Below are 72089 nucleotides of genomic sequence, written 5' to 3' on the forward strand. Positions count from 1 at the left end.
GCTCTCAATAAACCCATTGAGTTGATTGAGTCTCTGGAGGAGCCACACACACACACACTGAATGACTGACAAAACAGGGCTCTGAGTTCTCCAGGCCAGAGATTTCCCCATCTGTCTGTCTCAGTTAAAAGCATAGATATGGATATACAGATGCCTCATTAGTGGCTGTTTCTATAGGCCGCTATATGTAAACCATCTGCCGCATTGGCCAGTCTGTGAACACTTGAGGGCAAGTTGACTGTGTGCAACTCTAGTTATGCACATGTATGAATATCTATATCTGCAGAAGGCTTAAAGGGATAGTTCACGGAATTTAAATGCTGCCATCATTTACCCACCCACCACTGGTTTCAAATCTGCTTGATTTGCTTTCTTCTGTTAAACACAGGAAGATAATTTGAAGAATGCTGTAAACTAGCAGCCCTTAATTTTACACTTTCTAAGCAAGCAAGCATATAAACGCTCTGTAGAAAAAATATCCTTAAATATAAAAAGTTGTTTTTTTTTTTTTTACACATTTTCATAGTATTATTTTTTATTTTGTTGTCTTTTTTATTTTAGACAACAATGCCAACTTCAGAATTTTTATAGTATTCCCCTGATATATATAAATCAAAATACATTTATATATAAAACTAGAAATCCACAGAAACTGAACATTTTTTTACATAACTGAAAATATGCATAATAGTTCTGTTGCCAAATTTCTGTCAAAAACATAACATAGTAATAATTAATTTATTGAACTGTTGTAAACTATGAAATCAGCATCAGATTTACACTTGAAATGTTTGGTATTATGATGCATGAGTGCATTAAACATTTAATGTGTATTTTTTATTTCATAACTAACAAATTAAATTAACACATTACATTGACATGTTAACTTAATACACAGTAAAACCCTAATTAATTATTTCTAACATGTATAAATCTTCCATTTACATCTAAAATACTAGAAAAAGTTGTTTCTGGATAAATTAGGCTACTTTCTGCAGATGAATAATGTTTTTGAATGGTTTCAGTCATGTTTCAGACCCCATCACAGTACAGAAACCTCATTAGTGAAAATAACCAACGATTTACTCTTAGCTGGTGACTGAGGCTACATCTCGTTACTAGTTTTACTTGATCTCAGTGCTGCATTTGACACTATTAACCATGATATCCTCATAGATCGCTTAAATTTTACAGGTGTCCAGGGACAAGCTCTACAATGGTTTAAGTCATACTTAACTGACCTTTACCAGTTTGTAAATATTAATGGACAGCTTTCATAAGTCAGGCCAGTAAAGAATGGGGTGCCTCAAGGATCAGTTTTAGGGTTTTTGCTGTTGACAATATACATGCTAAACCTGAGAGACATTATTATGGCCTGTTTCCACTGACTGGTACAGTATGGTACGCATTGGTACAGGTCACTTTTATTAGGCTTGCATTTCCACTGCCGTAGTGTACGACAAAGTTTTAGTTGACCACATCTCATTATCATAAGCTCAAGAAGTTCATTATTTCAAATATGGACGCATGGTGAAGAAAGCGAGAAAGCAAAACCGCTCACGCTTTAGACAGCCTTGTATACTACGGGTCACAGGGTAAATTTTGCTTCTTCATGACTTTGTGGCTGTTCATCAAGATGACGACAAGGTTACTTTAAGCTTGGGTTGACCATGGCTTGTTATTATATGTATATATTATAACGGTGTAATGTCTCCGCTGTGTTAAAAAATGATGGTTCCTTTGTTTTCATTTTCCTGCTTGTCCTCGAGCGAGTGACGTATCTCTGTAAATCAATAGACTTCAGCTGCGCATCATGCTTTAACAAAGTTAGCATTAGCTTTACTGTCTGGGATTTAAATTAGACAGCAACTTAACTTTTGAAAATCATATCTCCCATGTCACAAAAAAAACTTCTTTTATCTAAGAAATATCGCTAAGTTACAAAATATGCTATCCATCTCAAATGCAGAAAAACTAGTGCATACTTTTTTAATCTCTAGGCTGGATTACTGTAATGCTCTGTTCACTAGGTGCCCAGCATCGTCTAATAATAAATTTCAGTTTCAGTTACACAAGATGGCAACAGGACCGCATAATAAGCCTTTAGAAGGTTAAAACAGTCTAATTTCTCAACTACAGCTGATCAAATCATTATTAAACTGGTAAGCATACCCGCCAACTCTCCCTATTTTCCTGAGAGTCTCCCGTATTTCAGATCAATCTCCCGCAATCCTCCCGTTTTGTTATTTTTCCCAAAAAACTTTACCCCCTCTACCTTTTTGGTACAGTCTGATAAATACCCACGCATGCCTCCCACCAATGCTGATATTTAGCCATATCGCACTGCTACTTGTGTGATATATATATGATCGAAAGCCAGGTGGTTTGCATACACTGTAATGTAATTTGTTTGAGTGTGTTTGTGTTGGTATGTGAACAACCTATTCACTAAGAGAGATTAACTGACCTGACTGGTGGTGAGCGACTGTGAAACAATAACCAGGCCAAGTGAAGATATCAAGGCTGCATATCTGATTGAGGCACTAGCAGCTCACACACGCTCGCTTCATAATATCCCTGACAGCGTCTAACTGGCGTGATGCTTGAATAGGATATCTCAGTATAGTGTGACAGTGTGAGAGGCCGGTGTGAGCTCACTGACTTTACGGAGAATACTGCTGTCAGGCTGCATATGTTTCTCTTTAAGCTGAATTCAATCACTCCACCCTGTTTGTACTGTACAGCAAAGCACAGCAGAATTCATACTGATATAAGTACTGTGTACTGATTAGTCTAACATTCACAATATTGCACAATATTGTGATGTAAGTCCTGAACATGATAAACTGCTGTATTCAATATAAGAATTTATAAGTATACTTATACTTATAATGAGTATACTTATATTTATAACTATACTTATTTAAATTCCTTAGTCTTTGCCCACGTTAATAGCGAACCAGATTTTCCCATCACAACCAAATCAGTTAAACTTACTTGATTTCATTACTAAAGTGAACTTTGGACTTTGGACACAACATGCTTCTAAGCAAAGCATAGTTTTTTGGACTTTTACTGCTAATAAGAGGTTTTGGCTGTGACAAATTTTTGGCTGTAGACAATGTGAAACATACATTGTTTTCTGATGAGTCCACCTTCACTGACTTTTAAACATTCAGGAGTTATGGTGTGGAGAAGCCCCAAAGAAGTCTAGACTGTTGCATGCCCAGAGTGAAGCATGGGGGTCGGTCAGTGATAGTTTTGGATGCAATATCATGACATTCCCTAGGCCTGATACTTGGGCTAGATAGGGGCATCACTGCCAAGGACTAACGAACCTCATTCTGAAGGAACATGTGCACTCAATGGGTTAAACATTGTATCCTGAAGGCGGTGCCATGTATCAGATCAAGATTGCACCCATACATTTCACACAGCAAGACATAAAAACATAAAAGTGAAGATGAATATCTCCCATAGCCTGCACAGTCACCAGACTAACTATTATTGAGCCACTTTGGGGTGTTTTGGAGAAGCAAGTCAGAAAACGGTTTCCTTTGCCAGTATCACGTAGTGACCTGGCCACTATTCTGCTAGAAGAATGGCTCAAATCCCTCTGGCCACTGTGCAGCACTTACATATGTCATTACCAAGACAAACTGATGCTGTATTGGCAGCAAAAGGAGGCCCTACATAACAGTAATGGATTATTGTGGTCTAAAACTAGGCATTTCAAAAATCTCTCAGAGAGTTTCCATGATAGAACTTGCTTTTTTCATTTAATACATGTGTGATTTGTCTGTTTTCTAAAGTCTTGTCCATTTCTATTTCTAAAACCTTACAGATAGTTTTGACTTCCCTATGTGTGGTTTTCTTGATTCAAAACAAACCTGTGGAAACTGAATTATTCTTTAGCAATACAAGCAAAATCTCACTTCAGTCCTTCAATGTTTACACTGACAGCTAGTCAGAGGAAAGTGTGTGTACATGTGGCACAGTGGCTTACGTGTGCAGCACAGAAAATGCAGCTGCAAAATGTTCTGTTAGCGAGTATAATCTTCAGATCGTGACGTGTTGGGAAGCTATTAACTGACACAAACCCTGTGTGTTTGTGTGTGTATGTGTGTGTGTGTGTTGATTCTGTTAAATAACAAGTGGAGTCACGCAAGCTTCATGTTTGAAAGCCTAAGAAAACCTATTTTGCGTTGATTAAACCCATGATAGTCCTAACAGCTGCACCATTTACCCTAATGTAAAACAGTAATGTAAAACAGCTCCAGAAGAAAACGGCAAAACCCTTTTCAGGTCACAGACAAATGTTGTTGCCAAGAAAGACAAAAACTTAAAAAACATATGGCATTATACATTATTTTTTTTACTATGGAAGTCAATGGCTAGCAGTTTCCAACATTCTAAAGCTTACTTTGCCATCAGAATAAAGACACTCATAAAGGTTGTAAGGTCACTCAATAGTCAATGCATTTTAATTTTGGGGTTATCTGTCCCTTTAAGGGCTGGCTGTGACAGACTGAGGTTCTCTGATTGTATACACAAGCAAGATTAAAGGATTTCCAGATGCATGGTTTATTTTGGAGAATCATATTCTGAACACCAGCAGCTGACTTACAGCAAGCTTGTGAAAATCCTGACTAATAAAGAGGGAAACAAAAGCCGGTGGGAAGTTTAAAACTCAGTTTCCTGACTCATTTGAAGGTGGCATTTCAAAAAACATGCTCACAGATGCTCCACCCTAAACATATGCCTGTCAGAGAAGAGAGAGAGAGAGAGAGAGAGAGAGAGAGAGAGAGAGAGAGAGAGAGAGAGAGAGAGAGAGAGAGAGAGAGAGAGAGAGAGAACGGATTACAGATTGTGTTTAACAGGGCTTTGGTAAGGCAGGGAAATGTTCCCCAGATGTGAGACAGTAGAGGTAAAAGAGGTTAGTACACTTCTCAAACTATCTGACAGCAGTTTTATGTTCCACAGAAATTAGTTCTTCGTGGCATTTTCAAAGGGGTTTCTTTATTGTAGATTCAAGAGGTCATACTCACTTTTGGAAAAATACAACCTTCTCAAAAATTTAACAAGATTAGGCATGCAAGTCACTCCAAAAATATACATAATAAACATTTAAAAGTGGACAAACACACAAGCACCTGCACGCGTGCACACACACACACACACACATACGCACTATTTTTATAGTAATATGTCTGTTATAATTTCTTCAAGTTCAGGTTGTCATGATAATGCTAAGACAGGTTTATTTAGATCAGGGGTGCCTAAACCTTTTTTTTTTTTTAATTTTTATGAAGAGCCAAAAACCAAACTTGATTGAAGCCAAGTGGGCCGGTGGTAAATATAGTTGCATGGGTAATTTTCTAATTTGTTTATTAATATTTAAAATGAAAACATTGCTTTATATTAACTAATAAATAATTTTTTCACATTTTTATAATAAACTTATTACAGTAAAAACAAAACCAACAGAATTAGACTAGTTTTGCCTTGATTTGCTCGCTGACGTCTTCTGCATAGTCTGACAATGAACATTAATTGAAACACTGATTTCAGTTTGCTTTTTTATAACGCAGCAATAAAACAAACAACAAAGGTTACATTAAATTAGAAATGATGATCTCTGTGTTAAAGGCAATCACCACAACCCAAATATGTAGTCAGCAAATACAAATATGTAGTCAGCAAAATCAATTTCAGTCAGTTAAAACATCACCATGATCTGAAAAATTTCTTACAATTATTATTTGCAACCTAACTAAAGCAAAATTCACTTATTGAAACTCCAATATGATTTTTTATTATGAAATAAACTTACGTTTCGGTTGTTCAAGTTTAGTTCAATCACAGCAGGCTTTGTACTGTTTGTGTTCGATTCACTAAATCACACATGCGCAGTATTATCGGTTCACCGCTTGTCAAATCTGTTATACTGTTCTAATAACTGAATAACTCAGTAAATATTGGTTTATTTTAAGGGGGGAATCGGGCATGTTAAAAAGCAAATAATGTGTGGTTAGGGTCTCAACGTTACTGGAGGTACGAATCATTAAATGATTCAGTTCGATTTGGTGAATTAGTTCAACCGGTTCACTTAGAAGATCAAGTTAAAAAGAAGGATTTGTTCATGATTGCGATCACTAATACAGAAATAAAAAGTATTGTTTTGCACAAATGTGTTAAATTAATACTTTTAAGTGTCTTCTCGGGTCATATCTAATTCTGTCACCATGCTCCTGTCATGTCCAACCATTGTTTTAGTCGTGGGAGCAACAGCAAGGATGACTGGAGGAGGACACCTTGATCTGGCCAGACAGGTCAAACACCTGGATCCGTGAAGTAAATACATTTACTTTTAAAAGGTACAGTCTGTGTTAAATACATTAACGCAAATGCGGTGATGCAATGGGTAGCACGATTGCCTCACAGCAAGAAGGTCGCTGGTTAGTGTATGTTTGTGAATGAGAGTGTATGGATGTTTCCCAGTGATGGGTTGCAGCTGGAAGGGCATCTGCTTTGTAAAACATGTGCTGGATAAATTGGCGGTTTATTCCCCTGTGGCAACCCCAGATTAATAAAGGGACTAAGCTGAAAAGAAAATGAATGTATGAAATATGATAACAAAAAGAAGGACGTTTTTGCTATAATTTTAGCTAGTTTCAGTTTGTTTTGTATGTACACTAAACAGTTTCAGTTAGTTCTAGATAAAAAAAAAAAAACTCTCGTTTTTATTTTTATTTCAGTTAAAGCAAACGTTTTTTCAATTCTAGTTTTCGTTTTGGCGAGGCAGTGGCACAGTAGGTAGTGCTGTTGCATCACAGCAGGAAGGTCGCTGAGTCGAACCTCGGCTTAGTTGGCGTTTCTGTGTGGAGTTTGCATGTTCTCCCTGCCTTCGCGTGGGTTTCCTCCGGGTGCTCCGGTTTCCCCCACAGTCCAAAGACATGCGGTACAGGTGAATTGGGTAGGCTAAAATTGTCCGTAGTGTATGAGTGTGTGTGTGAATGTGTGTGTGGATGTTTCCCAGAGATGGATTGCAGCTGGAGGGGCATCCGCTGCGTAAAAACTTAATAAGTTGGCGGTTCATTCCGCTGTGGCGACCCCGGATTAAAAAAGGGACTAAGCCCACAAGAAAATGAATGAATGAGTTTTCATTTTTTCATTTGTTTGCATTAACTATAATAACTTGGCGCGGCCACCTCACAGCAAGAAGTCTGCTGGTTCGAGCCTCGGCTAGGTCAGTTAGCATTTCTGTGTGGATTTGCATGTTCTCCCTGTGTTCGCATGGCTTTCCTCAGGGTGTTTTGGTTTCCCCAACAGCTAGGCAAATTGGGTAAGCTAAATTGTCCCAAGTGTATTTGTGTGTGTCATGGTCCTCCAGGTTGGGGGTTAAGCATTGGGCTAACAACACACCTCATAAAATAAAGAGATGTTAAGAAACATCAGTATGGTGCAGCTAAATATCAACTTCAATGGCCCTGGGAGTAAGTGAGTAATTAAAAACAAATAAAACTGTCCGCTCATGAACTGTTTGCTTTATTTATTTGAATTGATCAATTTATTTGAATTCTTTCACAATTTTTAAAAAAGAAATCCATACAGGTTTGGAACAAGTGAAGTAAAAGATTACAGAATCTTGATTTTTGAGCGGGCATTGGCGGGATTTCTTGAGCCCTTTAATAACAGCCTGAAATGGCCTAAATTACATTCCGAAACACTGTGTACTGAACTCTGCTCCTCAAACTGTTAAATCACACTGAAATGATCAGGCATCTTGTTAGAAATAAACTTCAGCTGCTCTTCCCTGAAGCATATGCAGAGCTGTAGGTGCTACATGGTCAGAAACTGCATAGAACAACCCAGCTGCGTTTCGATATAAAAATCCTTTTGAAATGTGTGAATTTCACATTCTTTCCACAAAACATTTTCCACGGTGCAATAAACTCATCTCAAAAGATCAAGGAAAAATCATTTCCCATGATATAACCCTCTAATGCTGGCTGAGAAAGTCTACGTAGCAGGTCCACAGTGTACCATGTCACATTATACAAGTGTCCTACACACCCTATTATGTGCTGCGCAATCCTTACGAATGCAAACAGCCAATTACAAAAGAATCTGATCTCATTTAAAACTTTCTTTTCAGCTGTTTAACACGCAGCTCCAGGCTGATTATTATTCATTATGGTAAGTATGTCTGGCCTTGACCCATGTGCGTCTGTTTTCAGTTAGATTATCTCTGTTTGGGAGCGAGACAGTGCACCCCCAACTGCCATTATGTCAGTGTGATCAGTGTGTTCTTGCTGTAGCTTCCTGCTGACATGAGGGATTTATCTGACTAACTGTGTGTTTGAGATGCTTACCCTTGTGTCAACATGAGGGGCTTATCTAACTGTCCATCTATGGTGCAAACCACAAACACACACTCACACATGCACTTGCATAAATACCCCAAAACATGCACAGACACATTCAGACGCACATAAGCACACTATGTCTACAGAAATGCACACTTTCCTAAAAGAACGAGAGAATACACACTTCCTCCTAAAAAAGTGCATGGAAAACCACAGAAAAGGTGTGAAGCACAGTATATACAGCATCAGTGTTTACAGCAAAACGTGTTTAAAGCAAGTGTTCTGCTAATTTAATTAGGTGTAATATATACACATATTTGTAACAGAGAATCGGACAATTGTTAGGGCTGGATGAATAATCAAAGATGATATTCATGCACATTTTGGCAGTGAAGCCTGCTCTCTAACTAGCTGTAAATCTAAATCTCCAGCAACTGCAATTTCAGATGGAGCAGTGTTTACTACACACACAGTAGTGATGGCTGCTTTCGTAGCAATGCTTCATGAAACTTTGAAAACTTTACGAATCTGTTGTTTCAAATCAGTTGTTATGGTTTGGGTTGGGGAGGATGAGGACTCAATTGGACTCAATTGCAGGGACAAATGTATGTCTTCTGTAACCTCAAACGTTCACTTTACTACTTAATAAAGATTTAAAAATTTTAGCCTCGGCTGGGTTAGTTGGCATTTCTGTGTGGAGTTTGCATTCTCCTTGTGTTCGCGTGGGTTTCTTCTGGGTGCTCCGTTTTCCCCCATAGTCCAAAGAGATGCGGTACAGATGAATTGGGTATAGGCTAAAATGTCCATAGTGTATGAGTGTGAATGAGTGTGTATGGATATTTCCCAGAGATGGGTTGAAGCTGGAAGGGCATCCGCTGCATAAAACATACGCTAGATAAGTTAGCAGTTCATTCCACTGTGGCGACCCCAGATTAATAAAGGGACTAAGCCGAAAGGAAAATAAATGAATGAATGAATCCACACACCAAATATTCTTACATATACATAAATTCAAACCAGCTGTTCAAAATTAAACAAATACAAACAACAACATTTTAACAAAACTTTTATATATTTTATAAATAAAATATATATATATATATATGTTTCTGTAGATTTTTTTTTAATGTTTCTTAAACGTTTATTTAATATTTTCCCACAACATATGAATTTGGGTGTACAAATTTTTGGACTGTGAAGTTCAGTTTATTTTTTGTTAGATTAGTTCCAAATATTGCCTTGGTACTAAATAATCTAATGTATATGCACAGGCATATTATTGTAAAGCATCCTGTAGAAAATATTCATTTAAAAGAGAGATCTGTAAGGGTTGAACTTATAAGTTATATATGTAGTATATAAATTACAAAAATTTAATAAAGAAAATAATATTAAGAAAGCACTGACTGATATAAAGTAGGCTACATTTCTTAAAGAACTACTTTAAAGCATTAAACCCTGAGTGGAATAATCTGGAGATTATCCGGGCTGAGCAGTACCCTCACTTTAATATATTTTCCCATTTTCACGTTCACAACAATGACAAGAGATGCAAGACAGGATGAGTGCCCGGCCTTAGAAAACTTGAGCCAGGCACGACAAGACAGGACTGGTGTCATTGAATTGGCCCGATCCTGAAATCAATGAAAACTGTTTTGCAATTTGATAGCTCTATGTTGCTGATTAGAAAAGATACTTGGAAAAAACATTTAATAACTTGTTTTTAATCCAAACTGACCTGCTAACTTCAGTCGAGCGTTTGAAATAAACCATTCTGTGAGATGATTCCATATGTTTACAATATAAGAGCACCCTCTGGCCTTTGAAGCAGATTTACTAGTGATCACAAAGCCATGTTTGCATGACAAGATGTGCATGACAATTAGATCTCTTGCTGAATTAAGACTGCAATTTCATTTCAAACAATTGCACAGCCAAAACTAATACGGTCAAACGTCTTGGGTCAGTAGGATTTTTAAATGTTTTAAAAGAAGCTTAACCTGCTCACCAAGGCTGCATTTATTTAATCAAAAATATAGTAAAGTTGTGAAATGTTATTATAAAATAACTGTTCAAAAGTAGTTTATCATTTAATAATTTATTTCAGTGATTTTAAAGATGAATTTTTAGCTTCATTACTCCAGTCTTCAGTCACATGATCCTTCAGAAATCACTCTATTATTATTATTATTATTAATAATTATAATAGTAATAAAAGCAATAATGACTGGAGTAATAATTTTATATGAAAATACATAAGAAAGCAGTTATTTAAAACTTTAATAAATATTTAACAATTTAACAATTATTTTACATGTAATAAATGCCGCTTTGGCAGCGCAGTGGGTACGTCGCCTAACAGCAAGAAGGTTGCTGGTTCAAGCCTTGGCGACCCCTGATTAATAAAGGGACTAAGCAAAAAAAGAAAATGAATGTATGAATAAATCCTGCCTTGATGAACAGAATAATTTTGTTAAAACAAAAATGGACACAATCTTTTAACTGGTGGTGGATATTGTTAGTTTTTAAACCACTGCACATGCAAGACTTATTTAAAAAACTCTAGACTTCTAAAAAATCTATACTTCATTTTATAATCAAATTAAAAACACAAAATAGGAACCAAACACTTACAGGTAATTGCCCTGTTTTGCATTTTTTTTACCAGACTAATTAAATGTCTTAAAAAAATGAATGAATGCATAAATGAAACAAACATTACTATATAATAAATATAATAAATACTTAGTTATTTTGCCTAAAATATGTGACATTTTACTTCACACTTTTTCTTAAGAACTGATTTTCATTTTATTCACTTTTTTGAACAGTATTACTTTGAAAACATCAATATAGGCTGGGCCACTGCTTTTAGAATCTGTGATTTATATCACTTTTTACATGTTTATCCTCCAAAAGTGCTTCAAATTTCCCCATTAGAAGATTAAGCTACAACTGTGTCACTACTTTATTCATTTTCATATGATTTATTACCGTATAAATACTACTTAACACCTACGTAAAGTACTATACTTATTTAACTGAACAGAACTGAATCATTGAATATGGTGCTTCATGATGAAGTGTTCTCTCCACAGCAGATGTGCTGCATGCAGGGGCCAGTAATACGTTCGCCACTACGTGTCCTTGTTTCTAAAAATAGTTCTGCCTTTCCGCGCAGCATTAGCTCTGTGAGTAGGGTCAACGCAGCACTTGTGGCTTTGACTGCCATCAGCCCTGATTGCAGCAGCGCATCAGATCTCCAGATCCCAGAAGGCTGCTTTTTCTTTCTTAGCCTCTGATTTGGTCTGCCGGGGTGATTATAACATTTCAAAAGGTCAGAGGTCGTCCAATAGCGCTCTAGGTCTGAGATGACTTCAAGAGGGAAGCGTTATTTGACAAACGAGGACAAACTATCCATGGTTTTAAAAGGTCATCCGAGCTCTGTGTACTGTGGTAATGATTATGGAGCACTTCCAGGAAAACTCAGTGACCTCTTTGAATGTAATTTAGGGCAATGCATACTTCAAAAGTTAAATATGACGCTTCAAATCCCAGTGGCGGAGCTTCAACATCTTTCCAGCCGTTAAATCAGCAGTAAGCTTTATTGATGAGCACCTTTCAGAGGTACCGTTTTAAACTCCTTAACTGTCACTGTCCCAGCTCTGGTATAATTTATATACATGTACAGCGCTCAGCATAAATAAGTACACCCCCTTTTGAAAATGAATATTTTTATGCATTTATCAGTGAATTTAGGCAATACTTTTTGGTGCATTTAAACAAAATACATTTATTAATTAGTTATATTCATTAAAATAAGAGACTGTTTACCTAACATCTTTAGGAGTAGAAAGATAATAGGCTCTAGGGCATGTCTGAATCCACTTTCACAAATATGGTCTGAGCCATGGTGCATGGTGTAACAGGGTTGTGCTTATTCTCTTAATGAGTTATGGGTGTGTTTTGAGCATAACGTGCATTAAACCAATTAGAGTCTCATTTCGCATTCTCTTTAAGAGTCAGTTGCGGTTCGCCATGGCGCATTTCGTCACCTTGGAATTATAAGGTTCTATCTGCATTCTAAATCATTTGAGATATTGAGCTTCAAAGTTTTTGCATTCCATATAGCAAACAATATGTGTGTAGCAGGTCTCTTTCAAACATTAACATGACAGAGACCCTAAATATACTCTAAATGTAAATGATCAAAATTCCCTTAAATTTGCATAGTGACAGAACCTTCTGATTCTAAAAAGTCATTTTCCGGTTGGACTTACAAGAATATGTCTGGGAGATCATCAATTGAAGCATTACTTTTAAAGAAATACAATCAGTCTGCTTATTAATAAAAATAAATAAATAAATAAAAATAATTGGTGTTGTAACAATATGTTGATGTTTGAAAAAGTTACATTTTTTGCTTTCTGTAACATTTATTTAATGTTTTTGAACGATTTGTTTGTGTTCAAATTAAGCATACAAGGCTGTGCAAAATATTTTGTCCACTGCAACTGTTAATTTTATGTAATTAATATGGTAATATTTATTTAATCATATGCTTTATATGAATTACTGAATTTTATTAATCGAATTATATGTCCCATGAATAAAAATAAGTATTTGCCCTTCAAGGCTTAATACCAAATTTAAAGACGGTAAAAGTAAACAGACAATTCGCAAATGAGTTTAATAAACACTGAAAAATGTTTTACCGCCTATATATACACTAATAAAATTATTACACTTCATTTATTATATATATATATATATATATATATATATATATATTGATTAGATTAGATTTGTTTCAAAACTATTTATAAATTCAGTTCTAATTTACAGCCAACAAAAAAACTAACAATAATAACGAACTGTGGTCAAAAAAAAAAAAACAACAACACCAAAACACACATTCTACTCTACTCTACAAAAATAAACAAAACTACAAATAACAATAACATTATAAAAATGCAGATTGTCATGAATAAACTGATAAATGCCCAACTGAGGTGATGGCAGCATGGAGGTGGTGGTTTTTATATTTATATAGAAAATAATAATTTTCGTAACATTTTAATCCTTAATTATTTTCATATGTAAAGATATATGTGTATTGCTCTACATCCTGTGTGTATTAAGCAATGTGTAAGCGTTTGAACCTGCATAGGCGTATAACTAACACACTCTGTTCCGGACTTCAGACCAGCTTTTAGCTGGTCAATAGCGCGGTCTATTTCAGTTCCTCAAAATAGCATTGTGCAAATAATGACCCTAAACACAGCCCCTTTATAGACCAGCACACCCATTACGCAAATAAATTTGCTATTCAAAGTATGTGGTGCAAAATTAGAAAATTACTGTTGTGCTAGTTTGAAAATAACAACAAATCATTCCAAACACGTCTTACACCTTTTTGTGCTGGGTGATAGGGCTCAATACATTTCAATTCACATGAATTATTAAAAAATAATAATAATAATAAAAATACAAACTACAACATTCTCAACTAAATTTGACCTTTTTATGTTTCTCTTGATTTTTCTTGGTTATTTAATTTTTCCCCAGTAAATTTGGGTGTTGGCAAGGCAGTGGCGCAGTAGGTAGTGCTGTCGCCTCACAGCAAGAAGGTCGCAGGGTCGCTGGTTCGAACCTCGGCTCAGTAGGCGTTTCTGTCTGGAGTTTGCATGTTCTCCCTGCCTTCGCATGGGTTTCCTCCAGATGCTACGGTTTCCCCCGGTGTGTGGATGTTTCCCAGAGATGTGTTGCGGCTGGAAGGGCAATCGCTGCGTAAAAACTTGCTGGATAAGTTGGCGGTTCATTCCGCTGTGGCGACCCCGGATTAATAAAGGGACTAAGCCGACAAGAAAATAAATGAATGAATGGTATTTGGGTGTACAAAATTTTTAACTGCATGTGACCTTAAGTTTTTGTTAGATTAATACCAGTTTTGTCTTTGGTACTGACTAACTTTGTTAGCTAGGTCACATAAAAAGCCTGGAAGAAACCTTAGTAACCATTGCAGGAGCCTTCATTCATCGGTGAAATCTTGAGGACACTATTATGTGTTTCATGAGGGAGCAGATGTTTTAGCTATTACAGCTGCCCTCGTTTCTGTTTTTGAAATAAAATTGCAGAACGATTGAAATGTAGTTTTTTTTTTTTTTTTACCAACATACTGCTAACTTTTTAGTCATTCAGCAGAACCACAGTTAGAACTGCTGAAGTTAAATCCTAATACAACTGTCAATCAAGTCACAAATAAGCTGAAATTTAGGTAACTAACACATTACTATGAGCTATAATATATGCTCATGTTATTCACATGCAAACGATCTAAAGAACAACAACAAAAAATTATTAGTATTTAACTTTTTATCCATAAACTTACACTTGCATACCTTTTTTTTAAATGTAACTTTTCAAACTAATCTCACAAGTGCTTTCTTTAAAATGAGCTTAGATCTGTCCACCATAGCATTTTTAACAACAATTTAAGTTGGTCATGTCATTTTCAAGTCTATTCCCCTAAATAAAGGAACCAACAGTTAAGGATTTAAAATTCCCGTAAAAGCAGAGTACATTCATTCAAACAATGCCTCCATCTTCGCCCAGTGTGAAAGAAGTTCATCACTGCGGGGCGAGAGCTTTAGTACTTATCAGGTCAGTACTACTTAAGCCATGCTTACAAGCCGCATACAAATCAGTCATTTCCATTCATTAGCTCATGCTAAGAGTGGGCAAAGCTCCATAATTATTTGATTGAACTGTCTGGGCCAGTCGGCATTGTACCTGAGAGTGTCTGCCCAAACGCCTGATGCCTCTGGAGGGTAGCAGGCAGGCTGCGAGGCTCTGATAACATGAGAGCCAGTCAATAAAACTACAGTAGGGATCCGAAAAGAAAAAAAAAAAATAAGTGCATGACATTTTGCCCTGACTTAAAAAGCATGGAGCATGCAATTTGGCAAGGAAATCTGGTTGGCTGCTTTTTGCAAGAAAATCTCTTGGAAAGGACTTTTGAATTAGATAAGAAAGACATGAGGAGGCAATTTCAAGAGATGTCAGCCAAAATGCACCTCTCCAAAAAGGCAGTGCTTCAGCCATGCTCAGAAATCCTCCTTACTGGGTCATATACATGGGCCAAGTGCGATTCTGGAGGATATACAGGGTCTTGGAATTCAAGATTCTTGATGAAACATTTTCCAGACAAGGAGTTTAAGAGGTTTGAATGCGTTTAGCTAAGGATTGGATCTTGTAAATATCCATATAGAAGTGGGATTTACTACATCTTACACTATAGTGCCGTATGCATTATATATGTTATAGAGCAACCCTCCATAAATCTTTAGAACTGTGTTATGTGTCAATGGGGTGTTTATCATTTGACGTCATTTTGTCATTGATATTTTTTAGTACGAGCCTCCAACATGTACTGAGTTTTAGTGCAATTTTATTTAGTTTATTTAATATATATAGTGGGTTAGACAAACTTTTTTTTTTTTTTTTTTACCAACAACACACAAGCCTCTCCTACAAATGAGCACTGAAATTAGGATCGCCGGACCTATGGTTTCTTTGAAGTGTTGCCAAAAGTGCCAGAAGTAAAAATGTCAGTCAGATGATGGTAACAATCAGACGGTTGGTTGTAACACATGCTTAAAAAGATTGCACGCAGTTAATTTAAATCCAGTTTACTTTAAATAGTAGCTATATATTTCCTCAGTAAACGGCTCATTTTTTCATTCTACATAGTTTACATATTACATATGTTTATTTCTTTATGTATTGATTGATTGGATAAACACTTTTGAATTCATTTGCATTATCCATTTATCCATTATTATATAATGCATTTATTTGCATTATTAGCAACAAAATTGTTATTTTTTTCTATTAAAATATTTTCTATTAAAAACATTTTAATATAAAAAGGTCAAAACATCACACTCAAAATTTAAATATATATATATATATATATATATATATATATATATATATATATATATATATATATATATATATATATATATATATATATATATATATATATATATATATATTGGTTTAATAGGTGTGTGGCTTAACTGTAACACCCTGTTACAACTAACCCTGCTGTGACGTGTTTTCTTTAAAACTGGCTAGCAGTAACTGTGTTTTTACAGATTTTTTTAAAATAAAAAAATATACACTATAATAAAAAAAAAAAAAAAAAATATATATATATATATATATATATATATATATATATATATATATATATATATATATATATATATATATATAGCATCTTTATTGAACAAGAAGATATTTTGCTGAAACTGTGGTAGTCTGTGGTGATTCATATCAAGTCAACAACACCTACCACCCAATGTGCACATCAATTGCTACCAGTACTTTTAAAATATCACAAAAAAGAATAAGGCAAAACTGGTACCTAATAATAAATAGAGGTCCTATGATATATAAAACAATTGGACTGTGCAAAAATCGAAACATTATTATTATCATTTATATATCCATAAATGATAATAAATACAATACAATTAGGGCTAACACTTTAATTAAAGGACCAAATGTCACTATTAACTAGTGGCTAATTAAATTAAGATATTGGCTGTTAATTGGTACTTAGCACAAATTCTGCAAATTCTACATCTTTTTTTCTACATCCCTATACCCAACACCTAAATCTAATCTGCTACCTTAAAAACTATTAATAAGCAGCAAATTAGAAGACCATTGAGGCAAAAAGTCTGGTTTGTTAAAGGCTAGGATTGTGCCATAAAATTAAGTGTGAACCGGCAGCTAGCTTTCTACAACACTCACAAGGTGGCCCAGAGAAGCTAGAAGGGCTGCGCCTGGTCAGTAACTGAATGGGTAACCACATGGGAAAGTTAGGTTGCTGCTGGAAGTGGTGTTAGTGAGGCCAGCAGAGGGTACTCAACCTGCGGTCTGTGTGGGTCCTAATGCCCCAGTATATTTATGGGTATTCTTTAGACTCTTTCAGACAAACCGAGGTCCTGACTCTCTGTGGGCCTTCGATAAGATTGAGGATGTCCTTTGAAAAAAGAAGGGGTTTAACCCTGGTATCCTTGCCAAATTTGTCCTAACCATCACTCTGCCAATCTCCACCAATCAGCTTGTGTGTGGCGTGTGGCCTGGCACAATATGGCTACCGGTGGATTCTGCACACTTTGTGGAAGAGGAAATTCCCCTCAAAAATGTGTAAAATGAGTGTCCAGAAAAGCACTATATAAACTTACGGAATTATAATTATAATTATCATTCATTCATTCATTTTCTTGTTGGCTTAGTCCCTTTATTAATTTGGGGTTGCCACAGCGGAAAGAACCACAACTTATCCGGCACGTTTTTATGTAGCGGATGCCCTTCCAGCCGCAACCAATCTCTGGCAAACATCCACACACACACATACACTCACACACTACGAACAATTCAGCCTAACCAATTCACCTGTACCGCATGTCTTTGGACTGTGGGGGAAACCGGAGCACCCGGAGGAAACCCACGCAAACACAGGGAGAACATGCAAACTCCACACAGAGACACCAACTGAGCCGAGGTTCGAACCAGCGACCTTCTTGCTGTAAGGCAACTGAACTACCTACTGCACAACTGCATCGCCCAATTATTGTTATTACTATTATTATTTTTATTATTTTATTATTATTATTATTATTATTATTATTATTATTATTATTATTATTATTATCCATTAAATTAAATTTAAATAAAAATGTTCAATGCAAAAAAATGGATTTCCCATATCTCTCTCAAAACATACATTTAAGTAAAATTAAATTAATAAAATATTCCAAAACCATTTCTGATCTAACTAAACTGACATGCTATTTTACACAAATTTGATTTACACAAATTTTAATATACACATATTTTACTTTAACTTGTTAGATTTTTTTTTTTTACTGCTTTCTCTGACTTCTGTCTACAGATGGCTTGAAGTTTAATTGTTAATCAATACTAATAGTGTTTTCCAGAATGATCTTCTAAAGTTCTTCAGTTCTTGAGTAAACATGCTCCGAGGGAATGTTCTGGCCTCCAGCAAATGATCACTGCATCTTCTCTGATGTTTAAACTCCCTGCAGTTTTCATCACACCAACAATTTTTGATCTTTAAAACCAAGTACATATACCTTCTTCTTCGACTAACAGCAACACACAGTGGGGAAAACATTTTAAAAATAAAACAAATCTTCACTAAACAAGCAGAAGGTGTTTTAATTCCGTAACTGCTTGCAGGTATAAACTCATTTCCATAGTGGTACATGAAAGGTCTGTGCTAACCTGACCCAGAGCAGGAGGAGTTCAACACTGGGCCTTCACAGAGACACACAGATTATTAATGGATGAAGGTCAAGTCACTTTAATGAATGGCTAAAGTCATCAGCGACAAAGGGAATACCGGGAGCCAGAGAAATGACCCTTATCTAAAGTTATGATGCAATTGGGTGAAATGGTTTCTTTAAAAAAAAATAAAAAATCAGGGGCAGGAGTTTCTCCCACGACTACAGTAAACTCTCAGAAATTAGAGGAAGATTAATGACTATAACCAACCAGTCAGAAAACACAGGAGAGGAAAATAGAAGAAGTTTATAGAAACTTACTTGAGTAGGAAACAAAGAAAGATGTATGCATTAAAACATACAGTGCACATGGCAAGCATATACTTTAAGACAGCACATGCAAATGTCATGTGTTGCCTCTAGACATAAGAAAGAGTCACGCAGACGCCAAATGTGATGAAATAAACGTTAATATCTCCTGTCATACTTTATGTGTACTGCACATATGTGTAAAACAGATTGACAATTTTATATTATAGCGAGCTATAAATGTGGCACCATGGCTAGTGGGTAAAATCTGATTTATATAAGTAAGAAGTGATCTTAGATTAACATTCTTTGTTAGACCTCTGACAATTTTCTTATCAAACACTCACATAAGCCTTAACCTGCCTGAAACACAAGTGAAACCAGTAATGTTATTATTATTTTCAGTTAGTAATTTATTACTTGTGTATTGTTCAAATTGACTATACCCTACCTTATATTCGTGACTGTTTTTACCACACTGACATCCATTATAACCATATTTTCTCTCTTCTCTCTCTCTCTCTCTCTCACACACACACACGCACACACACGCACGCACGCACGCACGCACGCACGCCCGCACGCCCGCACGCACGCACGCACGCACGCACGCACGCACGCACACACACACACACACACACTCTATACTTCATATAGCTATGTAATTTTGATCCAGAACTTAAGTCACAACTAGGCGACAACTAGGTGAACGTTATCCACTATTTTGCACTGCAGCTAATGATCAACAGTAAATGCACCTCTTCACAACAGCAACAATCAACAATACATGATTATATGGTGTCATGAATTAGCAATAAAAAAAATGTCATTATATTGGATGTCAATGGGGCAAAAACAGCCACAAACATAACAAAAGGGTAGTAAGTTGTTGCATTTTCCCAAAATATGTGTGAAAACAGGATTTGTCACCAAAAATAATTCCAATTGGTTAAACACAGAGAAATGTGTGGCCAAATTAAGCCTAAAAATCACCTCAGAGGGGATGAAAACATTTCCAATAGCACACAAGGGTTATAAAGAAAACTTTTTTGGATGACTCTTTTACACAATAAAATAAATAAATAAATAAATAAATAAAATAAAATGAAAAAAAAATTATAATAATAATAAATAATATATATATATATATATATATATATATATATATATATATATATATATATATATATATATATATATATATATTTATATATATATATATATATATATATATATATATATATATATATATATATATATATATATATTATAGTGCGATATGGCTGTATATCGGCTCTGGTGGGAGGCATGCAGTGGCTCGAGGCCACAGGTTGAGAGCCTTAGTGCCCCCGGTCAGTGTCAAAATACAGCCATATCACATTCCTACAAGTTCAATGGCACAATGGTGTTTATAAAAAAAGAGAGTCCCAAAAACTCATTTGTAGGAGGAACTACTTTCTTCCGGCACTCATTTACATCTGCAGCTGCCCATCAGAAGAGCAGAAACCGTTTCCATTTCACAAAAGTCACTTTAGAGCTAGTATTTAAAACTGGAGCAACTGGAGGAAACCCACACCAACAAGGGAAAAACATGCCAAATTATACACAGGAATATCAACTGACCCAGCTGAGACTCAAACTAGCAACCTTCTTGCTGTGCAGTGACAGTGCTAACCACTGAGCCACCACGTCGCCCCTGCACTGAATCCGATGCTCCGAAATTATAATATTTTAAAATAGGCACTATCCTTATGTAAAACGACATAGTTGCAATGTACTGTAAACACCTAACTTATTAACTAAAAACGCCTCAAATGTACATTATATTGTCCAACAGCAGCAACATTTGTCAAACTGTAGAGTGTCCTCTGCTTGTCGCTGTATGTGGGCGGAGTAATACACAAGGGTGAAGGGTGAAGTGGCTGTTCGAGTGCTGTTATTTGCAGAATACCGCAAAGCTATCAGCCAATCAGAAACCAGACAGAACTGTTGTATATAATATAATATAATATAATATAATATAATATAATATAATATAATATAATATAATATAATATAATATAATATATAATCACCACCACGCTCTTTACTTAGGAGATTGCTAAGGTCTGCACACCTCACTCCCTTTCTCCTGGGTTTTCACTTACAAGTCTTCACTTTTTCCTTCAGGGATTCCTCTGCTTATATTTGTTCATAGGACCTGAAATTGCTGGCATGATACAAACAAAACAATATTAAATTTAAATAACGATCAAAAGAACAAAAAAGTCATTTAAAATAATCCAGATACCACAGTAATATGTATTGCACAGCAGAATGTCTATGTATATGCTGTTAAAATCTATTGAACTTTCAAACTGGGCTGACCTATGGCTTCAGAATGTACTGTAAACAAAACAGAAGCATCAGAGTTTCAATAAATATAAAGAAAATTCTCAAATTAATAACAAAATATATATTTCTGATCTGAAGATCTTAACATCTTAAAGGTTTAGAATGACATGAAGGTGAATAAATTATGACAATTTACCCTAACCATGTAAACATGTAAATAAATATGTAAGGAGTATGATGGATTTTGATCATTTCAATACTAAAAAAAATTGCAAACAAACAATTAATCAATCAAGAAAACGAAATCTAAATCTATAATCTGGATAATCCAAATGATATTCTAAGATGTTGTTCCAGCAACATGTTCTGCTTAGGTAAATCACATTAGGCATGCCACTGGCTGGGTGTCAGTGAGGCAAAGTGCTTACAGAAGTGGTAATTTGATTAAGTGTGTAGGAAAATTAAAAATGAACATGGGGAGATTAAAAGGTGAAGATGTAGACTGGAAGATAGTTCAGCAAAAGATAACCATCTATAACAGTTTGCCGTCATAGATGTTAAGGAAAATGACTGTGAATCAATTACCATGTTTTTGCCACTTGAAAGGCTCAAGTTTTTTAAAGCTTGAACATTTCGAATTTGTTAATTTTCATTCATCAGCTGATAAAAATAAAATGGCCAAATGCATTCACAATACAGTTTCATTAGTTATTGTAATTATTAACATGAACTAGTTGTGAACAATGCTTGCACAACATTTACTAATGCATTATTGACATCCAAATTCATGCTTGATAACATTAATTAGTGCACCATGAGTTAACATAAACTAACAATGAATAACTGCATTTTTAATAACTACAGTAGATTTAACTAACATAAACAAATGCTGTAATAAATGTATTGTTCATTGTTTATTTATGTTAGTGTTGTAAAAAATAAATGAGTGAAAGAGAAGAGAACCCAGTCCAGGAGACTCGAGACAAGCAGAATTCCTTTATTGAGACGTGTTGCTTAGTTTGCAGTCATAAAGCATCTTCAAGAAGTCCATGTGTCTGCAGGAGCCTACTGGAGTACTGCAGTCTGCGAGTTTTATCACAAGTCTGAATTAAGACTAAGAGGAGAGTTGGCCAATCAGAACCTTCTGATGCTGATGACGCATTCAGTGCACAAATATTCCAGAAATAAAAAAAAATTGATTTGTAGTCAGAAAGAACCAAAGGATATAACTTTTCCGTTATATGTAGATTATTGTTCATTTGAAACTAGATTTTATAAATTTATATGGTAACATTAGTAAATGCATTAACTAACATTAAAGCTTGAACATTATTGTAAAGCGTTGTCAATAAACTATTTTAAAAATCTCTGACATTTTTTATGTGACTTAATAGCCCTTTTCACACATACAGAGTTTTTCTAGAAAATTGCCAGTAAATTGCCATAAAGAGATTTTGTGTGAAAATGGCCTTTTTTAAAATAGCAGAGAATACCAGAAAATTCATTCCGCCAATTTTCCGGAATGAGAAGTTGTAAAATTACCAGTAATTTTCTGGAATTGTGCTTTGTTTGACTGGACTGCAGAAAGAAAACTAGTATTAGACATGAGACATCTGCTCTTGGCCAATCAGAACCTTCTGATGCTGATGACACATCCGGTGCACAAATATTCCAGATATAAAAAAAACTTTGATTTGTTTGTTTATTGATTAACAAATACATAATGGAAATAATTCTGGCTTCTTTAGATTTTTTCTTTCTATAAAGAGTTGATTATGAGGGCTTGTTTTTACTCAGTTGCTCCCTTTTTCAATTATAAAAAAACTATTATCTTCTTATTATGAATTTGAGTTCATTGCCATTTTCATTTTACATTTTCACATTGTTTTAAAAATAAGTTAATCAATATATGTAAATATTAGCCAAAAATCAACAAGCCAGAGTTTTCTTGTTAATTACAATAAAGGATGCTGATATATGGTGTAATAATGATGATAATTGTTTTGTTACAATGATATGCTTATTGTATTTCTTGACTTTTAAAAAAAAATAATTATAAAATGTTGTTGTCTGTATTAAAACTGCATTTTGTTTTCATAATTTTGCAGTTAACTCATTACGATAATGTTACAGCTGTTTAATTATTTAGCGAAAAAATTTATTTTTTAAAGCTAAAACAAGTGTCATTAATTTACTGTATTGCAATTAATGACTACAAGCACTCTCAGACTCAAAAAGTACATACAGAACACACTGACAAAATAAAACAAATACCTGTGGCTCCCGTTGTCAATTACAACTAATCTCTGCCAGAAATGGAACATTATTTACAACATTAATCCAAAAAAGCCACAATTTCAGCCAAAAATAAATAAATAAATAAATACTAAAAATTTCTGCTGAAGTAAAAATAAAAATGACCTCAGGATAGCTATGGCTGAGTGTGGGCATACTGTATAACAAAACAATAATGGTTTTGTAAAAATGACCCTTAATTGGGTATATGCAGAAGGACTTTTAATTTTCAGTAACCCAAGTGCCTTTAGTGAACTGTATGTCATAAAATAGCGACATTTGTTTTCTTTAAAGATGAATGATCTTCACTGCCTGAATGATATAAAGAGGGTCTCAGAATGTACAAGAAGCACTTCATTAAATAATTTATTTTCACGCCATACCTTTAAAATATGAACATTTATTTTACTCCTGTATTTTCAATAGAGTTTCTGCGCTAGCCTGCTGATCCTGATGGTGCATGCGTTTAAACTGCTTTTTTATCTCGTTTTACATTTTAACAACTAAATGAAGGATTAAGTCTATTTGACTGATTGTATATTAATTAGGGCGACACAGCAGCGCAGTAGGTAGTGCTGTCGCCTTACAGCAAGAAGGTCGCTGGTTCGATCCTCGGCTCAGTTGGCGTTTTTGTGTAGAGTTTGCATGTTCTCCCTGCGTTCGCGTGGGTTTCCTCCGGGTGCTACAGTTTCCCCCACAGTCCAAAGACATGCGGTACAGGTGCTGTAAAAGGAACTGTTTCAAATTGAGGAAAAAAAATTCATATTAACCATTCACCAGAAGTTTATTGGTAGGGGAAAAACCCTAGCTATGCACATACCCCATTAAGGTTTAAAACCAAAACTACCAAGGCACATTTTTGTAATTTAATAATTTTGTTAAAATAAGATTGACATACCTATAACACAATGACTGATTTCTAACAATGATTAGTTATTATAATTAGAAAACAAAAGAGTTCTGATTATTTGTATACCTGGAACTGCCATAGTGGTCAAAATGACAGCATGAATTTCAGTGTCTGCTATACTTTTCCCCTTGCCATTGGATATGCGTGCCTCTGTTGCCTAGCAACTTCCTGCTAACATTAACACAACTTTCTCAAAGCAGACTTAACTTTTAATATGTCTTTCAAAACAGCATATTTAGTGCTGCAAAATAAACCCTGCTCTCCCGCTTGTCAAGTAAAAATGAGCTGTACGGCTTCACTGGCATGCTAGTAACAGAAAAAGATCACATTTTGTGGTAATGACTTAATAAATTGTGATAAGAGACATTCAAGGCTTAATTCCAGTATCTTAGTAGAAGATTTAATTGCAAATATTTTTTGACAGTGTGACGTCTGGCCATAGTAGTTATACAATGTAAAAAAAATATCCATAAATTATCAGATTTCAACTATTATTTTTTTTCCTATTTATTTATGCTTTGAATTGCATGACCTTGATCTGTCTTATAGCAAGTTTTTACCTTGAAAAGTTAAAAAAGGTGCTTTTATTATTTACAGTGTATTATTTTCAAACTACTAAAATGTGAAAAAAGTCACATTGTTTAATTTTAGTGTTAAATTTTCAACATCAAAAGTGGACAGAGCAGGAATAATCTCCTATAGTTCAATTCAAAACCGTAAATAAATGGAAAACATCACATAATATGGAAATTATTAATTAACAGGCACATTTTACAGTGTAGAATTCTGGTAGTTCCAGTATTAAAGTATATTATCCATACTTGTTTTCATTAATAAAACAGCAGTTAGCATTTTCCTGGCTTTTGAGGTTCAGCTGTGGTCAGGGCTGAAGGCTGACAGTGAGCGGTTACTGTAAACACGGCCTTGACTGACGTAAACAGTGACAGTGGCAGATTTACCCTGGGTGATGCATGGGGGTCAGTGGGTTTGAAGCCAACACAAGTGGCAAGTCAAACTAGGTCAAAATGAAAGCCCGTAATGCACGCTCACATACACTCAAACATAGCTTGTTGTGTCTGTGTTGTGTCTGCACATTTGACAGACATGCGAGCAAAGCGAGGTCATCCATCCAGGGATTGAGTTTGCGCTCAGATAGAAAAAAAAGAAGAAAGAAATAAAAGATGTAATGTTTTTCCTCATACAGCCTGCAGTTGTCAATGCAAGTGAATACACATTATACTTATAGTACATATAAGAAAACAGTATGAACGGTTTGGGGAAATGAGGGGGCGGCAAGCACCACTTTAATTTATAGCCTGCAGACATTATGTTTACCCTGTAACTAAGAAACAAGGGGGTAAGCAGAACCACTTTAATTTACAGCCAACAAATGTTATATTAACACTATAAATATGAGAAACAAGGGAATACCCATTGCATTTAAGTACAACAGCATCAGAATGATATATATGTGCAGTAATTACAGCATACATATTGTTTTTTTAACATTTGGTTTTCCTTAGTTGCCTCAACAGATTTTAATATTGTTAAACCAAATAGCCTGTAATTTTTTTGTTAGAAAATCAAAGTTTATAGTAACACTGGGATGGAGGTATATATATATATATATATATATATATATATATATATATATATATATATATATATATATATATATATATATATATATATGTATCCAGTGTTATGGATGTGACGTTTGCAGTAAAAACTCAAAATATAAATTCACATAGAAAGTATAAGTTATCATGACAGTGAAGCAACTGTTTATATTTTGCGATATTTTTGTTTATATTTCGCAAAACAACTAACCACAGAAGTATAGGATCAGATATTGGCCCGTAAACATTTTTTTTATATTTTAAATGTGGAAAATAAACATGCGTTATGGATGAGACAAAAAAGTTTGCGAGTTTACAGTATACAACATATTATGTGGAAATTTAGTGAATTAAACTGCACAACCGCAAACAAATGAAGCTAATCAAAAAAGAATAAGAGTTGGCTCACTATAGAAGAAACATTGTTGATTTTATTTTGTTTGACATTTTTGCATTTATGAGAAAAAAGCTTCGTTATGGATGTGACACTTTTTTGTTATGGATGTGACACATGTGAAATTGCCACTTGTGTGAATTTGGTAAATCAAATATAATACTTTGAAAACACTGACAATTACATTTTGAGTATTTCTAAAGTACTGTATAAAGCTTCCTTACAAAAAAAATGTAGAAAAGGTTTCGCTATTTTAGTGAAAACTTATTTTTTTCATAGCAAGGTTGACATCTCTTGAGATATTTTTCAAGACACTTCTGTGCAGCTTAAAGTTAAACTTAAAGGCCTAACTAGGTTAATTAGGTTAAATAGGCAGGTTACTTAAGCATTAGGTAATGTTGAAATAGTGTACACTTTACAATAAGGATCATAATTCTATTAATAAATGCTTTGTTAATGATAAGTCATGTTAGTAAAGTGTTAATTAACGTTACTTAAGCATTAGGTAATGTTGAAATAGTGTACACTTTACAATAAGGATCATAATTCTATTAATAAATGCTTTGTTAATGATAAATCATGTTAGTAAAGTGTTAATTAACGTTACTTAAGCATTAGGTAATGTCGGAGTAGTGTACACTTTACAATAAGGATCATAATTCTATTAATAAATGCTTTGTTAATGATAAATCATGTTAGTAAAGTGTTAATTAACGTTACTTAAGCATTAGGTAATGTCGGAGTAGTGTACACTTTACAATAAGGATCATAATTCTATGAATAAATGCTTTGTTAATGATAAATCATGTTAGTAAAGTGTTAATTAACGTTACTTAAGCATTAGGTAATGTCGGAGTAGTGTACACTTTACAATAAGGATCATAATTCTATGAATAAATGCTTTGTTAATGATAAATCATGTTAGTAAAGTGTTAATTATTGTTAGTTAAGCATTAGGTAATGTTGAAATAGTGTACACTTTACAATAAGGATCATAATTCTATGAATAAATGCTTTGTTAATGATAAATCATGTTAGTAAAGTGTTAATTATTGTTAGTTAAGCATTAGGTAATGTTGAAATAGTGTACACTTTACAATAAGGATCATAATTCTATGAATAAATGCTTTGTTAATGATAAATCATGTTAGTAAAGTGTTAATTGATGTTACTTAACCATTAGGTAATGTTGAAATAGTGCACACTTTACAATAAGGATCATAATTCTATGAATAAATGCTTTGTTAATGATAAATCATGTTAGTAAAGTGTTAATTGACGTTACTTAAGCATTAGGTAATGTTAAAATAGTGTACACTTTACAATAAGGATCATAATTCTATGAATAAATGCTTTGTTAATGATAAATCATGTTAGTAAAGTGTTAGCGAACATGAATAACAGTTAAAGCTGAGGTTCTGATGTAATACACTCCAAAAGAGTCCTCCTTTGTCCCTGACATTGATCAGGAACTATGCACTTATTAAAAGCTTTACCAGTTATGCTAACATGTTGTTCATGTTAACTAACGCGTTAACTAACATTGTAAGTTTTCATGAACAAGGATTCAGTATTGCTTTATAAATGTGTTGTTCATTATAAGATCAAGTGATCTAATCCATTAACAAATGTGTTAGTGTATGAGTGAGTAAACATGAACTAATTAAGCTGTTCATGCAAAGAGATGCATTAGATAATGTGTAAATAAACATTAACAAAGATTAAGTAATGCTGAACAAAGTCCTTAATTACTGTTAGATCATGTTTACTAATGCATTAGCTAACACATAAATAAATGTTTAGTTAACATTAACAAAGGTTAGGTAATGCTTAATAAATGCGTTATTCATTGTTAGTTCATGTTAACTAATGCATTTACTAATGTTAACTAATGCACCCTTATTGTAAAGTGTTACCAATAATTCAAAGGGGGGCTAATAATTAATAATATAATAGGACAATATTGGGGCAATATACAACAATTTGAGGAATCTGAGGGATCAATAATATCAAAAGACTCTCATAAGACTGACTTGACACCTGTATGAGATGACACATACCTTAACTATGAAGAATATTTTATAAATGTCTATGACAACTGTCACTTGGAGTCATTAATTAAGTTAAAACAATTTGAAATGAATGGATTGGCATTGTTTGAGATATCTTTGTTATGACAAATTTATTTTAACAAAATCCATCAAAAATGGTCTCAGTCTTGTTGACAACTCAACATTACCATAACTATATAACTTTATTTATTTATGCATATTTTTCTGATCACTTTTTTTTCAGTGAAACAAAATAATTTGTCGTTAAAATTTCTTAGAAAAAGTGTCATTACTCTTTCAAATTATTTTATAACAGTGTCATAAATATTTAACAACATGTTATTGACAAATAAAATTTGTAACATTTTGTATTTGAGGTCAAGAAAAATATTTATTAACCTGTTTTAAAATTCAGAACAATTATAATGGCATCATGACATTTTGTTTTATTCTTAATTTCTGTATATACAGTATATGCACATTTATTTATTTATTTATTTATTTATTTATTTATTTATTTATTTATTTATTTATTTATTTATTTGTTTATTTATTTATTTGTTTATTTGTTTATTTATTTAGTTATTTATTTATTTGTTTATTTATACCAAGCAGACATTTTATTTAAATTTGGTTTAAGCTTATGTTGATAAAATTGAATATAAAAGTAATAATAATGATTACAAAAGAATTTAAATAAATAAATAAATAAATAAATAAATAAATAAATAAATAAATAAATAAATAAATAAATAAATAAATAAATAAATAGTATTTTGTACAATAGATTTTTGTACTACAAACAAAAAAACAACACTGACCACACACAAACAGATTTCACCCCAGTCTAGACCAACCGGGGATTTTCAGAGAGCTCTAACTCTTTCCAAACCACCATTATCTGTTTTAATATATTTCCAAATCTGCCTGTTAGCATTCAGTTCTGAAATGAATTCTGCACAAGCTGATATTTGCTCTATGATCAAATGTTGACTCCCGTGGAGGGAAGGGAGGTACGAGTTTCCAATCCAGTCTCGTAGAGCATTCATCTTTAAAAAAACCCAAACATTGACTGAGGTATCGGATTGGACATGCATCTGGTCCATCTACCTCCCAGCGAGGCCTAGGGCAAGGTGAACGCATCCCCCCTCATTACATCTCCACATCAAAACAGCAATGCTCAACTTCTCATTAATCATTCAGCTACTCAGGGTCAAGACATTTCTACATGGAGAGAAGCTGTACTTTATTAGCTTGTACAGGCCGTATGGGCAGCGATTCTAGTGGGCATAATCAATGGGAGGGTGAAAATGAGTGACAGACGGGCAGTTTGTTAACAAAACGGCACTGTGTCTGATATGGAAGGTAATTGCGTACATTATTTCAAAGAATTCTGAACTTAGACCTCACAGTGTGATTCAGTGTCATAACTTTGTTTCCACATATAATCAACGTAACAATCAACTGTGTGACTTTATACTACAATTGTTAATCTTTTTATTGCAATCACATAATGTGAATTTGATTGTGATTATCAAATTTGATTGTGGGGGCCAAGTGTTCATACAGTTCATTCACGTTGGCGCATGCTCGAGTGACGTCACTGGCGTCACTGTCTCCGTTCGGTCACACACTGTGTGCTTGAAGTTTGGACTTGCTATTTACTTGCAATTTAAATCTTAATCATTAAATTCTTCCTCATTCGCTAAGTATTTGTCTCTCCTACTTAGGGTGACCAAACCCTTAATACATTTATACAAACAAAGCTGCTTTAAAAACGGTCTGTCCCTCGAGCATCCGCCTGTTGTTTGTAGCTTTAGCCTGCTAGCGCCGCTGGTCAGCTAAAGCTACCGACCTCTTTAACCATACACTTTTGACTTACTGGCTTTGCTCTTTACCCCGTAAAATGTCGCTTCCGTCTCTGTCCTTGTGTGCAGGAGAAGCATCGATGGAGGCGTTGGAGCTGGAGCTGGAAGAAGTGGAGTCCCAGATCCGTGCGCTGGTGGTAAGACGGTCGCGGCTACGGGAACGGCTTCTAGCCGTACCTAATGCTAAGGCCGTCTCATCACCTAAGGTACGTGGAAATTACAACCACATCATTCCCTCTACCTCAACCCCGCGTCCTTCTCTGTCCAGGCCCAGCGCACCCGGGGCGCGGCTCAGCCAGGCGTCGTTCACGCCGACACCCGGCTACCACGGCGCCTGGGTGCAGCCGCGCAAGGTGCTTCCCAGATCCCGGGGCAGAACGTCTCCGCCTGTGTTCGAGATCTCCACGGAGAACCGCTTCTCCCCTCTCCGCGAGTCGGGTCCCGATGTGGCCATCATCGGTGACTCGATCGTTCGTCACGTCCGTGCCGCCTCCTCAAAAGGTAATAAAGTACGTACTTTCTGCTTTCCTGGTGCCCGTGTGAAAAATATTTCTACACAGATTCCAACCATCCTGGGCGCTGCCGAGAGCCCTGGTGCCGTTGTCCTCCACGTGGGGACAAACGACACCGGGCTCCGGCAGTCGGAGATCCTGAAGAAGGACTTCAGGAGCCTGATCGAGACGGTTCGACGCACCTCGCCCGCCACGCAGATCATCGTTTCTGGGCCGCTTCCTACCTACCGCCGAGGAAATGAAAGGTTCAGTAGACTTTTAGCTTTGAATGAATGGCTAATAACATGGTGTAAAGAACAGAAATTGCTCTTTGCTAATAACTGGAATCTTTTCTGGGAGCGTCCTAGGCTCTTCCGTCCTGACGGCCTGCACCCCAGTCGAGCCGGAGCTGAACTCCTGTCGGACAACATCTCCAGACTACTTCGCACCATCTGACTAGCAGGTAAAAATTCACAAAATTCACACAATAGCCACCTAGACTCTTGTTCACCCCACTTAAACATCAGTAACGCATATCTGGCGAATCCTATTGAGACTGTGTCTGTTCCTCGTATTATTAGATTAAGAAATAAACGTACTGTGTGCTCCAGGAAAAATCTAGTAAGAATCAAACCAGAAAAACCAGTAGAAAGTGAAAATACAAATTTCGTAAAACTTGGTCTCCTAAACATCAGGTCACTTGCACCTAAAGCACTTATCATTAATGAAATAATAACAGAAAACAATCTTAATGCACTCTGTCTCACTGAAACCTGGCTGAAACAAAATGACTATATTAGCTTAAATGAAGCAACTCCTCCAGGATTCTTATATAAACATGAGGCTCGTCAAACTGGTCGTGGTGGTGGAGTTGCATCAATCTTTAGTGATTTCCTTAATATTAAACAGAGAAACGGACTTATGTTTAGCTCCTTTGAAGTATTATCGCTTAATGTTCAGCTTCCAGATACTATACAAAAACCTATGTTATCTCTCGCTTTAATCACCATATATAGACCCCCAGGACCCTATGTCAAATTTCTAAAAGAATTTTCTGATTTTATTTCTGACTTACTAGTCAAAACTGATAAAATACTAATTGTAGGTGACTTTAACATCCACATAGATGACGCTAATGATACATTAGGGCTCGCGTTTATGGATTTAATACACTCACTTGGGATAAAGCAAAACGTTGTGGGTCCAACCCATCGCTTAAAGCATACATTAGATCTAATTCTGTCTTATGGAATCGAGGTTATTGACGTAGACATTATACCACAAAGTGATGATATTACAGATCACTACCTCTTACTATATAAGCTATGTTTACCTGAAATCAGCAAACCCGCTCCAATACTCCGCCCTAGTAGAACTATTGTTCCGTCAACTAAAGATGAATTTATAAATAACTTACCTGATCTCTCTCTATTTCGTAATGCACCCGCAAACTCAAATGATCTTGATGTAGTAACCAGCAGTATGGATGCCATCTTTACTAGCACACTAAATACTGTGGCACCCATCAAATTAAAAAAGGCTAGAGAGATTAAAACTATACCATGGTATAATAGTCATACTCGTGCGCTCAAAACAGCAACCCGCGCCCTGGAACGTAAATGGAAAAAAACTAATTTAGAGGTCTTTAGAATTGCGTACAAAGACAGTATGTCCAGCTATAGGAGGGCTCTAAAATCTGCCAGGACCGAGCACCTGCGCAAACTGATAGAAAGTAATCATAACAATCCTAGATTTTTATTTAACACCATCTCTAAATTAGCAAATAATCGGTCATCCTTGGAACAAACTACTCCACCGCAAATTAGTAGTGATGACTTCATGAATTTTTTCAGTAATAAAATAGAAGGCTTTAGACAGAAAATAGGAGATGCCAAACTTTCTGCACCGGCTTATACTCCAAATCCTGTAAATATTTCATTAAATCATAATAATAACCTACACTGCTTCAAAATCATAGAACATGAAGAGTTAGTGAAAATTATAAATAGCTCTAAACCAGCTACGTGTATGCTGGACTCAATTCCAACAAAATTACTGAAAGAGCTGCTACCTGCTATAGGAGAACCTCTTCTTAACATTATCAACTCTTCTTTATCTATAGGCCATGTTCCAAACTCTTACAAGCTAGCTGTTATTAAGCCTATTATTAAGAAACCGCAACTAGACACCAACAACTTAGCTAACTATAGGCCTATTTCAAATCTTCCATTTATGTCTAAAATACTAGAAAAAGTTGTTTCCACTCAATTATGCTCTTTTCTGCAGACGAACAATATTTTTGAAGTGTTTCAGTCAGGTTTCAGGGCTCACCACAGTACAGAAACCGCCTTAGTGAAAATAACCAACGATTTACTCTTAGCTGCTGACCGAGGGTGCGTCTCGCTATTAGTTTTACTCGATCTTAGTGCGGCATTTGATACCATTGACCACAATATCCTCATAAATCGCTTAAAGTCTACAGGTGTCCAGGGACAGGCTCTACAATGGTTTAAGTCATACTTAACTAACCGCTACCAGTTTGTGAATCTTAATGGACAGCCTTCACAAATCTGCCCAGTAAAGTATGGGGTGCCTCAAGGATCAGTTTTAGGCCCTTTACTGTTTACAATTTACATGCTACCTATGGGAGACATTATTAGAAGACATGGGATCAGCTTTCACTGCTATGCAGATGATACTCAATTATATATTTCCACTAAACCTGACGAGACGTCTGAACTTTCTAAACTAACTGAGTGTATCAAAGACATCAAAGACTGGATGACCAACAATTTTCTTCTCTTAAACTCAGACAAAACAGAATTATTACTTATTGGGCCTAAATCTTGCACACAGCAGATCTCGCAACTCAATTTACAATTAGAGGGATACAAAGTTAGCTTTAGCTCTACTATAAAAGATCTGGGTGTCATATTAGACAGCAATCTAACTTTTAAAAACCATATATCCCATGTCACAAAAACTGCCTTCTTTCATCTGAGAAATATCGCTAAATTACGAAATATGCTATCCATTTCAGATGCAGAAAAGCTAGTCCATGCTTTTATGACTTCGAGACTGGATTACTGTAATGCTCTATTTGCTGGCTGCCCAGCATCCTCTATTAACAAACTTCAATTAGTGCAAAATGCAGCAGCCAGAGTTCTGACCAGGTCTAGAAAATATGATCATATAACCCCAATTTTATCCTCCTTACACTGGCTGCCTGTTAAATTTCGTATTGAATTTAAAATATTACTTCTCACCTATAAAGCTCTAAATAATCTAGCTCCTGTTTATCTAACCAACCTTCTGTCTCGCTACGAACCAACTCGCTCCTTAAGATCTCAAAATTCAGGGCTTCTGGTAGTACCTAGAATAGCAAAATCAAGTAAAGGAGGTCGAGCCTTCTCTTTCATGGCTCCTACACTCTGGAATAGCCTTCCTGGTAATGTCCGAGGCTCAGACACACTCTCCCAGTTCAAAACTAGATTAAAGACCTATCTGTTTAGTAAAGCATACACTCAGTGCATCACCTAGCAGGTTCCACACTGGCTTCTACATCTTGCTTATATACACTATGAACAGCAGCTACGCTAATTATTCTCTTTATTCTCTATTTTCACCTGGGGATACTCATCCCGAGGTCCTCAGATTAGGCGGAGTCACTGATTGGATCCAAGACCAGCGACGTGATGATCCCAAGGATTCCATATCCGGGACCAGGCCATATCCTGAGCTGCTGCTGCGCTGATGGTCGTGGGGAGTGGAGAACATGAGTCTGATTCCAGCGACGCTCCAGGGACAGACGAGTCTTCATTGAGGCCATCTTCCAGCATAAACCACGGCGAATGAAGTTCTGCACAAGACTTTTGGCCAGCGGAGAAATTAAAATGGTCGTGCCCAACTGAGTCTGGTTCTCTCAAGGTTTTTTTTCTTTACTCCCATCAGGTGAAGTTTTTTTTCCCTCTCCGCTGTCGCCACTGCCTCGCATGGTTCAGGATTGGTAGAGCTACGCATCGTTGAAATTGCTCTTCAGTGTTTGAACTCTCAGTAATGATTAAATCACACTGAACAGAGCTAAACTGAACTGAACTGAACTTAAACACTAAAACCTGAACCACACTGTTCCAGTTACTATGACCATTTATGTGAAGCTGCTTTGACACAATCTACATTGTAAAAGCGCTATACAAATAAAGCTGAATTGATTAAAATCTCCCCGGCAAGTATTTGTTGTGTTTAAAAAAAAGTCTAACAGACATCTAATAGACATCTATTAATAGACCTAATAGACGTCTACAAATAGATGGCTTGTTTAAAACAAGGCTACATTTGTAATGTCAGTAAAAATCTAATACCCCCTTAAATTAAAAAAGTTAAGACAGTATGGAAAACGCAAATAAAAAAAGAAAGCAGTGATTTCCAAATTTTCTTTGACTTATACATTATTCCATTGCAGACAATATGAACACAAAATATCTCCTGTTTTGTCTGGTCAACTTCATTTCATTTGAAAATATACATTCATTCCTGTCATTCAGACCAGCAACACATTGCAACTAAAAAGTTGGTACAGCAGCAGTTTAGGGATAGTAAATTGGTTAATTAATGTTATGATTTTAAACAGGTGATCTTAACAGGTGATTGTCATTATGATTTTGTACAAAAGCAGAATCCAAGAAAGATCTGGCCCATAGGAACAAAGATGGGCTGAGGATCGCCAGTTTGGCAACAAATTTGTGAGAAATTTATTTAAATGTTTACGTAAAAAGATAGGAAGACATTTAGACATTTAGAAAAAAAAAGATTGAAAGACATTTAGAGATTTAGAAAAAAGATAGGAAGACATTTAAATATTTAGATATTCTATGTGTAGCTGCTTTAACACAATTATAGAAATAAAGGTGAATTGAACTGAATAGATATTTGACCTTCAACAGTGCATAACAAAATTTGAAGATTTAGGAAATCTGGAATCTGGAGCATTTTCAGTGCGTAAAGGACGGGTGCAAGCCTAAGATGAACTACCGTGATATCCGATCCCTCAGGTGGCCCTGCATCAAGAATCGTCCTTCATCTAGAAGTGATATCACCACATGGACTGAGGACTACTTTGGAAAACCTTTGTCAAATGCCAAAATACATAATTACATCCACAATTGCCATTTAAAACTGCAATGTGCCAAAAGGAAGCCCTATGTTAACAGTGTCCAGGAGCACCATTTACTTTTCTAGGCTTGAAGGCATCTGGGATTCAATTCAATTAATCTTTATTTCTATAGCGCTTTTACAATGTACATTATGTCAAAGCAGCTCCACGTAGATGATTAGGGTAAACTGAAACAGTGTCAGTCCAGTTTTCAGTGTTGAAGTTCAGTTTAGTTCAGTTCAGTGTGGTTTAATATTCACTGCTGAGAGTTCAAACACTAAAGAGCAAATTCATCGGTGCGCAGCTCCACAAGTCCTCAACCATGCAAGCCAGGGGCGACAGCAGCAAGGAAAAAACTTCACCGATTGGCGAAAGTGAATGTGTGAGTCCATCAGGGTGAATGTGAGGCGGAGAAAAAAACTTAACCGATTGGTAAAAGTGGATGTGTGAGTCCATCTGGGATGAACCATCACACAGTGGAAACATGTACTGTGGTCAGAAGAATCATTATTTCAGGTATTTTTGGGGAGAAATTGATGCTATGTGCTCCTCACTAAAGAAGAAGACTGTTATCAGCAACAAGTCCAAAATCCAGGGTTGGTCAGGGTTTGGGGTTGTGTCATTGTGCTTGCCAAAGGTAACTTGCATTTCTGTTATAGCACCGTTAATGCTGAAAAGTACATAGAGATGTTGGAGCACAAAATGCTGCTTTCTTTTCAGGGACACCCATGCAAATCTCAAGATGATGCAAAACCACATTCTGCACAAATTACAAAGTCCTGGCTGTGGAGAAAGAGGATACAGGTACTTGACTGGCCTGTCTGCAGTCCTGACCTGTTTCCAACAGAGAATGTGTGGCACATTTTGAAAAGCAACATGCAAACCCCATGTTGCCTGCCTTAGGATTTGTTTGCAGGAAGAATGGGATAAAACTACACCTGAATCACTTGATTTCTTCAGTCTCTAAATTTCTTTTAAGTGTTGTGACAAGGAATGGCAACAAGTGGTAAATGATTTACTGTTCCAACTTTTTTTGAAATGTGTTGAAAGAACCAAAACTGGAATACGTGTTTATTAAGAAAAATAATCAAGAGGAACATATTAAATAATGTGCTGTTGTATTGTCTGCAATGAAATACAAGTCAAAGTAAATTTATAAATCACTTATTTTTGTTTGCATTTCCTTTTTCCATACTATCCCAACTTTTTATGATTTGGGGTTGTATATGAATAGCCCAAATAAACAGAAATGAATAACAACACGTGGGAAGTACTGTATGTCTAGTCAGCACATTTGATGACCAGTCGAGTTTTGGGCTATTCGTAGACATATATTAGATTTTCTTTGAAATGATAATTTTAACCTTGTTTAGACTTGTAATTGTTACTTTTAAACTCATTGTAAGATTCTCTAACATATTTTATATCTTTAATATATACCATGTTGCTATATATCTATTTTTCTTTTGTTATTTTGTTACTAGTTATTACTTTTTCTCAGGACATGATCTACCATTTTGTTATGAAAACTTTACTCTGTATATTATCAATTCAAATGTCAACAGTTGTGACTTGTTGAATTAGCAACTTTTTACATTTGCATCTTTGCTTTTTAAAATGTGTCTCTTTATTTCACAAATGCACATATAGTATTTATTTTTAATGTCTATATGCCAGCAATAAGGTAATTATTCCTCACACTTCCAACTTTGTTTACATAATTGTGACTCCATATATTGAATTGTGAATTAATATCTGGGCCACCACGGTGGTGGATAGGGTAGCGCTCTTACCTTACAGCAAAAAGGCCACCGATTAGAGCCTCGGCTGGGTCATCTGGCATTTCTGTGTGGAGTTTGCATGTTCTAATGTTTGGTGTGACTTTGCTCTGGGTGCTCTGGTTTCCCCCACAAGTCCAAAGACATGCGGTATAGGTGAATTGGGTAGTCTAAATAGTCTGTAGAGTATGTGTGTGAATGAAAGTGTATGGTTGTTTCCCAGTGATAGGTTGCAGCTGGAAGGGCATCCACTGTGTAAAAGATTTGCTAAATAATTTGGCAGTTTATTCCACTGTGGCGACCACAGATAACTAAAGGGACTAAGCCAAAAAAAAAAAAAAAAAAAAAAAAGAATTAATTAATTTCTCACATACATGTTTTCACATGCTCACAAAATATTGCTTCTAATTCTGACTTTCATTTTCACAATTGCAATCTAAGTATTGTAACCTATATGAGTCAAATCTGCAACTGTACAATTCAAAGACCTAATAAATCAGAATTACAATTATATTTATCATAAATGCAACTTTATGCCTGTGTTATTTATGGTAATTGACTTCATATATCACAATGAATCTTTACTTTCAACATTTTAAATAACTATTACAATTTGTTTCTCATCAAAGAGAGAGAGAGCATGTGTATTAATAATAATAACAGCTGAAAATTGATGTAGATTGATGTTAAGTGTTTTAATGCAAGTCTTCCGATGCAAAAGCAATAAGAAACATTAATAATGAATTCAAATTAAAAATAGAAAAACTATTACAGTAAAAGTAAAATAAAATGTGTGTGTGTGTATATATATATATATATATATATATATATATATATATATATATATATATATATATATATATATATATATATATATATATATATATAAATACACACACAAATACAGGATTATATATAATCTGTAAAATGACAGTAATAACTTTTAATTATGGAGCAAGAAATACACAGTTTTTTTTACAGTTTACAGTTTTTTTCACGATACAGTTGAAGTCAGAATTATTAGCCCCCCTTTGAATTTTGTTTCTTTTTTAAATATTTCCCAAATTGTGTTTAACAGCGCAAGGAAATTTTCACAGTATGTTTGATAATATTTTTTTCTTTAAGAGAAACTCTTATTTGTTTTATTTCGACTAGAATAAAAGCAGTTATTAATTTTTAAGAACCATTTTAGGATCAAAATTATTAGCCCCTTTAAGCTATGTATTCCCCAATAGTCTACAGAACAAACTATTATTATACAAAAACTTGTCTTATTACCCAAACTTGCCTAGTTAAACCATTAAATGTCACTTTAAGCTGTACAGAAGTGTCTTGAAAAATATCTAGTCAAATATTATTTACTGTCATCATGGCAAAGATATAAATCAGTTATTAGAATTGAGTTATTAAAACTTTTATGTTTAGAATTGTGTTCTCATTTTAGAAATCTTCTCTCTGTTAAACAGAAATTGGGGAAAAAAATAAACAAGGGGGCGAATAATTCAGGGGGGCTAATAATTCTGAATTCAACTGTATATACTTTCAAGAATGCAATTGAATAAGTTTAGAATGACACAAAGCTTCATTTTGGTCCAAACTAACCTTTCAATATCTAGAATATGCACCTTTATTTCTTATTTAGAATACAAAATAGACTTCCAAGAACAGTGAACTGTGCGATATTGCGACCAGGGAATTGCTATTTTCACAGCAGAATGAGAGAGGCAGAATTTTAACAGCGAGTGCTCCTGAAATAAGTAGCCAATTTTAGGACTGTACGAAATCACAGTCAGAACCACCAGGTTAAAAAGCGTTAACTATTATCTATACATTGTGCAGTGCTCACATATAGATTAATAGTAGGCCGTGGCAGGAGAACTCAATGTGAGCAGACAATGGGGTGGCACATTACCATTTGTCTAGATGAACATTATAACCACCGCTCACCTTTTTTTCCATCAGGATAACTCAGTCCCTGTAGAGTAAGCCTTTCCCCTCATCTAGAGACACACAAAAGAAAGTCATCGAGGCTTTTGTGGAGCGGGCGGCTAATGAGCACGTTCCCCATTGTGAGCATCTGGGCTGTGCGCTGTACATCTCCAACTAAACGCATGGATCGTTTGACACAATCAGAACCAGCCATGCGTCAATTAATGCATAATTATGCCTAAATAAATGGAACGAGGAGGAGAGGGGGGAAATAGATTTATTACAGATGGGCTTATGAACGATAAACAAAGCAATCGATCAATCTGGGGGTGGCTGAAGAGACTGCAACATGCTATTCAAATGCGCGGTAATAATTCCTTTCATCTTATATGCTTAACCCTAGCAGTGCATGCAAGATGCAAATGAATCGCCAGACGGTGGAAACTCCAGAAGAAGGAAGCCTCCTTTGGTGCGGAAATGATTAACGCTAAAGCGTACAACTGCAGCATGTTGATGAATGTTTGAATGCTAGTCGATTGCTTTCTCAAAACATCATTTTATTCAGTGAAAAATGGAACGAGTTATCAAGCTGGATTGTCATTCTTCTACATGTGAGGACAACAATAATTCTAACAAAATAATTTAACAAATTGTTGTAATTCTACGACAATAATTTAACAAAAACATACACATCAATCTCAACTTGGTGCTCAGCCAAACAAAAAGAGACAAAACACTAAAAGCTCCAAAAGTATCACATTTGTTCTTATTCTTTTGAATGAAACACACAGTTTTCCAACAAAGCAGCCTGGGGTTCTGAAATATAATTGGCTAAAGTGACAGTGGGCGAGTTCAAAGAACCAAAACAAAGACAGCGTTCCAGCTCGTAATCCACATTTCCAAAACAGAATATCTGACTTCAGCATTGTTTTTCAGAGAAACTAGAATTCTCACATGCGTCACATGTGTGTTAAATATCTGCAAACATGTTATGATATTTTTATGCTTTAGAAGAGTGAAAAACGTACATACATACTTTAAACGTGTATTATAGCTTCCCTGCAGCAGGTGTTTATGAAAGTGTCTACTGCTCATACAGCAAAAAGCGTGTTTATTTATTTATAAATATGAGTTTATTTATACATATAGGTCGTTTACCATTCCACATTTGTATTATTTATCAATACTTATAATTATAAATTACTTATTACAAACTAGCAAGTACTCTATGTCAGTAATAAATGCTGAGGTGTGAGGTGGTCTTGTGAGGCTTCTGGGCATCTCATCTTCAGAGACTCCCATTGGCAAACACATTATCATACGTTAAGAGACAAGGCTAAAAACGATGAAATGTGTGTTTGGATAGCCTAGCATTGCTTGACTAAAATGGTAGCCGAAGGCCTTATCTTGTGCTTCATGCTGAGGGGCCTGGAGGGTCTTTAGTGGTCAACTAACATTGTATGCTCTAAGGGCCCAGTTTCCTTTTGTAAGTCTCTGGTTGTGAGATTTTTGGAGGTCTCTGATAGTCTGAGGCCTCAAGGCACTGGTCCCATTGGTCTGGTTTATAATCCAGCTCTGAATTCTATACTGGTGGAAGACCATGAATGCTTTGGGATAATAATGGGAATGTATTTTTTCATTGTGAATCTTGAGGCTGTGTACACTATATGCATACTAAACACTAATCACAGTACGCTAATGTATGATAATACCAGGTTTTAAAACAATGCTTTTTGTTCACTAAGCATATGTATATTTGAATGCATTACATCTTAAACTGTTTGTGATGTAAACAGCTATTTCTTTGAGTGGCAATGTATACAAAGTGTGTACAGCACATAAATCTAAATTTGTTTAAAAGGTGTATATGTGTTTATTTGGATCTGTAGAAAGCTGCAAATACTGTAGACTATTTGATGTGTGTGATGAGGATGAGGATGAGGATGAGCACTTGCTGTTGATAAAAATGGTTTGGTTGTGTTTTGTGCAAATGACCAACCTCGTGCAAATGGCCACTCATTAAACCCCTTCTGTTGACCTTAGGGTTAAATATAAGCATTATAACATCAGAGAAAGCTGTTTGTTTGTTTTTTTGTCTTGAAATTTGATCACTTTTTTCTAAAATGACCCCAACAATAGAACAAAATTACCTATTTTGTTTTTTCATATTTACACAAAAAATGCTTTGCAGACATAGGATAGACAGATTGTATTAATGGCATTTCTTTTAACACTTTATTACAATAAGAAAAGATTTGTGTGCTTAATCATGTGTTGTTATTTAGCTGAACATTTACCATAAGAAATTTGAATGCATGAATAAATAAAAATAATCTACACAATTACAGTGATTGTGAATTAGTAAATGAACACATACACTATAAAGTGTCACAACTAACATTTAAATGCAGGTGTGGATCTTCTAAATAACCTTTTTTTTAATCTATCGATTATTCACTCATTCCTTCCTTCATTCATTATTTTAAACAAGATGTCAGAAGTGGCTAACACTAATGCTCACATAAACAGCATATTAGATCAATGACAGCATCTCCTGCAAATGCAGACAATACACAACAGTACAACTCAAACAGGCATCTCCCTGGATGGTAATAAGATCAATAGAGACTTAAAAATAATAAAAAGTTTTAAAAGTATGTTAAACATCACCACGCAATGTATTATGTAGTATATATATATATATATATATATATATATATATATATATATATATATATATATATATATATATATATATATATATATATATATATATATATATATATAAGCAATATTACACAAGTAGCAGTGAAATATGGCTGTATATCAGCAATGGTGGAAGGCGTGCAATGCCTTAGCGTCCCACCATTGCTGATACAGCCATATCGCACTGCTACTAGTGTGATATTGCATTTATACAACAATTCGATGGCACAATCGTGTATATAAATAAGAAAATCAAACATGGAGAGTCTAAAAACCTTTTTTTACTAGGACTACTATCTTCCGCCATTCATTCACATTTGCAGCTGATGTCAAAACAGCAGAAGCCTTTACTAATTTACCAATGTCACTTTAGAGCTAGTGTTTGAACGACTCTCTAATGTCTAAAGTGACAGCTAACGGCTGATTTTGCTCACGCTTTAAGATTATAAGGCTGAACGTGACATGAAATGCCATCCATCTACAGCATACCTGCCAACACTCCCGTTTATCCTGGGAGTCTCCCATATTTCAGACCCATCTCCCCTTTTGTTCTGTCTCCTGGAAAACTCACAAAGTTTTTAAATATTTTATCTTTGCCATGATGACAGTTCATACTATTTTACTAAATACTTTTTCAAGATTTTTTCTTCAATACAGCTTAAAGTGACATATAAAGGCTTAACTAGGTTAATTAGGTTAACTAGGCAGGTTAGGGTAATTAGGCTTATTAACTGATTGTATTATTGTATCAAGCTTTAAACTGGTAAATGCATCTCTTGTTTAATGCATGCAAATATTATGCTAGGTGCTTTGAAACACTGTTGAATCAGAAAAGCATTATGCAAATCAGTTTTGCTTGATTGGTTATCAAGTGTATTGCAAGTTCCAATTGCAAGTTTCCTATTTTATTTTTTATATATTTTTTATAAATTATACTAATGCAAATTTGCCAAAAAAAAATTTTAAATAAAAAATAAAAAAGCCCCCAAAAAAATATTGTATACTGTACAAAAGAGGTGCGGCATAGTGGCTCAGTGGCACTGTGGACTCACAGCAAGAAGGTCTGTCTCAGCTGGACGAGTTAGCAATGCTGTGTGGAGTTTGCATTTTCTTCTCGTGTTTGCGTGGGTTTCCTTCGGGTGCTCTAATTTCCCCCACAGTCCAAAAGCATGCGCTATAGGTGAATTGGGTAAGCAAAATTGATCTTGATGTATGGGTGCGTGTGTGAGTTGAATGTACTGGAAATACACTCTTGTTATATTCAAGTCTTATTTGTCAAAGTTACTCCCCAGTAACAAGCACTTACATTTGTGTTGCCTGTTACAAGAATTATTTCTTAATGTGTTAATGCACACACTTCACCTCTATCCCAACTAGCAGGTCATTCATTCGCTCCATCCTGCGAGAGCGAATCTTAACATTTCGCCACCTGAACCATAAATCATATTAATAGGCTTAAATGGCCTATGAATCCACTGCTGGCTGCTCCTCATGAAAGCAGCTTTCACCATTGCTTAAACTGTCAGAATCCAGACAGGTATTACAAGTGGAGGTGGCCATACAGAACAAGCCAGTTGGGTATCATTCGATTTCAACTAGCTTGCATCACATATTAGCCAATGTGGCCCCTCCTCAATCCTTCCACTTCATAGAAACACTATGAGCTTTTCTCATTTTTCTATTTTATGGGCTTTTTAGCACAGCCAGGGTCATTCGGTCCACACTGAGAAAAACTGTTCAGTTGTTTCTAGTGATTCAATCAATCAATTTTCCTGTATTTCGGAGCTGAGGTTTTAACATGCATTGCACACCAGCAATGGACCAGAAATCATCTCTTGCTAATGAGATGTGAAAGCCAATTCTGAGCTAATTTAGTCAAATCAGCTGTGGCAGTTTTTTTGAAACGCATAACCGACATGAGAAATGTTCCCAGTAGGATGCATCAATGCAAAAATGTAATAGTGGAGAAATTTCATGATCTCAGTTTCAGTGCCCAAAAGCCAAAGTGATATGCTAATAAACACACTTCATTATTTAAATTGCTAAATATTAATTAATAAATGCGCACGTTTAATTTAAACTAAACTTTAAACTTTTTTTTCTGAAAGTAATTATTTTAAGTAAACAGTCTGTAATAAGAACACCTAAATTTGATGTTTTATTTTTTATTTATTTATTTTTTTTTAATTGCTGCATGATTAATATTAATTAACAGACAGAGGCACTTCTATCAGAATTAGAATCAGTTTTATTGCCAAGTGTGCTTCACACTCATAAGGATTTTGCTTTGGCTACAAAAGCTTCCAGTGACAAGTGACAACACAAAATAAATATGAAAAAAGATGATAAACATAAAAAAAAGAGATGCAGTTAGTCAAGAAATCTAGACGTTGAAGTGTATGTACAGATTTGTTATAAATATACAGGTTATACACGGTGCTGCAAACAAATGCGAATGTTGAAAGTATTGCATTGTATACTGATATAAGGTGCTCTGTACAAGTGGGTATGAGAAAGAATTGTACATATTTATTGCACAGTTGGGATATTTATTGCACATTGGGATATTTAACTGTTTATAAGGTAGATTGCCTGACGAAAGAAACGTTTCCTGTGCCTGGCTGTTTTTGTGCTTGGTGCTCTGAAGCACCGACAAGACAGTAACAGTTTGAACAGGTAGTGTGCTGGGTGCGAGGCGTCCAGAGTGATTTTGCGAGCCCTTTTACTCACTCTGGAGGAGTACAGTTCTTAAAGTGTAGGAAAGGTACTGCCAGTGATTCTACTAGAATCTAGTAGTTCTACTAGAATTCATTAGCATGGCAAGGCTTAACGTACAGATCTGACAACCCTTACAGAAAAGTCACATGAATTTCACATGTGATCACATGTGACCACATGTGATCACATGTGACAACATGTGATCACACATGACCACATGTGAAGTTTATGTGACCACATGTGGACAACATGTGAAGTTCATGTGGCCACATGTGAAGTTTATGTGATCACACATGGCCACATGTAAAGTTTATGTGATCACACATGGCCACATGTGAAGTTTATGTGACCACATGTGAAGTTCGTGTGGCCATATTTGAAGTTCATGTTACCACATGTGAAGTTAATGTGACCACATGTGAAGCTCACGATTACATGTGTTCATGTGACCACATGTGAAGTTTATGTGACCACATGTGAAGCTCACGACCACATGTGTTCATGTGACCACATGTGAAGTTTATGTGACCACGTGGACAACATGTGAAATTCATGTGGCCACATGTGAAGTTCGTGTGGCCATATTTGAAGTTCATGTTACCACATGTGAAGTTAATGTGACCACATGTGAAGCTCACGATTACATGTGTTCATGTGACAACATGTGAAGTTTATGTGACCACGTGGACAACATGTAAAATTCATGTGGCCACATGTGGACAACATGTGAAGTTCATAGGGCCACATGTGATCACCTTTGACCACATCTGAAGTCAATGTGACCAAATGTGGACAACATGTAAAATTATGCTATCCACATGTGGACAGCATAATGATCACATGAACCCACATGTGAAAAACATCATCATCTGAAAACCATATTTCATGATGACCAACACTATACCGTGAATAAGTGCAAAACTGCAGTATAACAGCATTATAAAGGAGGATAAATGAGGTAAAATTATGTGCAACTGCAAAATAATGAACTATAAAATTCTAATAAAATTACATCAACAACAGTACAATTTGCAGTATATTCATGTACAACTTTACTACACTTGTGCATTGTGCTGATATATAATCTAATATCCAATTTTCCAATGCTGTGGCAATGCTGTGCTGTACTTGCTACATTTTTTTGTACTTTTATTCAGGGATGTTTTGGAAACAAGTAACTTAAATAGAATTTGAAGAGTTTATTTGCAATGATAATTCTGTTTTAGTAATTTTTAAATATAAAGTTTTATGTTGTTTCTTGGGTTCAAAAAACATGATTTATAAAAAGTAAAAATGTAATGAGATTTAATATTGTGTACATGAGTACAATGGCAAAAAATAAATGGATTTCTGAATCAGTCTGTAGGGAATTGAGAGTCGACTTCAAAAGAGTCGATTCCTCGACTCTCAATGGACGTAGTGCCGGAGTCGACTCCAAGACAGGATTCGATTCCTAGAGTCGAGTCTTTTTTTTAACCCTTTTAAATGAAGCAGTTACAAGCTACAGTAACTTATACTACTCTTTCTCGAGCACGAAGAAGACAGAAGGCGCTCGCTTTAAATGCGTACTCACACATTTTGCGATTTTGCTTTTGAATTATGCGACCACGAGGCACTCTTACGCAACTGGGGTGAACTTGCGCGCGCGTTCATCACAGAAGAGCATTCGCGGCAACGCGCGCGTTGTCCTGACAACAAGGATTCACAAACAAACGCAGTTTCTTAACGGTCGTTTAGCAATCTTTTGTCCGTTTTGTCTCCTTATTTCGGTCGCGAAATGAAGATAAAATACGTGTTTGTTGATATATTAACTGTAAATGCCATTCACATATGAACACTAACGTACCACAGTTAAAATAAAAAGTCACGGTCAAAGGACAAAAGAGAGGGCTACGTTTTTTGGAGAAGCTGGACCATTTTGACCTTATCATCTTCAGCGGTATAATTCAGCGGTAAGTGCATATTCATATACTGTCCTCACAACTTTATAATTTAGGATGTGTAGAGAAACTTAACGTAACCTTAACAGTTGGTTCTGCAAGTACAACAACAAAAAAAGAGAATATGTTCAGAATATTTGACCAAGCCAGTGATACCAGTCAAACGCGCGCCAAAAGATATCCGAGCTCATTCACTTGCTTAAAACACTGCAAATGTTGTAATTGATGCAACTGTATTAGTGATGTATTAATTTGTATTAATCCAGAATTCTCTTTTAACACATTAACTAAAATTTAATTGAATAGGGTTTTATAAACCTGATCTAAATGACTATTGTGCTTGGTTTTAAATTGAAATGTCCTAAATGTAAATAATGGAATAGATACAATAATAGATATTAAGGTAAGCAGAAGCTACTTGTTTATTTTATGTATTTCATTTCAAAAGTACTTAATAACAGTTCTGTAGATCTGTCATTATTTTAAAGGCTTGTCCATCCTTTCCAGAAACATTGGTTTATATTTTGTTTAACTTATCTTTTTATTGAGATACACTAGCATTTAAAAGTTTTAGATGGTAAGATTATTTAAACAATATTGAAAGACGTGTGGCTGCATGTACTTTCTTTAAAATACACTAAAACCAATTTTTAAAATTGATTTATAATACGTTTCACAATGTAAAGTTAATTTCTAATTTATTGTAAAACTTCATTTATCCCTGTGATACAAAACTTTAATTCAATCTTCATTATTGCATGTTAACTTAATCTTACTTTTTATGAAGATTATAGCATACAAGATTAATATGTGTAAGATGTTAATGAACATAGATATGATATCATTTTTAGTTTTGTCTGACTCTCTTTCTTTCTTTCTCTCTCTCTCTCTCTCTCTCTCTACTTGTATTAATGAAGTTTTAAGATTAGATATTATAGACTAATATTGGTGTTAAAAAAATCTGTCACAGTGGTTGATTGTTTCTCTTTGCTTTTTGTACAGAAATCAATGATGTGCAGGGGTTTAAAAAGTACAGCTTGGGAAATATAAAGATGATGGTTAATTTAAAGAAGAAGCCTGACACATTGGAGACTTAACCATCTTCAAAGGACAATGCTACAATTCAAGGAAGTCGACAGTTGTCTCAATTATACAGTTTTGCCTTTTTTTTGTACCATAGTCTAAGTTTGTATTTTGATTGCCTAGAAGGTATTTCTTATTAAAGAAAAAAAAAATATATATATATATATATATATATATATATATATTAAAGCAAAATCTTTTACTAGCCACTAGTTGTACCTTCTTAGTCTACAGATTCCTTATAGGTACTTTGTTTTATAGCAGTTAACAGTCTGTGACTGCAGGGTGATTCAAAAAGAATAACACAACTTTGAAAATCTGTATTTAATCAAAGAAACATGATGACAACAGCTCTCCTAGCGACCTAATGAGTAACCAAATGAAACTTCAGAGCTTCCTTAAATCGACGACAGAAAGAGCTTAGCTCCCCTTTTCTTCTTTGCAGAGTTTTCGATTTTCAAATTTGTGGGATTCCTTTTGAATCACCCTGTATACAGTTTTTTCTGTTTTTAACATCTGATGTTTCCTGATAGGTAATCGTTTACATCACTTTGGGAGAGGGAGTGAAAACGGGCAGTCAATCAGTGTCTGAAAAGAGAAAATACACCCAATACAGAGGCTATTCCAGAGGCTTCCAGTGCACAAAGTTAATGTCTTAACAGGTAACTTTTATAGCGTTTGCTATCTCTAATGCGTAGAGATGGCAAATGTACATGCATCCTTTACTCAAGTAGAAGTACAGATACTCTGGTAAAAGTTGAACTACGGACTAGACTTTTCTACTCAAGTAAAAGTAAATAAGTACAGCCTGAAATATGTACTTAAGTAAAAAGTATTCATTACTAATATCTGTTTTAGTTTCATGGTGGTAACTACACCTCACAAAATGCATACATTTATACAAAATTACTTACATTTCAAATTTTTTTTTTGTAAAAAAAGTTGTTGCCAATTTTTAGCTGCAAAGTAGCCAAGCAACATCATCCTACAGGGCTTGACATTACAACTGTTTTGGTCGCATATGCGCCCAAAGTTTTATCTTTGCGACCTCAAAATGTATTTGGCAGCATTTATGCGAGTGCATAAAATTGTTGTTTTCACAGAAAAATGTTCACCACATGCGCGGAATTAGGAGGCATTCACGCAAGCATCTTTACACCTAAAAACACCAAACGCAGCACTAAAGAATAGTTTATAACAGTTAACACGTCAACTTGCTGCACTAAGCAAAGCCCGTCTTCAAGCTTTTTTTATTTGCCAATTGCGCTAGAACAGAATGCGAATGGATTGGTTAATATCAGCTGTCAATCACTAAGTTCCAATGACAGGGAGCTACAGCTGCAAAAATGCAAAGGTCTGGATAAGAGAGAATGAAAACAACACTGATAGATTTAGTTTTAGAAACCATCTACAGTTACAAATCATGGCACATCTGATTAGTCATTATGTGGAGAATGTCAATCCAGCATTTACACTTTTCGAAGAGTGGATAAAAGACATCTAGTGGTCAAAGTCCGCTATGAAAATGATTATAGCATTCACTGTAAAACTGGTGGGATGGAGTTTTTAAGTAACAGTGTTTGCCACTTAATCTACACATTTTAAGCACGAGATGTTCTAACGTGAAGTTTACTTGTTCTCCCTGTATTCGTGTGGGTTTCCTTCGGGTGCTCCGTTTTCCCCCACAGTCCAAAGATATGCAGTATAGGTGAATTGGGCAGGCTAAATTGTCCGTAGTGTATACGTGTGATTGGGTGTGTATGAATGTTTTCCAGAGATGGGTTGCAGCTGGAAGGGCATCTGCTGCGTAAAACAGATGCTGGATAAGTTGGCGACTCCGAATTAAAAAAGGGACTAAGCCGGAAAAAAATGAATGAATGTTCAACCGTTATTTAATCCTTTATTTAATCATCACAATGCTGTTAATCGTGCGACTGATACCGCAGTCACCATCGCTAAAGAGCATGCATTCACTGAGATGAAACTAATATTGCAGTTCATGAAAAGACCGTTATATATTAGGGTGACGTATGCAAATAATAAGTTATATGTCAATAGCATCTGTGCAGTATCAGACACCACCCATAAGAACAGCACAGTTATTATAGTTAATTCAGTTCATCTCATTCACGTCAAGCAGTGCATGCAGGGCCAGTGAGCGCATGCAGATTTTTGTTTATTTGTTAGTTGTGATTAGAGTGGTAATATATATTGGAATCTGTTAACATAAAACGTTTAGTAACGGTGCTCATATTTGTCGGTGGGTGCGACTAAATTTTGTCTGGTGCATCCAAATTTTTGAAGTTAGGAGCACCGGTGCTACCAAGAAAAAAAGGTTAATTTCGAGCCCTGTGTATCATCAGCTGAACACAAAACACTATAGCTGTTAAGAACAGCAGCTGTCATACTTGTTTGTATACTCTTGAATATAATTCTGTAGGCCTATATATTTATAACTAATAAATGTCTTAAATTTAAAACCTAATTTTTTTTCATAACATATTTCAGTTTTTGTCTTTTGATAAAATAAAAAAACTAAATGTATTTGACTACATATTTTTTGCATTATACTAAAGCTACGTCTGCTCCACAAAGCACATTAAAGCGAAAGTAACGAGCCTGATTTAAAAATGTAAGGAGTAGATTTGTATTCAAATGTAAGAAGTAAAAGAAAAATATTTCAGAAAACGTTAACAGTGGAGTATAATACTGACACTAGACATATCTACTTAAGTAAAGTAACAAAGTTTGTACTTCATTACTACCTATTTCTGCTAATGTGAAAAAATGTGATCTAAATACTATGAATTCATTTTGCATTCACGTGTATGCATTTGAGCATTTGGTAGTTTCTTTTATTAAAAATAAGTTTTGTATTTTTTTCTTACAGATTACAAGATCAAGTCATTAACATGAACCAAAAGGACAAACTCGTCAAAAGCAAAACTCACTTTCCTTTGGCTTTTCTTTCCCTTTTCATCACGGGTCATCACAGCAGAATGAACTAGCAATTACTGTGGTACATGCTTTTTTCACCAGATGCTCTCATATGCAGAATTGACCAGAGCACCCGAAGGAAACCCACGCAAACATGGGGTGAACATGCAAACTCCACACCTGGCACACCTGAGACTCGAACCAGTGACCTTCTTGCTTTGAGGCAACAGTGATGACCACGGAGCTACCATGTGGCCCCTTTTGTATTCACATTATATTAGTGACAGTTTTCCCCTCAAGATATTTCAGTAAATAATTGTTGTGATTTTGTATAATTGACAATAAATTGTTTGTATTTATATTTAAGTTTAAGAATAACTTTTGTTCACACTAATGCACAAATTTTATGGTGTGAAGTACACAAGAGAAAAGCCACAAGAGATTTTTACATGGGAACGCATGTTTCAATGCTCACCATCAAAATTCTAAATACAAACATTTTCCCATGTGATCACTTGTGAATGCACATGTAGTTCACATGTGAATTCACACAAAAACGTTAAAATTCACAGGTTTTCCCATGTGATCACATGTGGTTAACATGAAAATTCACACGAAATCGTTCCAAATACACACGTTTTCCCATGTGATCACATGTGAATTCACACAAAAGCGTTCCAAATACACACGTTTTCCCGTGTGATCACATGTGGTTCACATGAAAATTCACACAAAATCGTTCCAAATACACACGTTTTCCCATGTGATCACATGTGAATTCACACAAAAGCGTTCCAAATACACACGTTTTCCCATGTGATCACATGTGAATTCACACAAAAGCGTTCCAAATACACACGTTTTCCCATGTGATCACATGTGAATTCACACAAAAGCGTTCCAAATACACACGTTTTCCCATGTGATCACATGTGAATTCACACGAAAGCGTTCCAAATACACACGTTTTCCCATGTGATCACATGTGAATTCACACGAAAGCGTTCCAAATACACACGTTTTCCCATGTGATCACATGTGGTTCACATGAAAAGTCACACGAAATCGTTCCAAATACACACGTTTTCCCATGTGATCACATGTGGTTCACATGAAAATTCACACGATATCGTTCCAAATACACACGTTTTCCCATGTGATCACATGTAAATTCACACGAAAGCGTTCCAAATACACACGTTTTCCCATGTGATCACATGTGAATTCACACAAACGCGTTCCAAATACACACGTTTTCCCATGTGATCACATGTGAATTCACACGAAAGCGTTCCAAATACACACGTTTTCCCATGTGATCACATGTGAATTCACACGAAAGCGTTCCAAATACACACGTTTTCCCATGTGATCACATGTGAATTCACACAAAAGCGTTCCAAATACACACGTTTTCCCATGTGATCACATGTGAATTCACACAAAAGCGTTCCAAATACACACGTTTTCCCATGTGATCACATGTGAATTCACACAAAAGCGTTCCAAATACACACGTTTTCCCATGTGATCACATGTGAATTCACACGAAAGCGTTCCAAATACACACGTTTTCCCATGTAATCACATGTGGTTCACATGAAAAGTCACACGAAATCGTTCCAAATACACACGTTTTCCCATGTGATCACATGTGGTTCACATGAAAATTCACACGATATCGTTCCAAATACACACGTTTTCCCATGTGATCACATGTGAATTCACAAGAAAGCGTTCCAAATACACACGTTTTCCCATGTGATCACATGTAAATTCACACGAAAGCGTTCCAAATACACACGTTTTCCCATGTGATCACATGTGAATTCACACAAACGCGTTCCAAATACACACGTTTTCCCATGTGATTCACATGAAAATTCACACGAAATCGTTCCAAATACACACGTTTTCCCATGTGATCACATGTGGTTCACATGAATATTCACACGAAGTCGTTCCAAATACACACGTTTTCCCATGTGATCACATGTGAATTCACACAAAAGCGTTCCAAATACACACGTTTTACCGTGTGATCACATGTGAATTCACACGAAAGCGTTCCAAATACACACGTTTTCCCATGTGATCACATGTGGTTCACATGAATATTCACACGAAGTCGTTCCAAATACACACGTTTTCCCATGTGATCACATGTGAATTCACACAAAAGCGTTCCAAATACACACGTTTTCCCATGTGATCACATGTGAATTCACACGAAAGCGTTCCAAATACACACGTTTTCCCATGTGATCACATGTGGTTCACATGAATATTCACACGAAGTCGTTCCAAATACACACGTTTTCCCATGTGATCACATGTGAATTCACACAAAAGCGTTCCAAATACACACGTTTTCCCATGTGATCACATGTGAATTCACACGAAAGCGTTCCAAATACACACGTTTTCCCATGTGATCACATGTGGTTCACATGAATATTCACACGAAGTCGTTCCAAATACACACGTTTTCCCATGTGATCACATGTGAATTCACACAAAAGCGTTCCAAATACACACATTTTCCCATGTGATCACATGTGATCCCATGTGCATTTCACATGTGGTTTGTGTGTTTCACATGTAAAATTTCACATGTGCAATTTCACATGCACATGTGATCACATGTGAATTTCACATGTGAAACTCATGTGAAATTTCTGTAAGGGAATTTAACAGACATTTATTTATTTATTCATTCATTCATTCATTAATTCATTCATTCATTCATTCATTTATTTATTTATTTTCTTTCTATATCTTCTTTTACTTATTTACTGATTGATTGATTGATTGATTGATTGATTGATTGATTGATTGATTGATTGATTGATTGATTGATTGATTGATTGATTGATTGATTGATTGATTTGCAGCAGGAACAGTGGAGAAATTTCATGATATCAGTTTCAGTGCCCAAAAATCAAAGTGATATGCTAATAAACACGCTACATTATTTAAATTACAAAATATTAATTAATAAATGTGCACAATTAATTTAAACTAAACTTTTTTTAAAGTAATTATTTTAAGTAAACAGCATGTAACAGGAACAACTTAAATTTGATGTTTTTTATTATTATTTATTTTTTAATTGCTGCATGATTAATATTAACTGCACAGCACAGATCCACTTCTACTTGAATACATAAGGATGGCAAGGCTTAATGTACATATCTGACAATTTAACATAATTTGTTTATTTATTTATTTGTTTATTTGCTTATTTGCTTATTTTATTTAGTTTATTATTATTATTATCATTACTATTATTATTACTTTTTAATAGATTTTATTTATTTATATGTTTGATTGTTTGATTGATGACAAGGTGTAACATACAGATCTGAGAATTTAACAGATTTATTTATTTATTTGTTTGTTTGGTTTTTATTTATTTATGTATTTATTTATTTTTATTTTCTTTCTTTATTTTATTTGGTCGGTCGGTCCGTCCGTCAGTTGGTTGGTTTCCAGCAAGGCTGCTGGTTTGTGTCTCGGCTGGGCCAGGAGGCATTTCTGTGTGGAGTTTGCATGTTCTCCATGTGTTTGCATTTGTTTCCCCCAAAGTCTAAACATGCAGTATAATTATGGGCGTTTCCCAGTACTGGAAACTGCAGGGCATCCGTTGTGTAAAACATATGTGGGAATAGTTGGTGATTCATTCCTCTGTGGCGACCACTGATAAATAAAGGACTAAGCCGAAGGAAAATGATTGAATGAATGAATGAGTGAATTATTATAAATACTTTTAACATCAACCCATGCATTCTGATCAGTTTGTACATTGTAAAAAATCCTGGTTGCCTTATTTTTTTTTTAAGCTGCATCAATTCAACCTCATGAGTCAATTGAACTTATTTTATATTAAACTGACTTTAAACAGCTTGTATAACTTAAAAATTTAAGTTAGAACATGATTAACTTAGTTTAATAAGTTACAATAAACTAAAATATATGCTGTCATTACTAATTGATCATACCATTTTTACAGTGTAGGGATTTAAATGCAAGCATTTATAAGCAGGCTCCTTAGATACTGTCAGTGCTTACTTCTATTTGTGTTTTCATCATTTATCTTTTACATCTGCAAGCATAATGCAATTTTAAAGTTGTTGTATTTTGATAAAAGGGTAACAGTGTAATTAACGATATCTTTAGAATTAAAAAAAAAAATTTTGTGCTAATACTACAAATACATTATGACTGAAAATAATCCAAGGACATCTGGCTGATACTACAGCATAGCAGGTGGCAGTATTTGTAGTGTTGACACCTGTCACAAAAGAGAAAAACTAAATAAATAAATGAAGGAAGCCAGTACAGTGTTGCTACTACTTCCACTAAAATTCATATCAGCGATGATGACAGATAAGGAAAGTAAGGAAAATGAATATCTATGAAAACGTATTTGAAAAAGTTCAACGTTTTCAAAAAGTGTAATTGTTTAAGCTAAATACAAAACACAATTCAATACACTTAGAGTAAACATCTGTCACTTGGACAGGTTTTCATAAGACTGACCTCTACTCAGTAGCTTGTAAGTTTTATTTCCCTAAAAAGGAAATTCTATCAGGGAATGATGGATCTGTAAGTTTTATTTTTTTCATGATTTAATATTCACAGCCAGTAATCCATATCATTTACTTTATTTACTCATCCAAAATTTGCTGTCGTGACCAACCAGAGCAGCAAATTCTACTTTAAAGGTCGCATGAAATTAAAATGAATTTGTTTAGAAGTAAGTATAAGTATTGCTAGTTTTTAAGATAATCTATAAGCTAATGCTTAACAGACCTGGGCATTTTACAACTCCGGGCCTGCTGGACTTCTTTGAAAGCCCACGAGTAGTATTTATTTAATTATTTTAATTTACATCTTTTACGCGCTCAGTTTCTTTATTTCAAATAGAGACACACGGGTTCAGCGCGCCAACTGGAAGGAATGCACATGTGACGCTCAGGTTTTTTCAGGCAAAAGCTAGACACATTTCAGAGTGCCACGAGCAGACCACGAGTAATGTGGCAGGAACCAACCAGGCAGCTTCAAACTTTGTATGGAATCACACAGTAATAAAGGTCGACTAATTACCTCAGATTAACAATTTAATAAATGCAGATACAGATCCTCTGTCAGTGATTCCATATCCACCTCACAACACAGGCTAGAAGTCTCTCACTGAACATAAAAAATAAATGAATGAATGAATGAATGGATGGATGGATGGATGGATGGATGGATGGATGGACGGATGATTAAATAAATAAATAAATAAATAAATAAGGAAAGGGTGCAAGACTGAGATTTGTGCAATTAATATTAAGAGAAAAGCCCCAATCAGATGTCAGATGTCTCTATTTTCCCATGTTTCTCCATAGTGTTCACATCAACCTGAGTTTGATTCCTGTCTCAAAGTCCTATGCCAATCCTTCCCCTCTCTCCTCTCCCTGCGCTTTCCTGTCTATACTCTCTACTGTCCTATTAATTATAAAAAGGTGAAAAAATGAGTACATGGAAAAAAAAAGGAAATTAGGATTAGTTTTTTTTTTCACTCAACTTTAGACATTCCAGTTCTGCAGACAAAAAAAATGTTCAGTTGGCACAACTTAAAAAGTTTTGTTGCAGAGTAGTTCAGAAAATTAATAATCATATGTTACCCCAAATAAATGTTTTTTTTTTTTTTTGTCTTACTGACAAATAATTTTAGGTCAGTGAAGCTGATGTTTTTAAAAGTTGAGTGACAAGAAAAGAAAAAGTGTAAGTAAATAAGGATTATGTTTTTTTTGTTCTTGTTGTGCTTACTTTCTTTTACAGTGCACACAGACATAGAGCAGCAGCGTTTTGACACAAAAACGGCTTCTTGAGCGTTTTCAAAAAGCTCCCTTCATAGGGCTCAAAAACTCTGTGGTAGTGTGGATGGTAGGCATAACCGTAGCAAAACATATGTGTTTTAAAACTAAAATGTATTAGTGTAAACGGGGTCTAAAACCACCCCCGAGTCTAATGTGGCTTCTTGGGAAAATGAATTGATTTATAAGCGAGTGCTCACCAAAAAAGTGACAAAAATCACATTTAGAAGATGATGTAAACACGCAATGCCTATAGTTTGTCACTTCCACCTAAATGGATCAACAATTCACATCACCTCATCATTCAGTTTCTCATTAAATCACAAGCAATCAAATGCTCTCTTGTATCTGACATGCACCGCCCCACTTCACATTTGATGCTCTTGAGCTGGCAGAGTGATGATAATGATGAAATATTGACAGTTTGTAAAAAAGGGGAGGAGCTACACGATTTCACACTGTCTCTTTATGTTTCGGTTAAAATTATGTCAAACATTAACATATCAAACCACATCACGGGACCTTTAATGACTGAAATTTGAGATTCTGTCAATGTTTTGTTCATTAAGCATATCGTAGAACCATAAAATTATGGGTCATACTTTCAGAACTCATTTTTAATATTACATAAAAAAGGAAAAAATTCTGTAGATATTACAATAATACTATGACTGTGAATTCCTTTGATGCACATATGATACTGCTGGTACAATCTGTAAAAGCCTCTAAAATGTTAAACATGCTTGAAAAGACAGGTACAGTACTGCACCACATGATATTAATAAAAAAGATCACGCTGTCAGACTCGCAGATACTGTAAATCACTAAATTCCGAATATCCTCACACCCCCTCACCACTGTACCATGGATCAATCTCAGAGTTTAAGCCTGCCAGATATCCAGAGTCTCTCCCAGGAGCCAGTGCAGCATCCCTCTGACCCAACCCTCATCCATATTTAAGTCAACCATGTGCTCCATTTAAGAGCTGATAAGAGTCGATGGACATCCTGCAAATAATTTCCCCCCACAAATAGTTATCTTTTCCAAGTCTGCTTTCCACATCTCGGATCCATCATTCCCTGATAGAATGGCATTGCAAGGTCAATGTGACTTTCAGGGGGATGCAGAGGAGGTGGGCGAATAGGAGCATGGGGATGCAGTGATGTGGCCTCTGGGTTTTAACCCCCATTTTCCCCACCATCTGCGAGGCTGTCAGAGAGGGTTATGACAGGGTTAGGATGGGGTTATGACCGGCCGGGAGCTCAGCAGGGAGATTTCCGCCCACACCGACGAGTTAGAGCTCTCTGACAGCCATACCGAAAAGAAATAGATCCCTACAGCCAGATGAGATGTCAAACTCTCTGTTGAACTTGGTTGCGATCAGCCAGAATACTAGAACCGAATCTCACTAAGCTCTTTTTTGTGAATGTGTTAGGACTTCCGATTAATTTTTCAGTATGGGATAAGGAATAACAAAAGGCAGTAGTCAAACTACATGTACTTCAAATATGTGTGGTTATGACAATAAATTAAAATAAAAAAAATAATAACAAGATGATAAGTAAATGCCAGTTTGGTATTACAATGGTACAAAGGTGTACATATGGCAAAAAAAAATCAATGCAAGTGATACAGGATCATCTCTAATCATTAAAGTTACAATAGCTGTGCCTTTTCTTATGTGAATATTGAGGTGAATTTACACAATATGCAAATTGCTTAGGACCCCCCAAACCAGCCCTAGGTCTCAAACACAATATAAAGGCAAGGTTAGAATGGTTTAATTGTTTATTTGGCTTCTAACAATTAAAATGGCCAAATAATGTTTCTTTCCTTTATGTTTCCTACTTGAAGTGGTTGTTTATAAGAGTGTCATGACACCTTTATAATCATGAAATGAAATTATTTTATGTGTGCATATGACAACTGTCTTTAAGTGTCATTAGTTCAGTAAATAGTACATTGTTTGAGATGTCTTTGTTATGACAACTTGACAAAACCAAATATATTAAAACCCGTAATTGTCTTTGTCATGACAACTTGACATTACCAAACATAACTTGCCATAAATCTGTCATAAACATGATTGCCATGCAGCCATTATAATTGTGTTTTTGCTACACATCGGTCACTGAACTAAAATACAAATACCATCATGCACCTCACACACACCAGTTCCTGATTCACCCTATACACACACATACCACTGGTAACTCATCATAAACTGATTAACTGGACTTTATATTTACCTCTCTCACACACACAATGCTGAGTCTTGTTTTTCTGTAGCATTATGAAGCGTTGTCCTAGTCTTATAAGATGTAAGCAACCCAGGCTCATTTGGAATATGTGCCTATTTTTGAGAATTGAGAAATATGTACCCTGGACTACATGTTCTTGCAGTTTTTGTTTTCACTAATCCACCAGAGGCTGTTATATACGTTGTTGACAATCTCAAATGCATTGCTGGGGCATATTTTCTCATGCTGTGTTCACAAAAAATGTGGCATGCGCAGATAATTTGCGATGTTCACACGTAAATAGACGTGTGAAAATTTTAAGTTTACTCACTTCATTTGCACCTTAAATCCGCTTCACAATAGTTGCGAATTCGCATCATGGGCATGGCTTCTGTCTACTGGATGACTCTAGCTTTGTTGCTAAATAACTAACATGGATTTTATTAAGAGAGTAGTTGTGTTCATGTGCTTTATGGAGGCTGAAAAACAGTGTTGGTTCATTTGTTGTGTCTGAGTGCTGAGTGCTGAGTGCACTAGATCCTTTCAGAGGTGCACCCAGTTCTGTGAGTTTATAAACTCCTTCAGAAAGTATTTCCCCCGAGACACCAACAACAGGCGCTACATCATAAGTACAACCCTACAAGAGAAAGCTCCTGATTGGTTAACGTGCCGCGAATATCCGTTGAAGTTCAGATTTTCCAATTCTAGCACAAAAAACGCACAAAATGTGCAAAATGCTCAACTCGCGCTGCTTAAAGGGTCACGAAACACCAAAACACATTTTTTGAGCTGTTGACAGTCGTATATGTGTCCCACACTGCTAAAAACACTATTAAGACACCTATATTTCACTAAAAAGTGTAAATTGGTTGTTTTTGCGTTATTTCAAGCAAATTCGTACTTCCGGTTTGAAACGAATTTTTGAAGCTGCGTCACGGTCATGACATAATAGCCTGTATTCCAGCGTGCAGACTGGGCGTCTGTGCCAGAGTGAGTCTTATTACGTCTTACAGTGTGATGCATTAATGCATGAGTAAGGCTTGGTTCAAACCAATCAGCGCGCTCTATTGTGCAACTTCATAAATATTCATTACTATCATCGTGTTTTCAGGACAGAGACGCCACGTTGTGTTGGCAAAACAAGTGTGAAGTGTTGCTTTTATAGTTTGCTGCAGTTAAGTTTTGTTTTCATTTTCTCTCTGTAAGAGCTCAGACTCACGTGTGGATTAACAGTGTACGCGACGTGCGACAACAATAACTTACGTGTCTAAGGAGGATTATTGTTTACCTGAGAGCTGTTCTCATCTGCAAACGTTGAGATCTGGATTCGTTTGTAGTATTCTCTTCATAAAGAAGCGGCTCTAGTTGCTGGTGATTGTCCTGTCTCTACAGATTTGGTAAGTGAGCGACCAGTGCTCTTTGTTTATTCAGTTTGTTCGTATCTAACAAACTATTGCACAGAGTGTAAACACGTTAGCACCACAAGCAAACTTTAACCTCGTGTAGGGTTTTTACCGCATTTAGTGACCGGAATAACACGCGCGGCTTTCTGACACTACCTGTCGTGTGCATCTAAGTTTCTGGGAAATGCGGAGGTTTTTTTTCTCTCATTCGCCGTGCGGTATAAAACATTGCATTAAAAATACACGCTTAGAGCAGCTCCTCGAATCAAATATCTCGTGTGTCGCGAGGGGCATGAATGAATTCCCTGAATGAAAGAGCCAAACTGCAGTTAAAGTCCACCATTTAATAATTTGGCAAATAATTCGACTACAGATGTCCATGTAGGTTAAACAGCATCACTTTCTCATGTGTGTGTGTGTGTGTGTGTGTGTGTGTGTGTGTGTGTGTGTGTGTGTGTGTGTGTGTGTGTGTATTTTGACTCTGAAACTCCCGCGTGCCCAAATAGACACTCCCACACCATCCCACTTTTCTTCCTCCAACACTCCCCCCTAAACAGAGCTGGACACGCCCACTTTTCTGACTTTTTCCAAAGTAGAGGTGTGAAAACACACTGCTGAAACGAGGGGGTTTCATGGCCCTTTAATTTGCGCGTATTGCATCATTCGCGTGTATTGCACCACAGGATGTCTATTCGCGTCTTCACAGTCTTTGACTTAACATGTTATTTACTCAAGCTTGACGCTTCTTCCGCATCTGGTGTGAAAACAGCATCATACTGTACATGCTGCTTCTCGTAAATCCACCAGAGGCTGCTGTATACATTTGCTGTCTATGTCAAAGTCTTTCTTACTATATATGTCATCTGGTCGCCTTGTCGTTGCATCTTGTCATCTTGATATCGACTGACCCACAAACCCTCTTGCCCAAACTAAACCTATAGTGTTTTCAAAAGCATACTAGAAAAGAAAATCCATTGCAGCCGTTCGCTTTGACCATGGTATTACACTACTCTTTTTTTTGTGTTTCATTTTACCTGGTTTCTGGACATGTCCTTTGACAGATTTGAATTCCAGTATTCTCTGTTCCACCACCCAAGTCTGGCAGCATTCGAAGCAAGCTACAAAGCACACTAGTCAAGCTGGAAAATGATCAGTCAGCACTTCTGCCCTATAGCATTTGTTTTACACACTAAATCCTGCCATTATGTACTTTGATGCACATATTTCTCAGTTCTCAAAAACGTATCCCTGGGCACATTTTCCCAATGAGCCTGTGTTGGAAATAGGTCATTTACTATTTATTTCTGACATGGGCTCCCTTACAACGATTTGTTAGGGCCCCTAGAACTCTAAGATCAGGTCTGCATAGTGCATTGACTGAGTTAGCCAGAAGGGAGCAGTAGCTCTGGCCGTTAGAGATCTCACATCTCACACACACCAAAAGCACATGCACTGGTGGTGTAAGGCACATCCCTGCCAAAAATCACGGCTGTGCTGGAGCCAGACACATTTTTAACACCGTACATGCAGACCCACACACACACAGCCCCTCATACACGACTGGGAGCCAGAGAGAAAGAGGCTATTTAGACTGACAAGCACACATGTGTGTACAGTACACGGTTGTCCTTTTATTTAAACAGCAGGACATGAGTATGATAGCGAGCTGTCAGGGTTTTTCTTCATGACGGGTTACTACTGGCAAGTTACGCCAGGTGGCACAGCTTCCTTCTGGCACCTTTGCCAGTTCATGCCGGGCACACATAATGACAGTTTAATCGGCTGACCACATTTGTTGCTCTTTCTGCTGGGTAAACTGCAGTCACGAAAGCCGCAGTCAAATGGATCCGTCCTGAAGTGACAGTAAAAAGCAATCTTGTTGACTTACTGAAAGTATAGATGAATGCTTTATGAGAATCATACAGTGTGCAGGAAAATGGGTCATGTGAGGAGATACAGTTGTTGGACACACACATTTGTACAGCTATTTGTGAGGGGATTAGTCATTCACTTCCATTGCTCACTTTCTAGCAATATTATAAATATTATATCCACTAAGCCTAAAATTCTCTCTCTCTCACTCTCAAAAAAAAAGTTTTAGCAGTTTTACATTTTTAAACATCATTTAGTAATTTTGTGTGGGGTCATACACAGTAACATTTGTTTAGTGGTTTATGGGATCTCTCTATAAACTGTACAAACATCAAACATTATCTTATCTCAAACTTTATTCATCTCTTTTCTCCAACTCTAAACTCAACTCTCTCTCTCAAAAAAAAAATTAAAAAAAATAAAATACAATAAATAAATAAATTATATGTTGAATGATACACTCACTGGCCACTTTATTAGGTACAGCAGCAGAAGACCACACCGGGTGCCACTCCTCTCAGCTAAGAACAGTAAACTGAGGCTACATTCACACAGACTTTAACTAAAATTGGACAGTAGAAGATTGGAAAAACAATGCCTGGTCTAATGAGTCTCGATTTCTACTGCTGCATTAGAATGGTAGGGTCAGAAATTGGTGTCAACAACATGAAAGCATGGATCCATCCTGTTTTGTATCAATGATTCAGGCTGGTCGTGATGTAAAGGTGTGGGTTATTTTTTTCTTGGCCAACTTTGGGCCCATTAGAAACAGTCAACACCACAGCCTACCTGAGTATTGTTGCTGACCATGTGCATCCCTTTATGACCACAGTGTACCCATCTTCTTATGGCTACTTCCAGCAGGATAACGGGCCATGTCATAAATTGCAAATCGTCTGGTTTCTTGAACATGACGATGAGTTTACTGTACTCAATGGGCCTCAACTGTCACCATATCGCAATTCAATAGAATAAATATTTCCTGTACCTTGTTGAATCTCATGAAGGATTAGGACAGTTCTGAAGGCAAAAGGGGGTCCAACCTGCTACTAGTGATGTGTACCTAATAAGGTGGCTGGTGAGTGTACTATTATTTTTTGCACCATAATTTTAAGTTATATGCTAATATATTGTATTATATAAACACAAATATGTTTTATATAGCATCCTATAGCAAATATTTATTTAAAAGAAAGAGTGGTGTTCTCATTTATTTTGGGCACTGTATTTACATATTTTTCAGTATGTTCTTCCAATCTTTTGATTTACGGGGATATACATAAAATATAAAATATGAAATTTACATAAAATCTATCCATGACACACATTTGGGTCTGCAAAAACCATATTATTCTGCTCACATAAACAAACAGACAATCAAACACGTATATTCATGCACACACATTTGCCTATTTCTATGTGAGTGAATCAAAAAAAAAAAAAAAAGCTTTCAAGTACATGTCCAGATCATTTGTAACCAAAATGAAAAAGATGAAGGTAATAAATTGTGTTATGCTCAGAGATAATGAAGTCTATTTTAGCACTGCCGGGATAAGTGAGTGCTTTTATATAGTGAGATTATTTTCAGAAAATGTAGTACATTTTTACCCAGTTATCATTATTGTCCAAAGTGTGAAAATATAAATGATGCAAATCATAACTTTTATTCCACTACAAATGATAATTATACATCACAGTAGTTTTTCTACTCTGAATTTAACATGCATCAATGTAATACGGTACTTTTTTACAGTAATACAATCTGAAAGTTCTGTATATCAGAAAAACAAACTACAATTAAAATTTTACAAGAGTATTATTTTAATTGTGAATTAAACATGAACTTATAGTTAAATGATTTTCTTATTCCTGCAGAGGTCCTGCTAAGTACATTTATGACTAATAATGATCAATCAATCAATCGATCAACAAAATGACAAACCAACTAACTCCAAACTTCTATAATATGTAACCTTTACTGATCTTTACTGATATTTATTAGAAAAGCAACATTACATAAAATAAAAAAAATTCTTAGCCAATATCTGCTAATGAGTTAGAATTTTGAAGGGAAAATATAGTATATACCATACTTACAGATATACATTCTTAAAAAAAATAGTTTTAAGTATTTTTTTTTTAAATAATGTATATCTGTAAGTGTGGTAACACATTTTTGGTCAGTTCATCAGGAAAAAAAATGGAATTTAAGGATGTTTAGATATTTCTACTGGAAAACAAAACCAAAAATACTGAGGAAGAAAGATTAGAAGTGCAATAGATGATATACTGTAGACAGAGTATTTAGGGGCAACTAAAAACTTTTTTTGGTAAATAAATTTTGGAAAATGTGCTTAATTTTCATGATAATGGTTCAAAGAAATCATGAATAAAATGTGTAATGGTGCGTTTACACCAGACGGAGATGAAGCATCAAGCATGAATGATTTACATGTAAAGTAATAGAATGAATGAATATCCTGCATGAATAAACATCCTGCGACACAATTCACACGAATAAGGCAACCAATCAGGAGCTTGCTCTTGTTAAGGTGTGATTATGAAGTAGTGTCTGTTATTGGTGGCCTGAGGGGAAATCCTCTTGCCGACACCGAACAACAGCTCACCAAACTGCGCTCGGCTCAGGCTGAAGCACTGCTGAAAGCCTCCATCATCCAAGAACAATTTATGGAGAAGCTGATGAACTCACAGAGCTGGGTGCGCCTTAGAAAGGATCTAGTAAACTCAGACATGGTGCTGAACGAGTTTAGTCTGTTTTTCAGCCTTCCTAAAGCACATAAAGCACAGCTACTATCTCAATAAAATCCATGTTAGTCATTTAGCAACGAAACTAGAGTCACCGAGCAGACAGAAGCCCTGCCCATGACGTAAATCCATGTCTATTCTGAAGAGAATTTGACCCGCGTATGAAGCGAGTAACTCAAAATGTTCAAGCGTCTATTTATGTGTGAATAGCGCTTTTTTTTCACTCATATGAATGATGTGAACAAAGCATAATGATATGATTAAATCAAGTAATAGTCCTAAAAGTTAAAGCCCTAAAATACACCTAAACTGTGTAGAGATTTTCTGTACTTTTATTATCGTTTAGTATAGAGTTTAGTGTCATCCCAAATGGAACCCTATTTTTTTTCCTAAATGGAATTCAAACAATTTCCCAGGCAATGTTTAAATAAATGACCAAACTACCAAACACTACTTGTCATGAGTACAACCGCATTCACCATCAGGAGGCGTCATAATCACTTATGTGTAACAATTTTGCTTTTGTAATCCAAAAAAAAATGAAGTAATACAGAAGAGCTCCCAATAGCTCCTACCCTTCTGCTATGTGAGCAAAGCTGCGAGCATTGAGCGCATGAAGCATTCAACATCACACACTTGTTTTTATCAGTTGAATAAGTGCATCATCCTGCACTTCATTATATTTACTTTATATATTTTATATTTATACCTCACAGCAAGAAAGTCACTGGATCCATTCCCGGCTGGGCCAATTGGCATTTCTGTGTGGAGATGGCATGTTCTCCTCATGTTTATGGGGGTTTCCTCTGGGTGCTCCAGTTTTCCAGACAATCCAAAGACATGAAGTATGGACAAATTTGGATGACCTGAATTGTCTGTAGTGTATGAGTGTGTGTAAATGCGAAAGTGATTGGGTGTTTCCCAGTACTAGGTTGCAGCTGAAAGGGCATCCCCTGTGTAAAACATATGCTGGAATAATTGGTGGTTCATTCCACTGTGGCACCCCCTGATAGATAAGGGACTAAGCTGAAGGAAAATAAATCAGTGATGTAGAATAGTGCAATTTGGGACAAACCTAATATTATATGCCTGACCATAAGCAGAAGGAAATCAGCTAATCGAGAAAAACAATGTTTAGATTCGAAGAGCGTTCACTGCGTCTCAGTGTAAATAAAAGATGTGCAATCAGACAGACCAATCAGAGATATCCAGCTGACAGTGTCCTGCTCTGACCCGAGCAGCTCCTGTCATAACACTCAACTAATGGAGCCGTGTGTACTGCGCTGACCCTACAACATCCCTCTCTCTCTCCTGCCTGCGAGATACCACACATACACACACGCAACCTCAGCCTAAACTCAATTGCTCTTCCTCATCCCTTATCTAAATGTCTCTGGATATAACACGTTGTCAAAACAACCCACTCTGCATAGTCCATATATTAATAGGGAAAATCCAGACGCATTACTGAGAAAGAGACAATTCGGACTCAACATATGGTTTTAATCACACAGGACTTCATGAGATGTAACCACCTCCTACTCAGTTCAGTATTTAGCTCTAGTATTTTTCCAGTTGATTCCCAATAAGATCCCCCCACCCATGTCCGGACCCTCTCTTAACCTGTGCACTGGGGGGAAAAGCTGAGGTTTGTGGGCCTGGGCTGCAATGAAACTGACCACGGTGGTGATGGTATTCATAAAGCCTGCTTTGTTGGAAAGTAGTAGCTTTAATTATTTAGGGTTTACACATGGCATATTCTGGGTACAGCACCTATAAATATGGCCCTACCAGAAATACAGGCCACTGTGAAAATAGACAAAATCAACAACAATGTGAGCCAAGGCTTCCAAAATAAAACTGCTGCGCTGCACTTCTGTGGACTATTTAGGCAGACCTAGGATCTATATTTGGGAGAGGTGTGTTTAGATGTGGCCCGGTTGTGTTGGCAGGGTGTTTCATATTGTGGTTTTACTAGGTTATGATGTCATCTCGAAAACAGTGAAATAATGGATTCCCTTAAGGTCGGCGTGACTTGTGTGTTTAGCATTTTAGCACATTGACATCATTTGTTATTGTGTTTTTCCAGTAATAATTGGCAGAGCCCAAATTATGAACTCCTGACCACTTGTTAATGAACGGTTTCCTTTATATTTGTCACAACTCATCATATCCCCCATTTACTTATTCACTCTGCCAGTCATATTTTCTGTCATTGTGCTCGCTAACCTAAAAGCTGATTCACTCGCTTATTCATTCCCACATTTACTAGCTTGCTCATTCAAATTTTAACTCACATTAGTCATTAGGTCTATCAGTTATTCACTCACTCAATTGCTCAACAAATAATTCACTCATTCAACAACCATCATTTGATCACTTATTCACTGATCATTAAATCTCACTTTTACTCAGTTACCAATTAGCTCTTATGTAGCTCAATGCTTAATTCATTCACTCATTGAGGGAACAGCTTATTCATTCACTTAGCTCTTTACTCTATCAAACATGGCTAACTCATCAACTGCCATGCATTTATTAATTCCGTCAATTAATTCACTAACTCACTCATTTATACAGCTTATTAATTATTAGCTCACTTTTTCAGTCACTCACTCAAACATGGCTAACACAGCTTCTCATTATTTTATTCCTATAGACACTCTCTCAATTTATGTGCTTACTCGTTTACTCACTCATTCACAGTAACCTATTCACTTAATCATCAGCTATATTCTGAAGTCACTCAAAATTTGTTTACTCTGTCATTGTCATTAAGGCATTTTTTTCATTCACTCCATTAATTTATTCACACCGCTTATTTATTGACACCCATTTATTCACTTAATTTTTACTCATTTACAAACTCAATCAAACATAGGAATCTCATCAACTTGTCAGTAATTCATGTCTTTATTCATTCCCTGGGCAGCACGGTGGCGCAGTCGGTAGTGCTCTCGCCTCAGAGCAAAAAGGTCACTGGTTCGAGCCTCGGCTGTGTCAGTTGACATTTCTCCATGGAGTTTGCATGTTCTCGCCATGTTTGTAGAGGTTCCCCCCACAAGTCCAAAGACATGCGCTATAGTTGAATTGGGTATTCTAAATTGTACGTAGTGTATGTGTGTGAATGAGTGTGTACAGTATGTGGTTCCCAGAGATGGGTTGCAGCTGAAAAGGCATCCGCTGCGTAAAACATTTGCTGGATAAGTTGGCAGTTCATTCCGCTGTGGCGATCCCAGATTAATAAAAGAACTAAGCTGACAAGAAAATTAATCAATGAATATTCACTCCCACAATTCATTCATTCATTCATTCATTCATTCATTCATTCATTCATTTATTCATTCATTTGTTTATTAATTACAAACTCATTCAATTGATCAAACATGGAAAACTCAACAATTGTCATGCATTTATTTACTCACTCATTGTCATTAATTAATTTCTACATTCACTCCCTCAATTCATTCATTCATTCATTCGTCCTTCCGTCTGTCCGTTCATTCATTCATTCATTCATTCATTCATTCATTCATTCACATACTCGAACAACCTATCAATTAAACCTCACTAATTCATCAACTGTCGTTCATTCATTCATTCATTCATTCATTCATTCATTCATTCTTCATCTGTGATGCATTTATTTGTTCCCTTGCTGTCATTAATTTATTTCTTCATTCCCTCAATTTATTCATTAATTCATTCATTCAATATGCATTCATGCAAACCTACTCATTTCATGAATCAATCAAAGATTCAAGGCTAACTTATCAACTGTCTTACATTTATTTATACACTCACTGTCAATAGTTCACTTCTTAATTCACTCTCTCATTTAATTCATTGATTCATTAAATAATTCATTCATTCACATACTCAGTTAACCAATCAATTAAACATGGCTAATTCATCAACTGCCGTTCATTCATTCATTTGTTCGTTCGTTCGTCCATTCATCCATTCATGCATTCATTAATTCATTCATTGACTAACTCACTAACTCATCAACTGTCATGCATTTATTTACTCCCTCACTGTCATAATTTAATTTCTTCATTCACTACCTCAATTCATTCATTCATTCATTCATTCATTCATTCACGCAAACATACTAATTCCATCAATCAATCAAAGAATCATGGCTAACTTCTCAACTGTCATGCATTTATTCACTTACTGTCATTCATTCACTATATTCACACCCTCATTTCATTCATTCATTCATTCATTAATAAAAAAAAAATTCACTCCCTGAATTAATTTATTCAATCATTCAAACATAATCAATCAACCAATCAATCATGGCTGACTTATCAACAGTCATGCATGTATTTATTTACTCACTGTCAATAATTTACTTCATTCACTCCCTCATTTCATTCATTCATTATATCATTCATGCATTAATTCGTTCATTAATCAATTTCTTTATTCACTCCCTCAATTAATTTATTCAATCATTCAAACATAATCAATCAATCAATCAATCAATCATGGCTGACTTATCAACTGTCATGCATTTATTTGTTTCGTCACTGTCATTAATTAATTTCTTCATTCTCTCCCTCAATTCATTCATTCATTCCTTTACTCTATCAACCAATCAATCAAACATGGCTTATTCAACATCATCATTTATTTATTCCCTCAACTTATTCACTCATTCATGTACTCGCTAATTCACATGCATCCATTCATAAATCTTAATCATTATCTCAGTTCTCAATCACTCAATTGAACATGGCTATCTCATGCACTCTGTCATTCATTCATTCATTCATTCATTCATTCATTCACCCACTCACCTAATCACTCACTCACCTTATTTATTGTCATTCATTAATTTGCTTAATCAGCCAAACCATTAAACATGGTTAATCCACTGTGCAGTTCACTCAGCTTACGCAATCATTCAACCATTTGCTAATGAGCCCACTAATTATTTCACTCATTCATTTCCTTTACCCTTACTCATTCATTCACACATTCATTCATTTTATCTCTTCTCCATGTCTTTCTTATTCAGCGTGTGACTTCAGGCGGCCAGACTCTGAGACACTGAACTCTTGCCCTCAGTTCCTGAGCTCGCTCCACCCAAAAGCCCTAGAGTTTAAAAATAGCCACAATCCAAACAGTGAAACCGCTTCTACAAAAATCCCCCATGAAGTCACAGCCATTGGACTGGCTCCGACTGACAGCTACAGCTCCTTATCAAGAAATTTACATCCCCACACTCTCAAACACACACACACACACAAACATGCAACCCCCTTCACAAACTATTTCCACAGCAAATGCTGAGCCAGGAAATTAGCACACTGTCCATTATTTAAAAATGGATTTGAGTAGTAAGATTTATATTCTCTCTAAAAAATTGCTTGCAAATAATATCATTATTTCTACTTTCTCCGGTTCTACAGAATTGAGAGATCTACATATTTCACATATTGCCAACACCGCAGTGTTGTTCTTTTGTTTTTTTATTACAGTCTTTCTCCCCGGAAGGAATGGTCGTGATGCTTCCATAAACAATTTGAATGGACTCTTTGTCAAGCCAGGCAGAATGCAAATAATCTTAAATCAAGGGGACCAGAAAGCAATGGATATCTCTGTCTCATATTTAGCGTTTGCATTCTGCTGGGTAATTTGTGCTGGAATGGCCCCTGAAGCTTTATGGGTCAGTAAAAGTGTTAGAATAAGGAATGTTTTATCCAACAGGGCTTTGTGTGCGAACGTCCTAGTTGATTTACAGAGCGCATTTGCCAGCGATAAAGCCATTGTGATGGAGAGAATGGAAGTGTTGTTTGTATGTATTATTCATACTGCGTTATTTAACAATGAATTTCTTTTTTTTTTATGTGCTCAGAAGTTTAATTGTCTGACTGTAAAACAAATGAAGATCAGCAGCCAGTTGGATGTGTCAATTAAATTTAACAGTCTACCTCCTTAAGAGCATAACATCCTGGCCTCGGGGTTGCTTTAGCGCTAAGACCTTGTTTTGATTTTAACAAACACCTTCACATAAACAATGGCATCTCTCACACAGACACTGTTTATGGCACAGGACAACGCTTTAAAAAAATTAAAGGCAAATTCAAACCACTTTGTCACTAATCACCATCAAGCTTAACCAGGTGCTAAATGTGCTGGAACTGAGCTGTTCAATGAGTATTTAAATTAAGTCCATGTCATTTTTTTTCCTGACGTAAACATGCATCCTTTTTATTTAAATTAGGCTCATTATAAAGCAGGCATTAAATAAAATCTCTCTTTTTTTTTTAAAGATGCTTTTTAAAATTTGATATTAATTGCAGCAAGAGTAATTTATCAAACGATGGAGATCAGCCATATATCAAGGCAGTGTATTAGATGAAGCACACTTTCTGCATTTTAAAGAGCAATTCAGGTTTGGAGAGATACTGCAAACACTCTCTTAAAAGTATGTCAGATTGCCATAGTCTGCTGTTTTTTTTTTTGTTTTTTTTTTGTGTGTGTGTGTATTTCAATCAAAACTGATTCATAAAATAGAGAATCACATCATCATTCAAAAAAACAAAAAAAAAAAAAAAACACCAGTGAAGAAACTCGACACAGACAAACATAAAAACCTGACTGGCAGCTGCCGTTTCTAAAGTGTTTTTGCAGAACAACCCAAACAGCATGCAAAAGTATAAATGCAAGGCAATGTGCGAGGCATACACCTTGGGTCACGGCGATTATTTTGACGCAG

General features: G+C 35.6%; 1 protein-coding gene and 1 long non-coding RNA gene across 5 annotated transcripts; both read left to right on the forward strand.

The window, feature by feature from the left end:
- The first annotated feature begins 30198 nt into the window (after window positions 1-30198).
- Window positions 30199-35182, forward strand: LOC137488525 (uncharacterized). Of its 4 annotated transcripts, XM_073931786.1 has the most exons (3): window positions 30199-30386; window positions 30544-31231; window positions 31334-35182. In XM_073931786.1, the coding sequence occupies exons 2-3, from the start codon at window positions 30555-30557 to the stop codon at window positions 31419-31421; spliced, it is 765 nt and encodes a 254-aa protein (XP_073787887.1). In that variant the 5' UTR covers window positions 30199-30386; window positions 30544-30554; the 3' UTR covers window positions 31422-35182. The 4 variants fall into 4 exon arrangements, with proteins under 4 accessions (XP_073787887.1, XP_073787886.1, XP_073787885.1 ...); XM_073931785.1 differs by having other exon boundaries at window positions 30199-30442; window positions 30544-35182; XM_073931784.1 differs by having other exon boundaries at window positions 30544-35182.
- An 11751-nt stretch (window positions 35183-46933) lies between these two features.
- LOC103909239 (uncharacterized) lies at window positions 46934-51569 on the forward strand. Its single transcript, XR_659031.5, has 3 exons — window positions 46934-47200; window positions 48191-48933; window positions 51162-51569. It is a non-coding gene; the product is annotated as an uncharacterized lncRNA (long non-coding RNA).
- Window positions 51570-72089: the final 20520 nt, after the last annotated feature.

Source organism: Danio rerio, chromosome 19 (assembly GCF_049306965.1).
Source record: "Danio rerio strain Tuebingen ecotype United States chromosome 19, GRCz12tu, whole genome shotgun sequence".
Lineage (NCBI taxonomy): Eukaryota > Metazoa > Chordata > Actinopteri > Cypriniformes > Danionidae > Danio > Danio rerio.

Excerpts from the sequence above, each read along its gene's own strand:
- LOC137488525 (XM_073931785.1), top strand. The coding sequence starts at position 30,555 with ATGGAGGCGTTGGAGCTGGAGCTGGAAGAAGTGGAGTCCCAGATCCGT.